The sequence below is a fragment of the Zea mays genome, chromosome 2 (genome assembly GCF_902167145.1).
Source record: "Zea mays cultivar B73 chromosome 2, Zm-B73-REFERENCE-NAM-5.0, whole genome shotgun sequence".
Lineage (NCBI taxonomy): Eukaryota > Viridiplantae > Streptophyta > Magnoliopsida > Poales > Poaceae > Zea > Zea mays.
Genome location: NC_050097.1, coordinates 4,041,697 through 4,112,857, shown reverse-complemented (window position 1 = coordinate 4,112,857; position 71,161 = coordinate 4,041,697). Strand labels below are relative to the sequence as shown.

General features: G+C 47.2%; 3 protein-coding genes across 5 annotated transcripts; 1 reads left to right on the top strand and 2 right to left on the bottom strand.

Annotated features, from left to right (window-relative positions):
- Positions 1 to 23,525: 23,525 nt before the first annotated feature.
- Positions 23,526 to 26,111, top strand: LOC100285211 (alpha-1,4-glucan-protein synthase). 3 transcript variants are annotated; one of them, NM_001158105.2, is made up of 3 exons: positions 23,526 to 23,846; positions 24,573 to 24,702; positions 24,792 to 26,110. In NM_001158105.2, the coding sequence occupies exon 3, from the start codon at positions 24,850 to 24,852 to the stop codon at positions 25,897 to 25,899; it is 1,050 nt and encodes a 349-aa protein (NP_001151577.2). In that variant the 5' UTR covers positions 23,526 to 23,846; positions 24,573 to 24,702; positions 24,792 to 24,849; the 3' UTR covers positions 25,900 to 26,110. The 3 variants fall into 3 exon arrangements, with proteins under 3 accessions (NP_001151577.2, XP_020403384.1, NP_001335997.1); XM_020547795.2 differs by having other exon boundaries at positions 23,577 to 24,031; positions 24,792 to 26,111; NM_001349068.1 differs by having other exon boundaries at positions 23,594 to 23,850; positions 24,792 to 26,029.
- Positions 26,112 to 26,295: 184 nt separating this feature from the next.
- On the bottom strand, positions 26,296 to 51,890 carry LOC100274088 (uncharacterized). The gene is made up of 24 exons (NM_001360533.1): positions 51,670 to 51,890; positions 51,422 to 51,556; positions 45,190 to 45,210; positions 43,862 to 43,935; positions 43,660 to 43,750; positions 43,499 to 43,582; positions 42,629 to 42,730; positions 41,527 to 41,658; positions 41,369 to 41,440; positions 41,182 to 41,285; positions 35,081 to 35,183; positions 34,600 to 34,944; positions 33,773 to 34,063; positions 33,619 to 33,663; positions 32,364 to 32,543; positions 32,188 to 32,271; positions 32,010 to 32,101; positions 31,821 to 31,904; positions 31,056 to 31,744; positions 28,271 to 28,662; positions 28,029 to 28,163; positions 27,035 to 27,441; positions 26,836 to 26,950; positions 26,296 to 26,732 (listed from the first exon to the last, which is right to left on the bottom strand). Exons 1-24 carry the CDS (start codon positions 51,727 to 51,729, stop codon positions 26,556 to 26,558), a joined length of 4,014 nt encoding a protein of 1,337 aa, NP_001347462.1. The 5' UTR covers positions 51,730 to 51,890; the 3' UTR covers positions 26,296 to 26,555.
- A 1,937-nt stretch (positions 51,891 to 53,827) lies between these two features.
- LOC103648344 (protein trichome birefringence-like 8) lies at positions 53,828 to 55,455 on the bottom strand. The gene is made up of 4 exons (XM_008672831.1): positions 55,115 to 55,455; positions 54,596 to 55,000; positions 54,349 to 54,507; positions 53,828 to 54,173 (listed from the first exon to the last, which is right to left on the bottom strand). The coding sequence occupies exons 1-4, from the start codon at positions 55,453 to 55,455 to the stop codon at positions 53,828 to 53,830; spliced, it is 1,251 nt and encodes a 416-aa protein (XP_008671053.1).
- Between the last annotated feature and the right edge of the window lie 15,706 nt (positions 55,456 to 71,161).

Below are 71,161 nucleotides of genomic sequence, written 5' to 3'. Positions count from 1 at the left end.
TATCCGGCATATCTTTACCGAGGGCTGGCCGACTCAACCCGAGTTACTAATAGGAGAATTCCTTCTGTTGATTTGGTGAGCCGACTCGAGATGATCCTCAGGGGTAAAGTTTCAAACGTTGGAGCTCCAGTGGCATACTCGGCTTGGAACCTGCCTTCTCCCAAAGATTTCACTCTTTTTGTGTCCAATCCGCCCGTGACAGATAGCAATTTGGGTCTTAGAGTTCGACCTTCTGCTGAAGAGGTCCGTTCCTTAGTTGCTTCGCTCGGGGAGATACCTGATGATGAACGGCAGATTTATTTTGAAGTGCCCCTGAACCCTAGTGATGCAGACATAAATGACATGCTCGATCTGCTAGCTGAGGATTCATCTGATACTGCTCCTGATGGTATATTGGCGGTGGTGCCGCTTCCAGAGGTTGATGCGACCTTGGATGTCTCGAAACCTATCAATACTCGCCCGAGGCGTCCCAGCCGAACTAGTCAGCCCGAGCCTTCTGCTGATGAGCAGAAGAAGAAAAGAAGACGCCTCCGGCGAGTGTCTAGCTTTGATGAGGATGCCAGTACCTTAGCTCCTGCTGCCGAAGAAATGACTGCAACTGGCCTTGCTGACATTGATCCCAATGGGTGTGCTCCGCCTGCTGCTGACCCCAATGAGGATGCTGTTTGTGCTGTCGCTGTGGAAGATGAGGAGGAAGAGAATGAAACTCCATTAACTCGGAAAAACAGTCGGCAGTTCGCTGCTAGCGGTGGTAGTAGTGGGGTTCCTTCTCCTGCCTTGTCTGCTCTTATTGGTCTGCAAGAACTGTCCATGGCCAATTTTGATCAAGCTCTAGAGGATATGGTCCCTGAGAACTTGCTGTTGGAACCTGCAGACGTTGATGCAACAGAAACTTGTGCGGCCGTGCCAGATGCTGGGTTGAGGTCGTCCCGTGCCTCGTCGACCTTAGAGCACGATCTCGAGGGCCGGGATGATGACTTGGATCGCCCTAATCCTATGGAAATAGCTGAAGGTCCGTCGACCTTAGAGGTGGTCACGGCAGAGAGCTTGGATCCTTTGAATAGTGCTGACATGTGCCCAGCCCCCGAGGGTGTCGCCGGGGAGGACTCAACTCAGGTGAGGAGTGTAGGCCACTACCCAGCCCCCGAGGGTGTTGCCGGGGGTGACCCGGCTCGAGTGGGCAGCGCCAACCTTGACCCAGCCCCCGAGGGTGTCCGAGCGAGGTCTCCCTCCTGTACTTCCATGGATGTTCATGTGGGTTCACCTCCACACTCTGGCGGCATGATGGTGGCTCGAACTCCGGATCAGGGGGTCGCTTTGGAGGGCAGCATCCCCACTGGTCTGGCGTTAAGCTCTGCTGAATGTACTGAGCTTGTTCCTGCTGGTCTGCTGCAAACTGCTTCGAGTGGTGGTCTGGCACCTGGTCATCAGCCGATTTCTCCTGACTTGGGGATCCCTTCGCTTTTCTCCAACTTCCAGGTGCTGTGCTGTGCTTTAGTTTGGTCTTTATGTTGCACAAATTGTTGCCATTATGATCATCCGCTCTTCTTATCAGGCTTTGGTGGATGGAATGGTCGGCCAGCTGAAGTCGCAGGGTGCTTCCATCCCGGAGGTGGCTTCATCTCTTGAGCGTTGGAATCCGGTGTTGCTTCGGGGTCGTGTATCTGAGTTGGAGGCCACCAATGCTGGTTAGTGTCCTTTCTTCTTCTTCTTTGTTCTTGCCCGTGGGTTGTTTTACCTTCTGACCTCATTTTGTTTGAATACTTCTTGATAGGGATGACTCGGCAGATCACAGTTCTTGAAGAAAAACATTCTCGAGATCAAGCTGAAATGGCTCGACGATGCGCTGACTTCGAGGAGAAGTATTCTCAAAGTCAGATCGAGTTGAGTCAGGTCTCTGCGGCTTTGGATGATGCCAATGCTCTGAGTTCTTCTCTTCATGTCCAGCTTGATTCTGAGAAGGTAGCTTACAAACCTGTGCTTCGCCTTATGATGCTCTTGGATTCTGAATGAGTTGATTTTTGCTTGTAGGAAGAAAAACGCATCCTTGCTGCTTCTCGCGATAACTTGGACAGATTGTATCGAGATTCCAGCAACTCGCTGACCATCTTGGAGAGGAGCCACCGTTTTACGATGGAAGAGCTTGACAATCAGCGCCGTCAACTGCAAGAATCCTCGGACGAAGTGGCCCGCCTTACACAGTTGCTATCGGCAAAGGACGCCACCATCAAGGGACTCCGAGCTTCTAAGAAATCCATTGCTCAGGAGTTAGAAACTGCTCAGCAGGCTGTTAAAGTTGCTGAAGAAACTGCTGTCACTTTCAAAGCTCAGCGCGATAAGGCCCTGGACAAGGCCATTCGGGCGGGACGAATCTTGATGAGAAGACCCGGCGTGGCTGTCCCTGAAGATATAAGAGCCGACGTGAATGCTGCCCCTGATTCCTCGAATCGCCCTTCTTCGTCAGTCGTTCCTGAGAAAGACATTAGAAAATAAAGAAACAGTTCGCGTGCTCTGAGCGCGCAGTTAGCATGATCAAGTATTCGTTAGAGGTTATCGGCTTATCATTCGAATGACGTGATTACTCCCTTATTGTATCAGAATTTATTAGTTTGCAAGTTTGTGGTAACGCTGCATGATGAAGTTTGTTTGTGGGATATGGAGATCATCCCTTGAGCTGCTGTAACACCCAAATTCTGAATTTGGGATTGATAGAAGAAATCTGAGCAAAATACCATTGATAAATAATTAAAACTTTATAATTCACCCTTTTTAAAGGTAAATACTCATAATAAAATAAATGAAGAAACACTATGTAGTAATTATCATGTGAAAGTTTAACTTATGCATAAATTTGAAATCTAGAATTTAAAACTTGGCTTGGTTTGAATTGGAAATAGGAAAGAGAGAAAGAAATATTATACAAAACAAAACAAAGTTATAAATTCATCACACTCTTAGGTATGTCCAAATTTTACTATTAATCTGAAAGTGAATTTGCCACAAGTTTGAATTTAAACTTGAACTCAAATTGGGTTTGAAAATAAAGAAAAAAAAGAAGAAAAGAAAACAGAAAATAAAAAGAATAAAACGAAATCAGCCTCATGGGCCGCCATACCTCCCATTCGGCCCACTAACCCTATCCCGCCGCGCGGCCCAACTTCGCTCCCCGCCGCGCCGCGCTTACTCGCTGACATGTGGGGCCCCCTGCCCAGTCTCTTACCCGCGCTCGCTCCTCCCTCCCTCTCTCTGGTCCGCGGGGTCCGCATGTCGGGCTCGTCTTCAACAGCTTGCCGATCGCGCCGCGCGGACTCCGCCAAACTCGCCGTGGATTCTCGGCCTCCGTGCAACGGCCGCGGGTCGCTCCTTGGGTATAAAGCCGAAGCTCCGCGACCCCTCCTCCTCGTCCCATCCGAAACGGAAGCCCCATTGCCGGCGCGTGATTGAAGAACCGAGAAAGAGAGAAGAAGAAGTCCGCCGTGCGAGGATTTTCGTCCAACCGGCGATTTAGTCCTTCGATCGGGACCGGGTTGGCTCGGCGACGTTGCGGGGCAGCCATACGAAGTTTCGGTCGACGTTGGGGGCCTTCTCGGGGGCGGGAATTGCTCGTCGTCGTGCAAGCTCCGCCGTGAATCCGCTCTCCTCCGTGGGCGGGACTGCAGCCCCCTTCAATCGCCGGTGAGACCCCTCTCTGTAGATTCACTATCTTCCCCTCTTGGTTTTGCACCGATTAATTTCTAGTTCGGGGTGGTTTGGCACCGGATTGCGCGTTCGCCGGCGAAGCTCCGCCGTGGGTGCGCCACCGCCGCCGCTCGGGATGCTGGGAATTGGGGGAAGGGCTCCTGACCGTTGGATCTCGTTGTGCGGTCGAGATTAGATCGTAGGGATACCCCTTCGCCCCATTAAATACCAGCCGTTGATCTCTAATCGTGCGACTCACGGCGCGTACCGGTTCGGTCGGGGGGAAGATCTAATCTGGTCCCTTGATTCAAGATCGGACGGCCCTGGATTCTTGATACCCCTTCGGCCGGGATCTTTTGCTAAAGAGCCCTTCGGCTTTCACGGAATAAACCCGCCGTCCCTCGGGCACTGTTCCCCGTGTCTCGGGTTTCTTGCGCTGAACCCCCTGCGGTTTTCTTATAATTGAGGCCCAGTCCAGAACTCGTTTAAATTGAATAAATAAAATAGAAAATGGATTTTTAATATGAAAATAATTGCTAGAACTTAGATAATTCATAGAAAATTCATTTTAACTCCAAATTGAACCATTCCAGTTTCTAAAATTTTGTAATAATATTCTTCATCATTTAGTGCCTCTGTTTTGTCATGAAAACAATTAGAAATTTACTCTCTCACTTAATTCATTTTAAACACATAAAACCTTTGAAAATTCATAACTTAAAATCTATAACTCCAAAATTAATGATTCCTGTTCCTATGATCTTATTTTAATATGTAGATTATTAATGTGTATTTTGTTCTTATGTTTGGTGTAATGTTAATTTTGCCTATACCATGTTTGTTTGAATTGCTACGACTAGCAGTGAGGTCACGTGTCACCTGAAGATCATCCTGGTACCTGGATTCTCAAGGCCCAGGCAAGTTGTGCCCTTGATCACTTCTTTTCACCTACTCATGTTCTAATTAATCATAATGATCTGCATAGGTTAATTTTGATGGGACCCAATAGGTTACCCTAGTTTGTCTATCTTCATACCTTGTTTACCACTGAACTTTCTGGGTAGTACTTGCTAGTGCTATATGTGGTTTTGGGTATGAAGATTACACTATTCATGATTATACTTTTGTTATCAGTTGTTATTTATGGTTCATGTTAAGATCATTATGTTAATTGGAACATGGAGAACCACCCGGGAAAACAGTGCTACCACAAGGGTTTAATGGGACGCCCTTGGCTGATTAATTAGGAAAGCTAGTGGAAGACTACCTTACCCGAAAGGGGCAAGGGCAGTAGGGGAGAGGTCAGTGCGGGAAGTGCCCTCGGGAGGATTTTGCTGCGATGGCGGTCCTGCAAGGGATTCCTGTACTGGATCTTCCTATAAACTGTAGCGGGTTTTCGGAAGCTAGTGGAACTTTGTAAAGGCCTCGTAGTGGATCCCTAGCCATTCACCTCGGAAGTGTCTTAGGGCCTTGCAAACCCTGGCGACATGGGATACACGACTTGTGGGTAAAGATGCGCAACCTCTGCAGAGTGTAAAACTGGTATACTAGCCGTGCTCACGGTCATGAGCGGCTCGGACACTCACATGATTAAGTTATGGAACTAAACTCAATTTGTCATATGCATTGCATTGCAGGTGATGTGGTTACTTTTGTTCTACTATTTAATTGGGTTGGTATTTACTTATACTTAGTAACTGCTAATAAAATTTTGACCAACTTTAAAAGCAATGCTCAGCTCTAACCATCTTCTTTGGTAAGCCTTACACTTCACGTGAGCTCCCACCTTTGGCGAGTTCATGCACATTATTCCCCACAACTTGTTGAGCGATGAACGTATGTGAGCTCACTCTTGCTGTCTCACATACACCACAGGTCAAGACCAGGTACTGCAGGATGATGCTCATGGAGGATGCGGTGATGAGTTCGTGAGAGGTCTAGGTCGTCGTCTCCCAGTCAACTTTGGGTTGCTGGACTGTTGTCTCCTTATAATGTAACTATTTATTTGTATAGAACTCCTGTTATATATAAAGTTGTGACATTCGATCCTGTGCCACTATACATCATATGTTTGAGACTTGGTCCCAGCATACCTGGTGTTTATGTTAACCCCGGGTTTTGGACCCCTAAAATCCGGGTGTTACAGCTGCATAAGCGCGAGTATGCTATACTGTTTTAAGCCGTCAATGACTTTTAGCCGGTAACTTCCGTTAGTAGGGCATAGTGGTCACCCCCTGGTAGAGTAAGCGTGAGCATGTTGCACCGCCTTAAGTCGTTGCCGACTTAAGTCGATTGCTCCGTTTGTAGGGCATAGTGGTCACCCCGAGTTAAGTAAGCGTGAGCATGTTGCACCGCCTTAAGTCGTCGCCGACTTAAGTCGATTGCTCCGTTTGTAGGGCATAGTGGTCACCCCGAGTTAAGTAAGCGTGAGCATGTTGCACCGCCTTACGTCGTTGCCGACTTAAGTCGATTGCTCCGTTTGTAGGGCATAGTGGTCACCCCGAGTTAAGTAAGCGTGAGCATGTTGCACCGCCTTAAGTCGTCGCCGACTTAAGTCGATTGCTCCGTTTGTAGGGCATAGTGGTCACCCCGAGTTAAGTAAGCGTGAGCATGTTGCACCGCCTTACGTCGTTGCCGACTTAAGTCGATTGCTCCGTTTGTAGGGCATAGTGGTCACCCCGAGTTAAGTAAGCGTGAGCATGTTGCACCGCCTTAAGTCGTTGCCGACTTAAGTCGATTGCTCCGTTGGTAGGGCATAGTGGTCACCCCGAGTTAAGTAAGAATGCAAGTCAATCATAAATGAGCCAAGTATCTTTGAAATCTCTCTTTATTGATGACGTATTTCCCTTATACAGAATACATGGTCACCCTGGCTGTTTTGAGATACAGCTAGGGGTAAAACTTTCGGAGGTGCTCTATGTTCCAGGAGTTCCCGACTTCTGTACCATCCATTTGGGTGAGGCGATATGATCCGGGACGAGTGACTTCTGCTACTATGAAAGGTCCTTCCCATAAGGGTGATAACTTGTGCCGTCCCTCCCCCGTTAGAATTCGGCGGAGGACGAGGTCTCCCATCGAAAAGAAACGTTGCCGCACAGCTTTGTCGTGGTAGCGCCTTAGAGTCTGCTGGTATCGTGCTGATTGAATCACCGCATTCAGTCGTTCTTCCTCGAGTACGTCAATATCCTCCAGCCTAGTGGCTTCGGCTTCTGCTATGCTTTCGAAGATCAATCTTGGCGCCCCAAACTTGAGATCAGCGGGTAGCACTGCCTCCGACCCATAGACCATAAAGAAAGGAGTGTTTCCATGCAGGGCCCAGCTAGGTTGAGTTCTCAAGCTCCAAACAACATAAGGCAATTCTCTTATCCATTTTCCTGCGAATTTTTCATTTTTATCAAAGACCCTTTTTCTAAGTGCCTCCAATATCATTCCGTTGGGTCGCTCAACCTGCCCGTTGGCTCTCGGATGGGCTACAGATGCATACTTGATCTGAATGCTTTTTTGCTCGCAGAAGTCAAAGAATTCTGAACTGGTGAAGTTGGATCCCAAGTCAGTGATGATACTGTTCGGTATTCCAAATCTGAATATTATGCTTTGTATGAATTCCACGGCTTTAGCAGAGGTTAAGGAGGCAATGGGCTGAAACTCTATCCATTTAGTGAACTTGTCAATTGCCACCAATACATGGGTGTATCCTCCTTGAGCTTTCTTGAAAGGTCCAATCATATCCAATCCCCAGCATGCGAAAGGCCAAGTTACTGGTATGGTTTGTAGCTGCTGTGCTGGCATGTGCTGTTGTTTTGACAGGTATTGGCAAGCTTCGCATCTCTGAACTAGCTCGGCTGCATCATTCTTCGCCGTCGGCCAATAGAATCCTGACCTGAAAACCTTCCCGACTAACGTTCTGGATGCTGCATGTACTCCGCACTGCCCAGCATGGACTTCCTCCAGAAGTTGCTTCCCGGTGGACGGGAGAACGCACTTCATGAGGACGCCTGACGCGCCCCTCCTGTATAATATCTCCCCAATGAGTGTATAGTGAGCTGATTGTCTGGCAACGCGCTCTGCCGAGTTCTTGTCATCTGGTTCTTCTTCATTCTTTATATACTTAATAATCGGTTGCCTCCAGTCATCAGAGTCTGACTCGGGTTGGTCTATGATGTTGCACTCTTCTATTTGATCCGTCGAGATGCTCGGCTGAAGGATTTCTTGCACGAAGACCCCAGGCGGGACTTGAGTCCGACCGGATCCGAGCTTGGACAGTACATCAGCCGCCGTGTTCCGATCTCTTTCTATATGATGAAACTCCAGACCTTCGAATTTATCTTCTAGCTTTCGGATGGCGGCGCAGTATCTTCCCATTGAATCACTTGAGCAATCCCATTCCTTGTTTATTTGACTGATGACTACCAGAGAATCTCCGTACACCATCAGTCTCTTGACACCCAGTGATATGGCGATGTTTAATCCGTGTATCAAAGCTTCATACTCGGCAGCATTGTTAGAGGCCGGGAATAGCAACTGGAGAGCATACTTGAGGTGCTCGCCTCCAGGTGCAGTGAAAAGAATTCCTGCTCCTGCTCCCTGCAGCTTCAGCGAGCCATCAAAATACATTCGCCATACTTCTGCGGTTTCTGGATTATCCGGCACTTGCTGTTCTGTCCACTCTGATACGAAATCGACCAGTGCTTGAGTTTTGATGGCAGTGCGAGGTCGGAACTCGATATCATGAGACCCCAACTCGCAAGCCCACTTGGCTATTCGGCCAATGGCTTCCTTGTTGTGAAGAATGTCCCCTATTGGAAAACCAGTAACTACTATGACTTTGTGGTCGTCAAAGTAGTGGCGCAGCTTGCGGGCAGTTAGAAGTACTGCATATAATAGCTTCTGAACTTGAGGATACTTTTTCTTCGATGGGCCTAGAACCTCACTGATGAAATAGACGGGATGTTGTACCGGGTAGGCATGCCCTTCTTCCACTCGCTCGACTACCAACGCAGTGCTTACCACGTGAGTCGTGCAAGAGATATATAGCAGCAAATCTTCAGCTGGCTGAGTCGGCGTAGCTCGCCGGGGCGGTTTCAATACTGGCGGTGTTGTCAGGAATTTCTTCAGTGCGTCTAGAGCTTCCTGTGCCTCTGAAGTCCATTGAAACTTATCCACCTTCTTCAGCAACTTATAAAATGGTAGACCTTTTTCTCCCAGCCTGGATATGAATCTGCTCAGGGCTGCCATACATCCAGTGAGTCGCTGAATCTTCTTTTGCGATCGAGGAGCTTCCATCTTCATGATAGCTTCAATCTTATCTGGATTAGCTTCAATTCCCCGGTGGCTGACAATAAATCCGAGTAACTTTCCTGCTGGTACCCCGAAGACGCATTTCTCAGGATTGAGCTTCCATCTATATCTTCTCAGGCTATTGAAAACCAGCTGTAAATCTTCAATGAAATTTTCCGGATTCTCCGTTTTAATCACCACGTCGTCTACGTAAGCCTCCACACGCTTGCCCCAGTGATCGGCTAAGCATGTTTGAATAGCTCTCTGATAAGTCGCTCCAGCGTTTTTGAGGCCGAACGGCATGGAGGTATAACAGAAAGCACCAAACGGGGTGATGAACGCCGTTTTTTCCTCGTCTTCTTTTGCCAAACTAATCTGATGATACCCGGAATAGCAATCTAAGAAAGACAGCATCGAACATCCAGCGGTGGAATCCACCACCTGATCTATCCTCAGGAGCCCGAAGGGATCCTTCGGACAGTGTTTGTTGAGATCAGTATAGTCGACGCACATGCGCCAATCCACTTTATTCTTTTTGAGTACAAGAACAGGGTTGGCTAACCACTCGGGGTGTAATACTTCTCTAATAAATCCGGCCGCGACCAAGCGGGCTAACTCGGCACGAATGGCCTCTCTCTTGTCGGGCGTGAAACGACGCAGCTTTTGCCGGATCGGCCTCGCCTGGGGATAGACCTTCAATTTGTGCTCGGCCAGTTCTCTTGGGACTCCCGGCATATCCGCAGGTTGCCATGCGAATACGTCTCGGTTATCTTGCAGGAACTGGACGAGCGCGCTTTCCTATTTGTCACTCAAACTGGAGCTGATGATGGCCGTCTTGCGCTCATCAGCGAACCCCAGGTTGATCCGCTTGGTGTCCTCAGTCGGCCGCATAGAGGTCGCGGCCTGAGCTTCGTTTGCCGGCACGGCGAGGTCTTCTTCAGGCTTAGAGTTCGCCGGTGTTGAAGGAACCGCTGATGGCTTGGTGGTGAGGGCTGCTTGGATGGCCACTCGGAAGCATTCTGCGGCGCCTTGGAAGTCGGCGCGTACAGTTATGATTCCTTGCGGCCCTGGCATCTTCAGTATCATGTACGTATAGTGTGGGATGGCCATGAATTTAGCCAGCCCCGGCCTCCCGATGATGGCGTTGTACCCGCAGTCGAAGTTCGCCACCTCGAACCTCAGGAACTCGGTTCTGTAGTTATCCGGAGTCCCGAAGGTGACCGGCATGTAGATGTGGCCCAGCGGGTACTCCCCTTCCGTCGGCACGATGCCGAAGAAAGGAGTGTCTGACTCGTGGAGCTCTTTGAGGTGAACTCCCAAGCCTTGGAGCGTACGGGGGAAGGTGACGTTGATGCTGCTCCCTCCGTCCACTAGCACCTTCTTCACCCGGCTCTCTCGGATCACCGGATCGACGAGGAGCGGATATTTGCCCGGGTGGTCAAAGTTGAGCCATTGATCCTCCCGAGTGAACGTGATTGGGTGCTCCGACCACCGGTACGGAGCGGGAGGGCCGGTGGTCGCCACCAGTATCTGGCGATCGTTGAGCTTTTGTTGTCTCTTGTTCTCCTGCGACCCATGTCCACCGAAGATGACGTTGACCTCCCTGTCAACGCGCGAGAATGCTCCTCCTCCCCCCTCCTCCGGCTGATGGGGCTGTTGAAAGGGAAATGTGCCCTTGGGCCATTTCTAAGTATTTTGGTGATTGAGTGTCAACACAAGGGCTTAAATGTGAATCAATGCCCATGGATGAACAAAGTGCAAATCTTCAACAAAGGTATGTTTCTAAGTCTTAGTACATTGGTTTTGTGTACTAATATATTTATCTAAGTGTAAGAAACAGAAAGAAGAAGAAAAGAAAGGAAGTGGAGAGTGGCTGTGTGCAGCCAAAGGCTGTTTCGGGCTGGGGCACCGGACTGTCCGGTGTGCACCGGACAGTGTCCGGTGCGCCAGACCAGCGTGGAGCAAACCAGCCGCTCTCGGGTTTTTCTCCGGCGACTTCGGCTAAAATTCACCGGACTGTCCGGTGTGCACCGGACTGTCCGGTGAGCCAACGGTCGGCCGGGCCAACGGTCGGCCGCGCGATCGGCGCGCGACACGAGGCCGAGCCAACGGTCGGAAAGGTACACCGGACTGTCCGGTGTGCACCGGACATGTCCGGTGCGCCAACTGTGCGCAGATCTGCATCAGAAAGCAACGGTCGGATGAGCTTTTTATGGAAACAAATCGGGCACCGGACAGTGTCCGGTGCGCCCGACGACAGAAGGCAAGGATAGCCTTCCAGATGTGTTCTCAACGGCTCCTAGCTGCCTTGGGGCTATAAAAGGGACCCCTAGGCGCATGGAGGAGAACACCAAGCATTCCTACAACCTTTCCAAGCACCAAGACATTGATCTAGCGCATTCGATTCATTGTGATAGCATATAGAGCTCTTGTGGAGTTGTGTACTCTTTGAGTTGTGTTGCGAGCTCTTATTGCTGCTTGTGTGCGCGTTGCTCTGATCTTTTGAAGTCTTGTGTGCGTTGCTCATTCCCTCCCTTGCTCCGTGATTCTCTGTGAACATCTTTTGTAAGGGCGAGAGGCTCCAAGTTGTGGAGATTCCTCGCAAACGGGATTGAGAAAAGAAAAGCAAGAACACTGTGGTATTCAAGTTGATCATTGGATCACTTGAGAGGAGTTGAGTGCAACTCTCGTCCGTTGGGACGCCACAACGTGGAGTAGGCAAGTTTTGTACTTGGCCGAACCACGGGATAACCACCGTGTCATCTCTGTGATTGATTTCTTGTGGTTATTGTGTTTTGACTCCTCTCTAGCCACTTGGCCATAATTGTGCTAACACTTAACAAGTTTTTGTGGCTTAAGTTTTGAAGTTTTACAGGATCACCTATTCACCCCCCCCCTCTAGGTGCTCTCAATTGGTATCAGAGCCGTTCTCTTCAAGAAAGGGACTAACCGCCCGAAGAGATGGATCCTAAGGGGAAGGGAATTGTGATCAACGACAAGGAGAAGGAGTCTTTCGTCAACGAGCCAAGGGATGACAAGTCCAACAACTCGGGCTCGGGCCACAAGCGAAAAGATGGGAAGAAGAAGAAGACAAGACGCATCAAGGAGATCGTCTACTACGACAGTGATGAGACCTCTTCTTCCCAAAAGGACGACGACAACGACTACAGGAAAACAGTCAATTCGAACTTTTCATTTGATTATTCTCGTATTCCACATAGTTCGAATTCGCATTTGCTTTCCATTCCTCTTGGTAAACCTCCACACTTTGATGGGGAGGACTACGGATTTTGGAGTCACAAAATGCGTAGTCATTTATTCTCTCTCCATCCAAGCATATGGGAGATTGTAGAGAATGGAATGAAATTTGATAGCTCGGATAGCCCTATGTTTATCAATGAACAAATTCATAAAAATGCACAAGCTACTACTGTTCTCTTAGCATCTTTGTGCAGGGAAGAATACAATAAAGTGAGCGGCTTGGACAATGCCAAGCAGATATGGGACACCCTCAAGATCTCTCACGAGGGGAACGACATCACCATGCTCACCAAGATGGAGTTGGTGGAGGGCGAGCTTGGACGATTCGCCATGATAAGGGGAGAAGAGCCAACTCAAACTTACAACCGGCTCAAGACCCTTATCAACAAGATAAGGAGCTACGGAAGCACGCGTTGGACGGATCACGACGTCGTCCGCCTAATGCTCAGGTCATTTACCGTTCTTGATCCTCATCTCGTGAACAATATTCGTGAGAATCCCAGGTACACGATGATGACGCCCGAAGAAGTACTTGGAAAATTCGTGAGCGGGCGGATGATGATCAAGGAAGCAAGATACGTCGACGACGCGTTGAACGGTCCACTCCACGAGTCTCAACCCATTGCTCTAAAGGCAACAAGGAGCAAGGAGTCGCTACCTAGCAAGGTGGTGCAAGTTGAGGCGGCCGGGCTCAATGATGAAGAGATGGCTCTTATCATCAAAAGATTCAAGACGGTGCTGAAGGGTCACAAGGGGCAGCCAAGCAAGAACAAGACAAAGGGGAAGCGCCCATGCTTCAAGTGCGGTAAGATTGGTCATTTTATCGCTAACTGCCCCGATAACGATAGTGACCAGGAACAGGGAAACAAGAGGGAAAAGAAAAAGAATTACAAGAAGGCCAAGGGCGAGGCGCATCTCGGCAAGGAGTGGGATTCGGATTGCTCCTCCTCCGACTCCGACAATGAGGGACTCGCCGCCACTGCCTTCAACAAATCGGCTCTCTTCCCCAACGAGCATCACACTTGCCTCATGGCAAGGGAAAAGAAGGTAATCACTCGTAATGCTAATACTTATGATTCTTCTAGTGATGATGAATCTAGTGAGGATGAAGTAGATTATTCATGTTTATTCAAGGGCTTAGATAGATCTAAGATAGACAAAATTAATGAATTAATTGATGCCTTGAATGAAAAGAATATACTTTTAGAAAAGCAAGAGGATTTGTTGTATGAAGAACATGATAAGTTTGTAGAGGCTCAAAAATCCCTTGCATTAGAAATTAAGAGGAATGAAATGCTTGCTTGTGAAGTGTCAACATGCCATGATTCTATTTCTAACTTAAAGAGCATAAACGATGATTTAAATGCTAAACTAGTAGAAGCAAATAAATCCAACTCTTGTGTTGAATATGTTGAAGTTTGCACTAGGTGTAAGGATATTGATATTAATGCTTGTAGCGAACACTTAGTTTCTATTTCAAAATTGAATGATGAATTAGCTAGTCTTAATGCTCAACTTAAGACTAGCAAGAGTAATTTTGATAAACTAAAATTTGCTAGGGATGCCTACACGGTTGGTAGACACCCCTCAATTAAGGATGGGCTTGGCTTCAAGAGAGAAGTCAAGAACTTGACAAGCCATAAGGCTCCTATCTCCGCCAAGGAGAAAGGGAAGGCTCCTATGGCTAGTAGCACTAAAAAGAACCATGCTTTTTTGTATCATGATAGAAGACATACTAGAAATGCAAATAGAAGTTATGATGCTTTTGACTCATATGTTTATGATTCTCATGCCATGCTTGCTCCTAGTTCTTCTTATGTGTATGATAGAAATGTTACTAGGAAAAATGTTGTTCCTAAAAAGAATGTTATTCATGCTCCTAGGAAAGTAGCAAATGAACCTTCTACCATTTATTATACTTGCAATACTCCCTTTGCTATTTGTAGAAAGGGCAAGAAGGTAATTGCTAGGAAGTTAGGGGCAAGATGCAAGGGAGATAAAACTTGCATTTGGGTCCCTAAGAATATATGTGCTAACCTTGTAGGACCCAACATGAGTTGGGTACCTAAGACCCAAGCCTAAATTTGCCTTGCAGGTTTATGCATCCGGGGGTTCAAGCTGGATTATCGACAGCGGATGCACAAACCATATGACGGGGGAGAAGAAGATGTTCACCTCCTACGTCAAGAATAAAGATTCCCAAGATTCAATTATATTCGGTGATGGGAATCAAGGCAAGGTAAAAGGTTTAGGTAAAATTGCAATTTCTAATGAGCACTCCATATCCAATGTGTTTTTAGTTGAGTCTCTTGGATATAATCTGCTATCTGTGAGTCAATTATGCAATATGGGATATAACTGTCTATTTACAAATGTAGATGTGTCTGTCTTTAGAAGAAGTGATGGTTCACTAGCTTTTAAGGGTGTATTAGACGGCAAACTTTATTTAGTTGATTTTGCAAAAGAAGAGGCCGGTCTAGATGCATGCTTGATAGCTAAGACTAGCATGGGCTGGCTGTGGCATCGCCGCTTAGCACATGTGGGGATGAAGAACCTTCACAAGCTTCTAAAGGGAGAACACGTGATAGGTCTAACTAATGTTCAATTCGAAAAAGATAGACCTTGTGCAGCTTGTCAAGCAGGGAAACAGGTGGGAGGCTCTCATCACACCAAAAATGTGATGACGACATCAAGACCCTTGGAGATGCTGCATATGGACCTTTTTGGACCCGTCGCCTATCTGAGCATAGGAGGAAGTAAGTATGGTTTAGTTATTGTTGATGACTTTTCCCGCTTCACTTGGGTGTTCTTTTTGCAGGAAAAGTCCGAAACCCAAGGGACCCTCAAACGCTTCCTCAGGAGAGCTCAAAATGAGTTTGAGCTCAAAGTGAAGAAGATAAGGAGCGACAACGGGTCCGAGTTCAAGAACCTTCAAGTGGAGGAGTTCCTTGAGGAGGAAGGGATCAAGCACGAGTTCTCCGCTCCCTACACACCACAGCAAAATGGTGTGGTAGAGAGGAAGAACAGGACGCTAATCGATATGGCGAGGACAATGCTTGGAGAATTCAAGACCCCCGAGTGTTTTGGACGGAAGCCGTCAACACTGCTTGCCACGCCATCAACAGGGTCTACCTTCATCGCCTCCTCAAGAAAACGTCGTATGAACTACTAACCGGTAACAAACCCAATGTATCCTACTTTCGTGTATTTGGGAGCAAGTGCTACATTCTAGTGAAGAAGGGTAGAAATTCTAAATTTGCTCCCAAAGCTGTAGAAGGGTTTTTGTTAGGTTATGACTCAAATACAAAGGCGTATAAAGTCTTCAACAAATCATCGGGTTTGGTTGAAGTCTCTAGCGACGTTGTATTTGATGAGACTAATGGCTCTCCAAGAGAGCAAGTTGTTGATTGTGATGATGTAGATGAAGAAGATGTTCCAGCGGCCGCTATACGAACCATGGCGATTGGAGAAGTGCGGCCACAGGAACAAGATGAACGAGATCAACCTTCTTCCTCAACTATGGTGCATCCCCAAACCGAAGATAACGAACAGGTACCTCAAGTGGAGGCGCTTGATCAAGGGGGAGCACAAGATGATCAAGTAATGGAGGAAGAAGCGCAACCGGCACCTCCAACCCAAGTTCGAGCGATGATTCAAAGGGATCATCCCGTCGACCAAATTCTGGGTGATATTAGCAAGGGAGTAACTACTCGATCTAGATTAGTTAATTTTTGTGAGCATTACTCTTTTGTCTCTTCTATTGAGCCTTTCAGGGTAGAGGAGGCCTTGCTAGATCCGGATTGGGTATTGGCCATGCAGGAGGAGCTCAACAACTTCAAGCGCAATGAAGTTTGGACACTGGTGCCTCGTCCGAAGCAAAATGTTGTGGGAACCAAGTGGGTGTTCCGCAACAAACAGGACGAGCACGGGGTGGTGACGAGGAACAAGGCTCGACTTGTGGCAAAAGGTTATGCCCAAGTCGCAGGTTTGGACTTTGAGGAGACTTTCGCTCCTGTGGCTAGGCTAGAGTCCATTCGTATCTTGCTAGCATATGCCGCTCACCATTCTTTCAGGTTGTACCAAATGGATGTGAAGAGCACTTTCCTCAACGGGCCAATCAAGGAGGAGGTGTACGTAGAGCAACCCCTGGCTTCGAGGATGAACGGTACCCCGACCATGTGTGTAAGCTCTCTAAGGCGCTCTATGGACTTAAGCAAGCCCCAAGAGCATGGTATGAATGCCTTAGAGACTTTTTAATAGCTAATGCTTTCAAAGTTGGGAAAGCCGATCCAACTCTTTTTACAAAGACATGTGATGGTGATTTGTTTGTGTGCCAAATTTATGTCGATGACATAATATTTGGTTCTACTAACCAAAAGTCTTGTGAAGAGTTTAGCAGGGTGATGACGCAGAAATTCGAGATGTCGATGATGGGCGAGTTGAACTACTTCCTTGGGTTCCAAGTAAAGCAACTCAAGGACGGCACCTTCATCTCCCAAACGAAGTACACGCAAGATCTGCTAAAGCGGTTTGGGATGAAGGACGCCAAGCCCGCAAAGACACCGATGGGAACCGACGGACACACCGACCTCAACAAAGGAGGTAAGTCCGTTGATCAAAAAGCATACCGGTCAATGATAGGGTCATTACTTTACTTATGTGCTAGTAGACCGGATATTATGCTTAGCGTATGCATGTGTGCTAGATTTCAATCCGATCCTAAGGAATGTCACTTAGTGGCGGTAAAGCGAATCCTTAGATATTTAGTTGTTACGCCTTGCTTCGGGCTCTGGTATCCAAAGGGGTCTACCTTTGACTTGGTTGGATACTCAGACTCCGACTATGCTGGATGTAAGGTCGATAGGAAGAGTACATCGGGGACGTGCCAATTCTTAGGAAGGTCCCTGGTGTCATGGAACTCTAAGAAACAAACATCCGTTGCCCTATCCACCGCTGAGGCCGAGTATGTTGCCGCAGGACAGTGTTGCGCGCAACTACTTTGGATGAGGCAAACCCTCAGGGACTTTGGCTACAATCTGAGCAAAGTCCCACTCCTATGTGATAATGAGAGTGCTATCCGCATGGCGGAGAATCCTGTTGAACACAGCCGCACAAAGCACATAGACATCCGGCATCACTTTTTGAGAGACCACCAGCAAAAGGGAGATATCGAAGTGTTTCATGTTAGCACCGAGAACCAGCTAGCCGATATCTTCACTAAGCCTCTAGATGAGAAGACCTTTTGCAGGTTGCGTAGTGAGCTAAATGTCATAGATTCGTGGAACCTGGATTGAATTGTAGCATACATGTATTTATGCTTTTGATCATGTTCCTTTTTGCATTTTGTTGCTTATTATGGTGCTCAAGTTGTACAAACACTCCCTGGACCTCACAAGTCCGTTGCAAAGTGTTGCACATGTTTAGGGGGAGATGTGTTACAACTTGACCCTTTGAGACTAACCATGTGCTTGAGTTTGATGATTTAGTCTCGAAGGAGGATTGAAAGGGAAAAGGTGGACTTGGACCATGAAAGACTTCCACTGCACTCCGATGAGAGGGTAACTTATTCCAAGTTCATCTCATGCAATCTTATTGCCTTTGTACTCATATTGAAGATCTTGGTGAGGCAATGGGGTTAGAAGGCCAAGATTGATCCCGTTTTGGTGCTTGATGCCAAAGGGGGAGAAAATAAAGGCCAAAGTGATAAATGGATCAGCTACCACTTGAGAGATTTTGAAAATAGTAGAATAGAGTTTTTGTTTTGTCAAAAGCTTTTGTCTCTTATTGTCTCTATTGTCAAAAGTTGGTCTCTTGTGGGGAGAAGTGTTGATTATGGGAAATAGGGGGAGATAGGGGGAGTTTTTGAAATCTTTGATCAATCTCTTTTGGAATGACTCTCTTTATGCCTCAACATGTGTGGTTGACATAGAAATAGCGATTTGAGTTTGATTTGCAAAAACAAACCAAGTGGTGGCAAAGGATGATCCATATATGCCAAAATTGAATCAAAACCAATTTGAGTTTTTATTTGAAGTGATTTTACACTTGTTCTAGTTGCTTTATGTTGTGTTGGCATAAATCACCAAAAAGGGGGAGATTGAAAGGGAAATGTGTCCTTGGGCCATTTCTAAGTATTTTGGTGATTGAGTGTCAACACAAGGGCTTAAATGTGAATCAATGCCCATGGATGAACAAAGTGCAAATCTTCAACAAAGGTATGTTTCTAAGTCTTAGTACATTGGTTTTGTGTACTAATATATTTATCTAAGTGTAAGAAACAGAAAGAAGAAGAAAAGAAAGGAAGTGGAGAGTGGCTGTGTGCAGCCAAAGGCTGTTTCGGGCTGGGGCACCGGACTGTCCGGTGTGCACCGGACAGTGTCCGGTGCGCCAGACCAGCGTGGAGCAAACCAGCCGCTCTCGGGTTTTTCTCCGGCGACTTCGGCTAAAATTCACCGGACTGTCCGGTGTGCACCGGACTGTCCGGTGAGCCAACGGTCGGCCGGGCCAACGGTCGGCCGCGCGATCGGCGCGCGACACGAGGCCGAGCCAACGGTCGGAAAGGTACACCGGACTGTCCGGTGTGCACCGGACATGTCCGGTGCGCCAACTGTGCGCAGATCTGCATCAGAAAGCAACGGTCGGATGAGCTTTTTATGGAAACAAATCGGGCACCGGACAGTGTCCGGTGTGCACCGGACTGTCCGGTGCGCCCGACGACAGAAGGCAAGGATAGCCTTCCAGATGTGTTCTCAACGGCTCCTAGCTGCCTTGGGGCTATAAAAGGGACCCCTAGGCGCATGGAGGAGAACACCAAGCATTCCTACAACCTTTCCAAGCACCAAGACATTGATCTAGCGCATTCGATTCATTGTGATAGCATATAGAGCTCTTGTGGAGTTGTGTACTCTTTGAGTTGTGTTGCGAGCTCTTATTGCTGCTTGTGTGCGCGTTGCTCTGATCTTTTGAAGTCTTGTGTGCGTTGCTCATTCCCTCCCTTGCTCCGTGATTCTCTGTGAACATCTTTTGTAAGGGCGAGAGGCTCCAAGTTGTGGAGATTCCTCGCAAACGGGATTGAGAAAAGAAAAGCAAGAACACCGTGGTATTCAAGTTGATCATTGGATCACTTGAGAGGAGTTGAGTGCAACTCTCGTCCGTTGGGACGCCACAACGTGGAGTAGGCAAGTTTTGTACTTGGCCGAACCACGGGATAACCACCGTGTCATCTCTGTGATTGATTTCTTGTGGTTATTGTGTTTTGACTCCTCTCTAGCCACTTGGCCATAATTGTGCTAACACTTAACAAGTTTTTGTGGCTTAAGTTTTGAAGTTTTACAGGATCACCTATTCACCCCCCCCTCTAGGTGCTCTCAGCTGCCGTGGTTCATCTGGTCCTCCCCTCGGCGGAGGAGGTGGTAGAGGTTGGAAAGGTCGGCCATGCCCGACGGAGTGCTTGAAATCCCGGCAGTTGCGGAGAGTGTGGCGCATATCCTTGTGGTACGGGCACTGGGCGTCGAGGATGTCGTCCAGCGTGCGTTCGCCTCCACGAGGTCCTCCTCGGGCGCGAGAGGCGGGTGGTCCGGCAGCGTGTACTTCTTCGCGAGGCCTCTTCTCCCAGCGCTTGTCGGGCGGCTGGTTCGCGTCGCGTCGTGGCGCCGCCGGTGCGGGCTTTGCTCCTCCGATGAGGTCCTGGGCCCGCTCGTCAGCGGTGATGTAGAGGTCGGCTTCCCGGAACAGCTCCTCGGAGGTAGTCGGCGCCTTTTGCAGTATGGCTCGGACGAAAACCGAGTCGTTAGATCCTCTGTAGAAGTCCTCGATCACGGCCGCCTCCGTGACCTCGGGGATGCGGTTTCTCATGGTCTGGAACCTTTTAAGGTATGACCGGAGAGTCTCATCCCCCCGGCGCTTGATGGATTTGAGGTCCCATGGTTGCGCTGGCTTGTCGGAGAGAGACTGGAAGTTGGCGGTGAAACGTCGACTGAAGTCTCCCCAGTCGTCGATGCAGTGTCGGGGTAGATGTCGTAGCCACTGTAGCGCGTCTTGCCCGAGGACGATGGGCAGATACGCAGTCATGACGTCCTCGGATGCCCCGGCAGCCCGAGCAGCGGTGGTGTAGACGGCCAACCAGCCCCCTGGATCCTGCTTAGGTTCATATTTGTCGACATTGGATACCTTGAAGTTGGGAGGCCATTGGATGGCCCTAAGGCGCGGAGTAAGGGCAGATACTCCGCACGTGTCCTCCTGTCGTCGAGGATGTCGTCTGTCCCGGGGAGGGGAGTGGCGGTGGTGGTTCCTCGACCGTCCCCGGGTGGTTCCACCAGTTGAAGCTGTTGCCGACTCAGTTCGGGTGGCCTGGCTTTGAGTCGGGAAGCCATGATCTCGGTCATACTCCTCCCGACGGCGAATTTCGTTCTCGTGCCGCCGTTCGCGCGAAGCATTGATAGAGCTCCGCGCGTCTCGGCGACTGTTGATGGCGTGTCGCAGATCGTTCGGCGGGTGAGCGAGCGGTAGAAGATGGTTGGCTGCCTGAGTGAACAGGCGCCGGTATCCCTCGGCGTCGGGGGTCCGAGGAAGTCCGTCAGCTATCCGGGCTAGAACGCCTCCGACCTCGCTCGGCGTGTTCATAGCTCGGGCGAAGTCAGGGTTCAAGTTACGCCCGAAGAGCGGATTCTCGCGTCGTTGCCTTGCATCTTGTTCGGCTTGCTCCTGAGTCCGACGGCGATCACGTCGTCGGGAGTTCCTTCGTTCCCTGAAGACGCGTTCTTCCGGAGTTTCTCCTATCTCTGAGACCTCGTCTCGCGAGACAGGCTGCTCCGGATCCCGTTCTCCAGCTGCGTGATGTCGTCGAACGTTTCTGCGTCGGTTCCTTCGTCGGCGGGATTCTCGCTGAGGCGGTTCTTCTCCGGGCGCGGTCGGTTCATCATCGGAGACGGCGGGCGACTCTGCCCTCCCGATGAAGAGGACGTTGGGGTAGAACGGTATTGCTGCCGCGGCGACTTTCTTTCCGTTCTCCTTTGAGGTCGGAGGAACGGGAAGAACGACCGGCCTCTCCCTGATCTCCTTCCTTCTCATGATCTGTGTCCATTCTTTCGTCGGGGAAGTAGACAACGGAGTCTTCCGGGTCAGCGAGCTTCTAGCTCCAGCCTCCCCGGAGACGATCTTGTTCCAAAGAGCCGGAGGTAGCGTCTTTCCAGCATTTTCGGAGTTTGTTGGAGGAGACTTCTGTTCCGGCAGATCCGCGAGGCGGTGTAGGATTCCTTCTTCGTCCGCCACGGATGAGATTGTCCCGAAGCAGAATATGGATCCGGGACGCATGGTGATCTTGCTGTGGAAGGTGACGACCATTGAGCTAGCTTGGATCGTCGACACACCCCCTACCTGGCGCGCCAGCTGTCGGTGTTTTGGGTCCGACCGCACACCCGGGGTTGCCCCTCAAGGTGTTTTTAGGAGTAGGACGGTGTCGACGACTGTAGCAAAATGGTTCGTGCCGATCGCACGAGGGACAATGGACAAGATTTACAGGTTCGGGCCGCTTAGAAGTGCGTAATACCCTACGTCCTGGTGAGTATATGAGCGTGGTTACAAGAGGATTCTCTGGGTAGAGGGCGCAGAGAGTTTTTGTGGGTGGCCAAGTAGAACAGAGTCGATCGTTCTGAAGGGGTGCCCCCTAGGCCTTATATACTCGACCGTGGAGCAGTACATGTGATATGATAACAACAAGTAGCTAAAAGATAGTGAACCTCTTTGAGTTTATCCCTACGTAACCCTTGCCGACTTATCCTCGCATGCTGCGCTTCATGGGGGCTTCAGCGCGGGAAAGTCGGGTCTTTGTTGTGATTCATTCGTTCGACGTTGTGGGTCGTCCGGGTCTCACGTCTTCTCTTCTTTGTTGGTGGTCTTTCCCTAGGCCCACGAAAGAATGACCTTACGAATTATTGAGCCCTCGGGCCTTTCGTGAGGCCTTTTACTTCTTTATTGAGCCCCAGGGGATATCTATCCCCCACATCACCCAACCGTTAGGGTTATGGAGCAGCTGATCGTTGAAGGCTTTGTCTTCTAGTGGCACCGGACAGGCACTGTTGAGTGTCTAGTGCGCTCTGACTCTGCGCTCTGCCTCTGCCGCGCACTGTAGCGCTCGTCAGGAGCCGTTGTAGTCGACTGTTGCGCTGGATAACCGTTACTCCGCTGGTGCACGGTGATTTTTAGCGGAGTGCGTATAGAGGAACCGAGAGTGGCCAGTTCATTCTTGTACGGTCCTGGTGCACTGGACACTGTCCGGTGGCACACCGGATAGTCCGGTGCGCCAGACTAAGGCACATTCGGTTTCTTTGCTCCTTTGTATTTGAACCCTATCTTCAATTTTTTATTAGTTTGTGTTGAACCTTTATGCACATGTAGATCATATACTCTAGAGCAAACTAGTTAGTCTATTATTTGTGTTGGGCATTCAACCACCAAAATTAATGCTGGGAAAAGGTTAACCCTATTTCCTTTTCAATTTGTCATGTGGTTTTTTGCCCCCATGATTTCTCGTCTTGCAGCATCCGCCATTGAGGACGAAGATCTTTATATCTAACTTGTGTTGCCTTAATTTTCGATACACTCAGGGTAACTAAAATCAAGTATCAACAGACTGTATGATAATTTGGTGGCGTAGTAGTAGTAATAATAATAATTAATCGAAATAATTATTTCGTCTATTTTTATACTACTCTCTCCGTTCATAAATATATGATACTGTTATTTTTTTTAAAATGACCACTTGTCTTATTCAAAAAAATAAATTATTATTTTTTGTAATTTGTTTTATCGCTGAAGGTAGTTTGTGTTTAACTTAAAATTTTATATTTTTGAATAAATATTTTAAATAATACGAGTGGTCAAAATTTTCGAAAAAATAAACAGTGTCATATATTTGTGAACGGAGGCAGTAAATAAAGTGTCTATGCATTTCCTGCGATACGAGTTACTATTCTAACTCTTAAATCTACAAACAGATTATAATTTACCAGACATCACAAAAAATATAAATTTATTAACATGTTAAACTGATCCAAAGATTAGCAACCTACTAGAATTTAAACCATGAGCTAGATAAAAATAGAACATTACTATCATCACATCAATCATGTAATTTAAGCAATCGAGGAATGCACTCAAATCACACGGGAATCGGTGTTAATTTAGCCACCCGTCACAGAAGTGACCACCACGAAGGCAAAGCGTGGCAGAAAAACGCGGGGAGACAAGGGGGAAACGCCGTGAGAAGTCGCCGATAGGTGCGCGGGTCGCGGTCGTCGCCTCCTCTGCCTCCCTGGCGCCCGCTTGGCTCGGTTCTACGCGTATGCTGCCCTTGCGCCTTGCGGCAAACGCAACAACACGGAGCGGGCGTGGGGAGCGGAGCGGTGAGCGAGGATCGAGGGCAACGTGGCGAGGCACTCCCGAGGGGGAGAGGCGACTTTGCTTCCAGTTCCAGGAAAGAGTGGGCTATAAAAAGGCGCTCGAGATCCAGATCTGGGCCGATGCGACCGCCCTCGCTGCTCTCCCTCACCCTCGACGCCGCGCTCCTCCGCATCGCCAATATCGCCGACCTCTCCCACCTCCCAGACCACCTCCTCATCGACCTCTTCCGTGTAGGTACCTCGCCGCGCCCTCCGCCACCTCTCGAATCTGTGGCCCGCTGCTGATTGATCCTGTACTTGTACCGGTGCCAAGGCTCCGCGTGCTTGGATTCGGTTTAGGCACATTTTGCGGCGTGGATTTAGTAGTTTCGGATTGATCCTGGTGGCTGGGGCTGGGTTTGTCCGGTCTTTCAGAGGTTACGCTGCCTGATCCGTTCTTGTTACGTTCTGTGCCGCGTGCATGTTTGATAGAACTTGTGGAATTGTAGGAGGGGGCGAGGGTTCTGATCAGTTTTCTACGTGATCTCACGCTTTACTAAAAGTTATCAAATGCGGTGATATGTCAGCAGTTTTGATCGTGTTTCCTTGTTTGATACTGCATTGATTTAGTTGATCTTGTTAATGCTACCTAAAACGAATGGATTTATGGTAAATTGGTCATGATTGTTGGCAAGGTGTGGGGAACCAGTAGGGGATGCCATGCCTTGATGATGACCATGATGAGGCACTCCACAAGCCCATAGCTTTGCAAGCAGTAGTGTCACAATTCGATCCCTGAACACACACATTTGAAATTTGGGGATTATTTATCATTTTCTGGTTATGATGATGTAGGTGAAATCATATCACAGTCACAGCCTCACAGGAGTGTGCGGGCTGATGTCCTCTTATGCTTATGCTGCAGAGGATTCAACATTAGAACACATTTTTTAATGTGCTCTTGCATTTTTATTGCAGAGAACCCTCAGTGCTGGTAAGCTGACAGAGAAAGTTCTCAAGTTGTTTCTAGCAACCGACTGTGAGGATATCATATTGGCTGTTCGGTTGCTCAACATTAAGCAGCCACTCGTACCAGTCCTTCCCACAAGTATGTTTACACCATCATTACTCTTTGCCCATTCAGTTATTTATGCTCACATCAGCTTTTGTGTTGACATGGCATCTGCGTATCTGCAGGGTGCTCTGAGAGATTCTAGATCTGCTGCCGCTCACATCGTTTTGATTACCTGAGAAGATGCCTTTGGAAATTCAAGATAGTGAGGTTGACATAGTGATTGCGGCACTCCAGCCCAACCTGACCACTTTCTTTGAGGCATGGCGACCATTTTTCTCCCGTTTCCACATCATTGTCGTCAAAGATCCAGACATGGCAGAGGATCTTCAAATCCCTGCAGGTTTTGATCTCAAGGTTTACACCAAGTCAGATATTAATGGGTTGCTTGGTGCCTCCTCATCCATAAACTTATCTGGTCACTCATGCCGTTACTTTGGGTATCTTGTCTCACGCAAGAAGTATGTGATTTCAATTGATGACAATTGCCTCCCAGCGAAGGACACTGCTGGGTCGACTGTTGATGTTGTTGCACAGCACATGGCCAATCTGAAAACACCTGCTACACCTTTCTTTTTCAACACACTCTATGATCCATACAGGAAAGGTGCTGACTTTGTCCGTGGTTACCCATTCAGCCTGCGCGAGGGGGTTGAGTGCATGCTCTCGTGTGGTTTGTGGCTTCATAATGCTGACTACGACCCGATGACTCATGTTGTGAAGAGAAATCAACGGAACACAACATATGTGGATGCTGTGATGACGGTTCCGCTTGGTGCCATGCTGCCTGTGAGCGGGATAAATGTTGCATTCAACCGCGATGTGCTGGGGCCTGCTATGTTCCCAGGCCTGCGTCTACGAAACGAAGGGAAGCACAGATGGGATACCCTTGAAGACATATGGAATGGCTTATGTGCTAAAGTAGTCTGCGACAGCTTGGGATATGGTGTGAAGACCGGACTGCCTTATGTGATGAGAAGTGATGCAGAAGCAGGTAAAGCTCTGGAGAGCTTGAAAGAGTGGGAAGGGGTAAAAGTCATGGATGATGTTCTCCCATTCTTCCAGTCGCTCAAGCTATCGAGGACTGCAGTTACTGTTGACGATTGTGTTAAGGAGCTTGCTGGAGTTGTCCGTGAGAAGCTAGGACCTAAGAATGCAATCTTCACCAAAGCAGCCGATGCCATGGTGGAATGGAACAATCTCTGGAAAGTGCATGGTGCTCAGAATGCATAGTTTGGGAGTTTGCATGTTTCCTACAGAGCATCTAATAGTTGTTTGGAGTGCGCGTTTTACAGTTCTAAATTTTCCCTGTGGAACTCATGAAGCTGAAATAAACAACGGTCCTTTATGCCGTGAATTTGGCATGAATAGCTGAGCATCTCATTGTATACGCTTAAGAATTATGTAATGTAATGCATCAAAAGAACATGTGATGTTTTCTTGCATCTTGTCTTGTTAAACGGAATCTGCTAAGAGGTTGGATACCAGCTCAGCTCAGCAGAACCTCTGGGCAGGCGCTGTCAAAATCTATGAAAGCATTTGCTGTATACCAGATATGTTTCGTAAGACCATCCACCACACCCAGAAGAAATATCTTGCAAAATTTACTAACACATGAAACAAATATCTCAACATGGGTTTTGTTTATTAATTATATGTCTTAATTTACAATGTCCTCACTAACACTCTAAATATAAACAACACTGAAGGACAGAACGTCCATTTCATCCTGCACCTAAAAAACCTTTCTCCCGAAAAAAGAGGGATCAGGTACAACAGATGAGTCTGGTGCTCATGAGAAACCACCACAGCAGAGCAAAAGGAAAAGGCACCTTCTCCTCTAGGGCAAGCATATACAACTTGAGAGGAAAACATATGATCCACCAATATCACAATACTGTATTGATGTGCAGCGCTTTCAGCAATGAGGTGGCCATTTGTTTGACCAACACTTGTTGGCCGCCCCGTTGTCCATCCCTGCGCTCTTCAATGAGGTTCTGTAGCTTCTGAGGGAGGTCATTCTCTACTATGAGCTGTTTTGGTCGAGGATGGTGCTCATAGACAACCTGGAAAAAAATACGTAAACCACAAAGTTTAGACTCTACAAACTACCAGAATTATTTCACTCACAGTGAGCGTCCGGCTAACAGCTAAGGCCAGGCATCAAACCTTTATGAGTTTCAGCAGAGTCAAGCGGGCAATAGCTTCTCGATGGTCAAGTCTTGCAATGAGCAATGTTGTTAAACCATTGGTAGCCATTGCTGTATTTAGCCTAGAAGATTTCCTGCCGAAAACATGCATACAATATACCGATCAGTAATCTGTAGCATGATTGCAACTAATCAGGAAATATGCCTTGTACTCTTACGTGATTATCTTCAAGAAAGCGTCCAATATATGGCCAAAATACTGTTCTGGGCAATCTTGGAAGAACTTCACTAATTTCTGAATGGCCTCTTTTTTCAACAGTGCTTGTTCCACTTTTCTGTGATCATTATCGTGAGCCAAACAAACAGCAATAGAATCTAATGCCGTGCATGCCCATGCATCATCCTCCAGCAGATTTAAGTACACATCTAGTCCTCCATGAACCCTCAACTGCTCTCTAGAGTTGCGAGAAGCATGAGCCATATCACACAGCAAAGGCAGGGCATACTGCCGCAAAGGTGAGTCTGACATGACAAATTTCATCAAGTGAGGGATGATTCCATTTTCGGCTGCTTGTTCCTGTCTTCTTTTATTAATTTTGCAAAGGTTGAACAAAGCATTAAGGACCTAGAAACAGAAAGGCAGAGACAGTCAATTATGTGCTCAGAAAATAGTGCAACAGAAGGCAAGTTGTCTGCTGAGAAATTAGTTAGCTTTTAGTAGCATCAGATTTCAACTAAAAAAGCACAAATAAGGAGCACATTGTCATCTTGTAGATAAAATGTTCTGCTGTCTATAGTTTTCTCACTCTAAACAATAAGATGGTTTGCTACTCCAATTATGAGTATGCTATATCTATATGTATTGCATACTGCTATAACAATTAACAAAGCATCGAATGAAGTATATTATTGTTCACTCGTTTAGCCATATTCTGCTATAACAAGGCACGGGATGAAGTATATTATTGTTACTTCACTCGTTTAGCTAGTCCTACTCCCACTCCTACTCCCACAGCACCCTCTGAATAATAAAGTGTAGTAAACCAACTCCAGTTGATCTAGTACATGGGCCATAACTCAATTTTCAAAACTATTAACTCCGAATGCTTCACCATATAAAAAGGAAAATGAGGTCCTGAAAAGCTAGTTAGTGAGATTTCTTTCCTTAGAATTCATGGTTGATTGCAAGTCTTTAACAAAAACACTGCTCACCTCACTATGTATTTGATAAACCAGAGGTCCATCACGAAGCTCCAGAATCGGTATCAGATGTTTGATTGCATCTGTGCGTTGAAGTGTCTCAAGACAATTAGGATCACCCGACAAATGATTAATGCACCTAAGAATCTGCACAAAAAAAAAATGAATACTTCCATAACCAAACAAACACAAATACAAAGAAATTGAATCACATGAACATATAGCAGAGCAGACTAAATGTTTTAGACTTTTACCTTAAGAAGAATAGGAGGCTCTATCTTGTTAAACATTTGGAAAACCCTTGTAAGAAGGCTTTGGCTGGCCATCAGAGATTTTACCACGGTGTCTGCCTGTGCAAACTCCAAAAGAAGATCTGCTACTTTCTCAAGATATTCACGTGCCACATCTGCGCTCATGGAAGAGAACATCTGAGCTAATGGGCCTGATGATGTTGTACTCCCAGGTCTTAAATTGAGCACCCCTGATCCTGATAACACACCAGATGCAGTTTGTGATGCAGCTCCAGAAGTTGATGCCCCTTCATTAGACGCACTTGCTGAAGGTGCATATTTCATACTATGAACTCTATTTGAAGCTTTTATACTAGAGTCCAGATGGCCATTCTCCCTTCCATGTCTAGAAACCTCTGCATTAAATCCAAAAAAGCAATCTATTAGCATAAATACATGGTACACATATTTTGCAAATAAGGAAGCGGATATTTATGACCGACGTTGCCTATGTCAGGGCCGCGCCAGTGGCTAGGCCACGCCGGCAGTTAGGGGCCAAATGAATCGGATTTCCCTTCCTTAGATATTTTGCATTGTTGTTTCCATAAAAATAGGATCATGATTGATTTTTGTTAGAAGAGGATAAATACGTCTAAACAGTTTTGGAACGAAGCAAGCAAGACAATTACCTTGCCTAGCTTCGAGGGATATCTCCCACATCTCTCCCTCTCTCGCTCACCTACTCCCTCCAAGGCTCCTCTGCGTCGCCGAGGTTACAAGCCCCGGCCATCGATCTTCTATCCGTACAACCTACACAGCCGCGGTAGGATCCTGGACCCTATCAATCTGGTATCAGAGATGTCGGGTGATGATGACTCTAAGAAGAAGCCGCTGATCCCACCAGCAATGCCACCGCAAAAGCCCTGGCGGACATAGCCATGCAGCTGGCCATGGCCAATCTCTCCACCCGCATGTTGTCCTTGAAGCATCAACGAACGTCTTCCTTTGCGGGCACCATGCACTCAGATTTCCTCTATACGTACGGAGCGACATTGTTCCCATCCTTCTCCACCGCCACCACCCTACCATGCCCACCCGCCACCCTCATGCACACCGCAACAGCCACCGCTGCACCGTCGCCCCCTCCCATCCACCAGATCAACTTCCCCTCGAATCCCCGCTGTCAACACGCAAACTGATTTGGGCGTCGCCGCTGCACCAAGCTTGACTTCTCCACCTATGACGGCAAGGACCCTGAGCTGGCTCAACCATAGTGCATTTCTTCCGTGGGCGGCGTACGCTCACCTTATATTGGTGCACGGCCCAAACATGATACTATGCCCTAGAGCAAGGTGAGGGCATGTTGTCGTGGGAACGTTTCAAGGATCTTTGCCATTTGTGGTTTGTGACAAGGCTCCCCTTCCACGCCACAGTCCAATACTATGACTCTATAAGGTGCACTCAACACACTAGTGTGCCGCACAATCTTCTACCAATCCAAAAGGCCGACCTCTTTGTCGGGGGTCTTCTGAAACATATTGAGTCCACGTCAAGCTCCAGGAACCCCAGAATCTGCAAACGCCCATGCAACTAGTGCAAGCCTACAAGTGTCGCATCGCAGGCACAATGCCAAACCCGGTGCATCAGGCCACCCGGCCTCCCCAGCGAGCACCGTTAGCATTGCCTGCTCCACCGCGCACTGCTGCTGCGGGCACGCCTGCGCTGCTCACACCACCTCTAGTGGTGACCCTGTCTGCTCCCTATCGTCAGTTCCGCTGCCTCACACCAGCCAAGATGATCATGCACCGTCGCCATGGGCTTTGTAACAACTATGATGAACCATACATTTGTGGCACCAGTACCAGTGTCTGTTCTATATTGAGGCCGCCGACTACATTCTCGACAAGGCACCCGAGAACAAGGGTGCCGAGGTTGCCCTTGATGATGAGCCTGATGCTACAGTCGTCTCCCTCCATGCCATCACCGGCATACGCACCGAGGGCACCATACACCACGTCTACATCCATGGTCATCGGCTCCTTGCCCTCCTGTATAGCATCTCGACCCACAATTTCATCAGTGTGGTGGTCATGCGCTGCATCGGAATGATCACGGTGGCCAATGCCAATGGTGACCACATTCCCCGCAAGGACATGGCCATGCACTAGGTCGTAAAGGCTTACATTTGACAGAGAAGTCAAATAACTGAAGCGAGGTACACATGTACTTTAAGGAGACGTGAACAATCAGCTCCGATTCCTGAAATTAATTACTATAGATCTATAACCCAGGAGGTTTCTTTGATATCTTTTTAGTTTCTCCCTTTTATTTGGTCTGTAACTGGATTACTGGAGCATAGGTGCCTTCAAGTTAACTTGTGTGTCACATCATGTAAAAAGTGTGTTGGATAGTCATATTGTAACTCTTTAGTTTTATCCAAATACTTGAAACCAGGAAAGAGGAAAGTCCTTCCTTTTTATAGGGAAACTACCTTATTTGGTGGAGGACTTGAACCAGAAGCAAACGAAATAGAAAAATATATAACATAAAGAAATCTCAATAATAAAATATTAGAACTATAGCATATAGAGAGTAAAGATAGGTTAGAATAGAAATATTCTCTTTTTACGTTTCTTTGTCCATATGTAACGAAACCGAAAAAGTTAAACATTTGATAAAGAGCATATAAACTCTAACAGAGAAGAGTGTAATATAAGCAAACTACTTAGGCGAAGCAGAATGAACAATGGGAGGATGCAACAATATGTTAAGGCCTAACATCTGAAATAATGGGCACAGAATAAAGTACCAGCAAAATCCATCATTAAGTCAAGTTCACCATTCGTTTTCCTCTCTGTCGATGTATGTAATAGTGGCAGAATGGTTTCATGCCTTTCCAAACCAGATATATGGCGAACATAATCAAGTTGTCCAGATACATGTCGAGAAGGTGGTTCTTTCTCCAATAAACTCAGTAGAGGTCGGACCTGGTCATTTTGACTGTTATTATGACCATTTGAAACTAGTTCTATGTGCTTCGGTGATCTGTCTGTAGATGTCCTTCCGGCAGAAACACTAAGCCTCTGTGGCCGAATAACCAAGTCGTTCTCATTCCTCTCCAAGTTACTGCTTGTTTTGTCGCTGAACCTAGGAGATGACGAGGAGTCCATTAATATGTGGTGCTTATCTGCATCTGCTTGTAGAGATTGCAAAGAACCAGATGAATGATGATGATCCAGCCTCGCCTTGCAACTTTCAAGAACTGAAGGGTCTAATTGGCCAGATCTTCGTCGGGGGGTTGAGCCATTCTGTGTTACTGAAGCACCTGACCCTGAGACTGAGGCAAATCGTGTTGCTTCGTTCAAGCTATATAGTGTATTCACCAGCCTAGGAAGCATCCCATTTTTTGCTGCTATACGGCAGAAGTCATTTCTTGGAGTTGAGTGCTGGAGCTTAAAGACCTGCCAAATGCCGTCAATTGCAAGATGAACCATATCCCTGCTACAAGCATTTAAATAATTAATACAGAAGAAAAATATGGAGGAATAATTATATCAACAACAAGCAGACTTGCCTGTATTTTGCATAGTCAGGCTCCATAAAGCTTACCAAAACAGGGATCCCTTGACATGCAATGAACATTTGCAATGTCAAGGTGCTGGAGATGGAAACTGAAAATTAGTACGCCAAAGCATTTGTCCCTTCCACTCTTTTACTAAAAAATGTCAGAAACTATCAACTGTGTCAAAGCAAAGAAAAAGACCTGGCTTGACAAAGCTGCTGAAGAAACAAGGATGCTTGCACCCGAACATCCTTTGGGCGATTTGGTTCTGCAAAATTCATCACCACTGGAATCTGCAGATAAATTTTAAATATCAAGTACCTTTCACTAGAGTCAACAGAGCATAAGGTCATGAATTGCTCTGGAACATTAGACTTACAAGGCCAACAAGGCAAGCATTTTCCAGGAAGCCTGTACTATCTTTTACAATGTTGTTGATAAGCTGCAGAACTGAGCATAAAATCTGCCAAAAATAAAATAAAATAAAAAACAAAACAACTTTATGGTGTAAAGGGCCAGGAAAAAATGTTTGTAAACCACAGTGAAATATCATACACGATTTTTAGGAATTTCAAGGAGTTCCATCAGCGGGAGGAAACCATTCTGTGCCATATAGATCTGTTTTTGCTCAGGCCGGTGACTGAAGATTGATAGAAGCTTTTGGCACGCCAACAGTATTACATCTTCACTTTCCCCTGGTTTCAGTTGTGCTACTATTTTGCTGTACTCCACAGACTACAAAAACAAAGAACGGAAGGTATTTCAAGGTCAAACCCTAGCAATTAGAACTGTACGAAAGCAATGTATGGTTAGCAGGACATAGTGTAAGTGTCAAACAAAAATGCAAAGCACTAAGTAGGAATAATTAATTGTTTTGGGTCGATCCCTTTTAGGATAGTTAACATTTAAGTTTACCAGCAAATAAACCATCCAACATACTGTGCATTTCAAATGCAAGTGTTGACTGTTGTATATTTCAAATAGAAACTTGTCATGTCATCAACCAACAGGAGTATTCTTTTGCACAAGAATTGCAAGAATCATATTACCAGAATTAAACAACTGACAGAGCCATATATAAAAGATGTGTATTTACAGAATTGTAAAACTTCACCAAGAGCATTGCCAAAGCATCGTTCTTAGGTTGTAAGGCAAGGCATGCCAAACCAATTCCCCTCAATCCCTCATTGTCAAGGCGCTTAGGTGTGTTTGGTTAGGGGGCGGGAGAAGGACGAAGTGGGATCCCACTGTTTGGTTGGGGAACAGGTGGGATGAAACCACCCCAGCAAGAAATATCCTATCAAGATGTTCCACCTCATCCGCTCAAAACTGAGGTACCGCGTCATCCATCTTCTATGTCATCATCACCGTTAGTCACGAGGTGGGGAAGAAGCATGGGAGCCTAACAAGGAGTGAGAGCAGCAGCGAGCCAAGTAGTGTGAGCGCACCCCGGATGGGCGTGACGATGGCAAACTGAGCCACCCAACGGCAATGGCAGGGACACGCATGACCATGGCGGACCAAGCCGAGCGAGGGGACGGTGCAAGCTATTTCATGCTTCCAGCAGCCTGCATGCTGCCCCCACCCCCTCCGAATCAACATGCACCGGAACCGGTGGTTGCCTTCCTGCTGTTAACCTCATTCCTTCTCAGTGTTTTTGGCAAGGCATCAGCGATGCCTTAGGCCTTAGCCCTGAAGGCACCTTAAAGCCTAGAGACATCATTAAATATAAAGTACCGACATCAATTTTCACAAACACAGACCAAAGTTTTAGAATGCATCATGGTAATAGAAGTTAGACATGGCACACCTGCAGAGGGAAAAGACTCTCTCCAGGAATATGTTCACCAAAACCCTACAAAATTAGCCAATATCATCAAAATCAGATCTAGAATAAACAGAAAATTCATCTGTTTTAAATATCAAAGCTATATAGATAGGGTAACAGTAGTATAGTGCAGTACCGATGCATCAATATTTTCTAGCTGCATGGCAAATTCAATTAGTTTTCCACCATTCATGGACTCGCTATCATTTTCTTTTTGCTTCTCCACCCTGGCATTGAGCCCCTTCACGAATCCATTGTGTACACCATTATATTGAAGTTCTTGGACAGTAGTTGATGTTGAAGGTTCAGCCCCATTATCTCCCCGTTTGTCGATTGGTGGAAATAAGTCTTCCAAAGAGGCATCTTCAGGTTTGTCACTAAATCTACTAAGCTGTTTCGGTCCCTCAACAACTGAAGGTTCAACCACCTGTGAAGAAAGGATACACTTAAGGCAAATTAAAGAACTTCCAATAAAATAAAATCAATTCAGGACCTTGATAATGAGTAACCAATTGACAGCTGCTCACATAGCGAAAGTATTATAGACCAATTGACAAGTAATCAGCAAGATTGATTCACGAATGAGAGGTCGGAGATGTGCGTTAGATGGTTTAATAGTTGCATTTAAACAGATAAATGGGTTTAGGATTTTAGGGTTTAGGGTTTTTAATCAAAGGGTGTCGATTGTAACCTAACTCATTAAATGGGCAGTGCATAATCACATCATGTTCCTTCACACACATAAGGTACTTCATGTATTTTCCTCCTACATTTTATTTCAATTTTTCCAACTTCCACTTGTACAACAAATGGTTGTTTAAGAAAGCATATGTAGAGTGCATATAAAATACAAACACATGCATAATAGTGAGGTCCTTACAGTTCTTTATTAAGGAACTACCAGAAAATTTCTAACTACCAGAAGATTTCTTCGAGTCAAAATGCTATGCACAAAGATCTCACCATTTGGAAGTCAATATTCTGTCTTCCAGCCTGAAATGAGAATACATCACCATCCTCAACAGTTGAACTTTCTTTATTCTCCAGCTCTATCTTACTTGGCAGACCACCTTGCAATAGTTCATGTGCCATTACTTTGCCATTCAAATCAGCATCTCCAAATGAAGATTCCACCGGTAACTTCTCATGTAAAACTAGTGTCGGATCTTTATTAAGGACCACATTATCTTTCACAAGCGCCACATTGTTCGAACTAATGCCCTCTGTAAGTTCTAAATTTCCATCATGAAGCTCTTCAGATTTACTTTGCGCAGCAGAGTCCATATTTGGTCCGTTCCTCCCATTCACCTAGAGCAGCATAAATAAAAATGATTTATAATTTGCAAGCCTCAGAGGCTAAGAACATAGTGGGTGCACTGCAGAAGATTTGGGAGGATCAATCCCTGAGCTAAACATGATGTGTAAAAAACCCTGACAGTGTTACCTGGTCAACATTAGAAGCAATAGTTGCTCGGGTATCTCCTGGTGTGTCGCAAAAACCCGAGTTATTGTCCCCTCTTGAGCTTTCATCATCCCCGTCGATATTCCTGATTGTACCGACAGGAGAAAAATTTAAGTGTCTTCTCAATGGAAAGAAGGTTCAAATAATCAATGAACATCCAATCTAATGACATATTATGGCCCTGTTTGGAATGGCTTTTTTACCAGCTTCCCATCACAGAGAAGTTCTAACTCTACCAAACACCAAGCTTTTTGTGTTGCTTTTACGTTAAGCGCTTCTCTAAAATAAACGTGAGAGCTGCGTTTTGAGTAAGCGTGCGGGTTGCAGCTTAATCTGGCTTATGCGCGGCCCAGAAACAATAGTGCCCCTAAAACATCACCATATTTACCCGCATCTGCCATTACATAATACCGGGATCGAGTCTCTCGTCCTCTTCGCTCCTCATTTTTCTTCCAACTCGTGACGCACAAATGCAGTCGGCGGCTAGTTAGGGTTCGACCATCTGCCATCCGTCTGCCTCCTTTCCACCATCTCCGGCCTGCGGCTATCCACCATCTCCGGCGTCCTCTTCTTCTTTTCCGGCCAGCGGGTGGACACACATGCTGGACCAGGCGACACCAGTTCCTGCTTCCTGCTGCCTGGAACAAGACCCCTGTTGCTGCCGCCACACGACATCGTTCCCGCTGCAAGAAGACAGCGTTCCTGCTGTATGAACAAGACGTTTGTTCGGCTGTTCCTGCTGCCAAACAACACCAGGTTCAGGTAAAGAAAAATTGGAGCTCTAAAATTTGGACAGACAGATGGCTGCATGACCAGTCTTTGCTCCAGATTGCTCCAGCTTTGACAAGCCGTGTCTCCAAGAGAACTTAAGAAAACAGTCCAAGAAGCCTTAAACAAATGGATAGGTGCAAGATCTCTCTGGAAGTTTGCCAACACAGGTGATGTTTGAGTTCCTCATGGTCTTGGATATAATCCAAGGAGTACAGCTCAGGCCAAATGTTGCTGATCAACACCTGTGTCTGCCTTCTTCCTCGGGGCAATATTCGGCAAAATCTACGTATGATTGTTTCCATGCTGGTGCAAAAACTTGAGCCAGCCAAAAGAATATGGAAGACTTGGGCACCTCCACGTTGTAAATTCTTCATTTGGTTGGCATCTCTCAAATGATGTTGGACGGCTGATCGCCTAGCTCGTCGAGGAATGGACCACCCGGAAAGATGTCCCCTTTGTGACCAACAGGATGAGAAAGTACAACACATTTTGGTGGCTTGTGTCTTTGAAAGGGATGTGTGGTTCAGAATCTTGAGCAGGATGAGGTTGCAACATCTAGCTCCCAGGGCTGATACAACTGTGTTCCAGGAATGGTGGGAAAGGCAGAGAAGAGAGTGCCTAAACCAAAGAAAAAAGGCTTTAACTCCTTTGTGAGTTTGGTAGCTTGGCAAATTTGGAAGCACGTAAATGCTTGTGCAAACGTCAACACAATCACACAGTCCATCCAAGAAGAGGCCATTTTATGGGGCCTAGCTGGGGCAACTGCCCTTAGAAGTTTGTGGCATTAGTATGGCCTAGTGTTTTAATCTTGGGTGTTTTTTTTTGTTTTTTCTTTCCCCCCCTGAATTTCCATCTTTAGGTGCCTCTATAGGCACCTTGTAATTGGCTGCCTCTTTAGCACATTGTAATTGGTCTTTTCTAGACCTTCTTTTCCTTCTTAATACAATGATACACAGTTCTCCTGCGCGTTCGAGAAAAAAAAATGCCCCCCAATACTTTCAAAACTAGATATGTTAGTTTATTCACCCAATGGTTGAAGCTATAATATTAAATACCCCATGGTTTGGATGGTGTTAATTTACTTCGGCTTGCATATCTATTGTATTTATATGGCTGTGTGTATATGCATTTTTCCAATATATTTGTCTACAAATATTAGATGAATCAAGGAGAGAAGAAAAAGAAAGCAAGTGCCAGATGGGATGCCATTGCTCACAGGGCATGGATAGAAATAGTTTTAGAAGAAATTGCTGCCCATAACAGACCACAAGGGGTTTTGAATAGCATAAGATATGCTAACCTTGTTGCTAAGTTCAAAGAATGGACTGGCAGGGAGTATGATCATAAACAAATGAAAAACAGATGGGATGCACTTAAAAGTGATTACACAACTTGAAAGACATTAAAAAATCCATGCCTCAGGGTTAGGAAGAGATCCTAAAACTGGGTCTATTGCTGCAAGTGAGGAATGGTGGACAGAAAAAACAAAGGTATTCAGTGAGTATATTTCAGTTTTTTTTCTAGGAGGACTGCATATCATTGCATTAATAGAAGAAAGAGAGAGGGGTAAGACCCCCGTACAACACAGCCACCCACCCAAGCCAAAGCCACCCAAAGATCTCACCAGAAAAAAATAGCAAAACACACGACCGGCACACACACACAGATCAACCTAAACTGGCAGAACCAGCAGATCCTCCGCCCAGAGGGCGGATAGATTTTTGGCCCCAGCCTTAGACCAAAAGAGCACCTCATCCTTGGCAGCCCTAAGGGGTAAGGGCAGAGGCCAAGCTAGGATTACAATTTACAACCATCAAAAACACATTTATTTCTATGCTTCCAAATGGTCCAGGCGCCAAGGATCACCAATGAGTTGAAACCTTTTCTCACTCGATTTGCCACCCGAGAGTTGCCAAAAGCCCACCAAGAATCAAAAGAGAAAACCTCGAGGGTGGGACACAACTCTTCCAGCCCCAGCATCTTTAGGAGATGAAACCAAAACTGTCTGGCAAAAACACATCTGACCAAAAGATGGTTGATAGTTTCAGCCTCTTGGTCACACAATGGGCAACACTCAGGATGGTTCAGCCCCCTCTTTTCCAGTCTGTCAGCTGTCCAACACCTATCGTGCTCCACCAACCAAATAAAGAACTTACACTTCCCAGGCGACCAAGATTTCCACACCCTTTTTGCTGGTTCAAACTGAAGTACTGAACAGCCCCAAAGAAGAGGGCACTATAGGCTGATTTAGCCGAATAAACACCTGAAGTACTGAATTTCCATAGATGTCGATCTTGCACACCAGACTGAAGCACAACAGCCTCAAGAACTTCACAAAGGTCCAGAATTTCGGCAAAAACTCTAACTGACACAGCCCCTTGCAATCGAAGTTGGGAAGTGCATCTTTAACTGTCCTCTTGTTCACTAGACGATTAGGCACCAAATCAAGCACTGCAGGACCTAAGTCTTTAACGCATCTCTCCCCCAGCCACCTATCCTTCCAGAACAAGGTATTGGCGCCATCTCCAATCTCAGTGATAACAGCCACAGCCATCAACTTCTGAACCACATCATATACATGGATTGGGAAATCGACCCAAGGTCTGTTTCGATCCGTTTTCTGCAACCAAGGCCACCGAGCCCTCAAAGCCCAGCTATGGTTCCTTAAGTCGCTAATCCCAAGTCCCCCCAGCTCCTTAGGTCGAGTGGCCTTAAACCAAGCCAACAGACAATGGCCTCCTTCCTTCCCCTCTAAAGAAAGCCCTTCCGCAGCTTATCAACCGCTTTGATGGCCCAAGAAGGGATTTCCAGAGCCGTACAAGCATAAACCATTTTAGCCGACATAACGAACTGAACATAGATGGCCATTCTAGCCCTAGACATAAGCTCAGCTTTCCAGCCAGGCAACAGGGCAGCCACCTGGTCCACAATGGATTGGATTTGATTCCTTGTGAGCTTCTTGGTAGATAGAGGCAATCCGAGATACTTACAAGGATAATCTGAAAAAGTACAAAGAAGCAGCTCTTGGATACAATTCAGTTCTTCCCCACAATGGATTGGGAAAACACTGCTTTTCTGAATATTAGTACTTGGGCCTGAAGCCGAACCAAAGAGATTAAGAATATCCAGAACCACATTAATGTCCGAAGCAACAGGCCTTAAAAAGACTACAACATCATCAGCATATAACGATATGCGGTGCTGCATAGTCCTTGCCGATAAAGGTTGAAGAAGACCCTCCTCAGATGCTCGCTGCACCATCAGATTTAGAATATCCATTACCAAAATAAATAGTATAGGCGATAAAGGATCACCTTGCCTTAATCCTCTGTGATGCCAAATACAATCCCCCCACAAACCATTCAGGGCTTGTTCGGTTCTACCCCAATCCATATGGATTGAGGGGGTTTCAATCTCTAGTAAGTCAAAATCTCTGTCAATCCGTATCAATCCCCTCCAATCCGTATGGATTGAAAATAACCGAACAAGCCCTCAAGAGAATCCTGGTAGAGGAGGAAGTCAACAACCCACTGATTATGTCGCACCAAAACTGCCCAAAGCCTAGTTTTCTCAGAATTTCTAAAAGAAAAGCCCATGAAACCGAGTCGAAAGCCTTTGAGATGTCCAGTTTGAGCAGGATACGGGCATGTTTTTGACGATGCAAGAACCTGGCTGTCTGCTGAACAAGCATGAAGTTATCGAGGATAGAACACTTGGTTGAGGGAAACCAATTCCTGCAGCAGTCTTGCCAGTCTGTTAGCCAACAGTTTAGTCACAAACTCACAATCTTAGTGAAACTATGAACAAGACTGATCGGTCGAAAATCCCGCACCAGTACAAACGATCAGAGCAGGGACTTCTTCCTCTGGTACAAACTATCAATCAAGGCAAGCTAAGGAGAAATTTTCCCATTCTGGAGAAACTATCTGTAGGGGCCTAGGAGGTTTACTGATGTTCTGGAGTCTGTGTACAAACTGGCTGCTGACGTTATAAAACCCAAAGATCCTACCTTTAGTATGGTTCGTAGAAAACTTCAAGAGCCAAGATTTTGGCCTCATTTCAGAAATTGCCTTGGGGCCATTGATGGCACACATATACCAGTAACTGTACCATCCACAAAACAACCTGTGCATATTGGGAGCCATGGATATCCTAGTCAAAATGTTATGGCAGTATGCAACTTTGACATGAGATTTACTTTTGTTGTGGCTGGACGGCCGGGATCCGCTCATGATATTCGCATTTTCTTGGATTCTCTAATCAAGTACAAGGACTACTTCCCACACACCCCTGAAGGTATATTTATTTTTAAATTAGTATCCTTTCTCTAACAGATAATTAAGTATGTTCTAGTTCTAATGATAATTAATGCTTTTGTAGGTAAATACTACCATGTTGACTCTGGATATCCTAATAGAAAAGGTTATCTAGCATCATACAAAGGGCAAAGGTACCACATATCTGAATTCCAAAATAGTGGACGGGCAATTGGGTTAAAATATTCAATCATGCTCATTCTTCTCTTCAGAATGTAATTGAACGCTCATTTGGTGTTCTTAAGATGAAATGGCGCATTCTTTTAAACGTTCCGAGCTACCCGATGGAGAAGCAAAAGAAAAATCATAATTGCTTGTATGGCGTTGCACAATTTCATTAGAGACAGTCAAATATGTGAAGCCCATTTTGATGAAATTGAGTCAGACGAGACATGGTGATAGGACCGTGCAACATGAGGACAACGAAGGAGATGTCATGGATGACGGGGGCATGGGTGAGCTAAGAGATGATAGTGTCTGCTTTAGCTGGACAATAGTTTAGTTTGCAGCTACTTTGGCCAGTGTATGCAAGAATGTCAGTTGGAAGGCGATGCATAAACCATACATCTAATATATATTATATAGCCATGAAAATGTCTGATACTAGTTGTTATTAACGCTCATAACACTTTTTCCTCGAAAAGTGCAGGAGAACTGCGCCTAAAATTATACTAAGAAGAGTGAAACAAAGGTCTATAGAAGACCCAGTTTACAACACTCATGGGTATTTTAGTCATTTCACAGTTTACAACAGTGTCTCAGCATCTCTCTGGCCTTTGAAAAGTCAGGATGCCAAACACTTAGCTTATTCAGGCAGCAGCTTATTTGAGAAGTAGCTTTTCTGATCAGCCAGCTATAAGCCAGCTTTTTTAAAAGTTTCAGCCATTCCAAACAGGGCCTATGAAGCAAAAGTGAAAAGTTAATGTGTCTGTACTTTTCTAGACTGTATATAGGTTAACCAAACTATTCGCTATCACGGGAAACTCCCATTAATACCTTAATGGAGTAGGTTGCCGAAGGGAAGCAGGCAAAGCACGTCTTGAGTTCTGCAACCATGGATGCATCAATAATGTCTTCGCATCAGGCCTTTGCATCGCATCCTAAAGTTATAGTTTAAATAAGTCAGACCATGTAACTAGAAAAATACAAAATAAAGTCATCAAATAACATCATGATAGAGAACCTTTTGAAAACATTGCCGGAGAAAATCAGTAATCTCAGGTGACAGTCCTTCTGGTATTGGTGGATGCACATCCTATACAAAATAAATAGTACTCACATAGCAGAATAAATAGTGACTTGCAAGATGAACATAGATTAAAACAGCTGTAGGCAACCAACCTGAACAATACGGAACAGGGCAGGCATAGGTTGGAGATCATAATATGGCGGGACACATGTCAGCAATTCAATTACGGTGCAACCCACACTCCAGATATCAGAGGCAGCACAAACACCAGACATTTCGATGACCTAATGTAGTCATGTGTTGATAAGATGATGAATGAAAGTATGAAACACAAATCCTAGACTGCATTAAAATGCAATTTTATACTTTTTTATGGTGAGATGGAAGACCATAGTAGGCATCATAGCAATCAATATTATCCCATAAGGCTTTTTTTTGGGTACTCTAGTATTGACCCTAATCCACGTGTGTTGAGGTGGATTGGAGTGTAAATTAGTTTAAGTTACACCCCAATCCACCTCAATACATGTGGATTGAGCTCAATACTAGAGTACCCAAACTAGGCCTAATGGTATTAGCAGTAACTCTTTTTTTCTCGAACACGCAGGAGAACTGCGCATCATTATATTGAAAGAGAGAAAGGTCCGAAATGGACCAAAGTACAATGCCATAACAGGCAAAAATAAATAGAAAATAAAACAGTGCAGCCTCATGCACTAGGAAAAGCCCTAGCCCCCCTAGCAAATGCAACCAGAAGCCCAAGACTCTCGAGCTGCTTCGCACCAGCCATACACCAGCACTCCACCTCATCCAAGAAGAGCCTCTGAATGGTGCTTAATGAAGGGCTGACACCATCAAATAACGCCTTATTGCGATGCAGCCATAAACACCAGGCCCCCAGGATAATGAGACTATGGAAACCTTTTCTGATATATAGAAATACCAGGCCCCCAGTAACTCTTATCTATCAACTAATCAATTTGTCCCCACATAAGCAGACATTGTTGTTATTTTTATGAATTGGGCGTTCAACTTGATGAATTAATGTTAAATTAATGGTTGCCTTAGTCTTGGTTGATTCTACAGATTTTACATCCACAAAACAATGGAACCAGGGAACCTTCAATATATTATATTAAACAGTAAGACACACAAAACTAAGATAAAAAAACTACTCCAGTATATGAAGTGGGATAGAGGACAATAGTAGAAACATCGTATTCAAAAAACAGAAACACTTAATCAATAGCCAACCTCAGGCGCCATCCAGTATGGAGTGCCGACCACAGAATGAGTGTTGATGTCAGCTTCAGTCAATTTAGTGGCAACTCCAAAGTCAGCAAGTTTGACAAGGCCCTAAACAAGCAGGGTACACAAATGAAGATATGTAGAGAAAAAGTGTTATTGTTATGTTTCTATTGGAAGTTTAGAATAAAGGGGGATACATATTTCATATTAGCAATTCATGTTCCCAAAATCTATGCTAGCCCACTATTTGTCCATGAGTTTATCTCTAGGGTGCCCCTTTATTTCTTTCTTCACCGCTGCATCAGTCATGTTGTCATGTGGGGACTCAAGTATGCCACGCGCCGTAGGGCTAGGGATGTACGACGGGCGGCTGAGCATGCGGCACAGGCAGAGGCCGAGCGCAGCAACACGCTGGAAGCAGCCGGCCTGGTTGGATAGGTCAGGTAACCGCCAGGAGAGAAGTTAGGAAAGATAAGGATTAGTGCTAGCTTAGATCCTAAAGTATAGGGCTGATCGGTTGGGGCCATGGGGCATATATATATAAGCCACACTTTGAAAGCCCTAATCTCCGATCTCCCTGTCTTCACTAAGTCTGCGGCTGAGGAATACCTCGCCGGAGAAGACGGACGGCGGCTACGAACTACGTAGCCACGGTCCAGCTACCCGAGGGTACACAGCCCTTCATGTCACTACATGTTTTCATGGTTTTATGCTACCAATTGTGGTATTAGAATATTGCTTCCAAGTTAGAAGATAAGTATCCTTGCACCATAATTTTTTAGCAGCATTCAGATTTCTAGGTGTTCCAAAAAAAATTTACCAAATTCAACGATTGAAACAAAGAAAAAAGGGGGCAGATAATATACAGCCATTAACCTCTTTGGTAGTCAGTATATTTGCGCCCTTGATATCTCTATGAATGACACCTTGTTCATGCAGATAAACAAGACCTTCCAACACCTGGACACATAAAAACTAAAATCAGATAAAAATAAGGAAAAAAGAGAAAAGTAGTAGTATTGAACCACCACAAGAACCTGAGCAATGTATACAGCCACCAAAGATTCAGGAAAAGGTCCGAATTTGTTTGGCTTGATAATATTAGCAAGTGAGCCATTCTCCACATACCTGCAATTATCCCTATGGTATTAGAACTTACATGTCGAAATTCACTAGATGTATACTGTATACATCTATCTCGTATCAACTATGAAGACATTTTCAACGATAATTGCTTACTCCAAAATAATATGGAGGTGGCTCTTTGTCTTCAATGATCCCAAATACTTGACAATATTTTTATGATTAAGATTCTGCACAAAGAACCAAAAGATTTGGAGTCCCGCATAAGTGCATGAAACAATCAAGGTCCTGCTTTCAATTTCAAAAACAATAGAAGCTACTAAAGCCAATTGAAAGAATAAATAAGGCTGAATTAATGACAAGGGCAGGAAGGAAAGTTCAAGTGCAACATGTTCTTACAACCATGATTATCTATCCAGCAATGGCAATTGACCTTCCTAAATGGGTTTTAGATGCTATTGACAAACTAAGAAAAGGTTTCCTTTGGAGGGGTCGCAAAAGTGTTAGAGGTGGCCATTGTCTGGTGGCAGGGGTAAGGTTTGCCGTCCCCTGCAGCTGGGTGGCTTGGGAATCTCTAGTCTTCCTGAGCTCTGCTGGGCTCTCCGCATGTGATGGCTTTGGTTACAAAAAAAAAACGACTCCAAACGACCTTGGACAGATCTCCCCATCCAGGTACCAGGCAAGCTCGTGTATTTTTCTCTGCAGTTCTGATCTCTGAAGTGGGAAATGGAGCCAATACCAAGTGAAGATAATCTATGAGTGTGTGGGTTTTTTTCTGTTTCCTAGATGGATTCCTTCCTATATGCCGTTTTTGGCCCCCGTAAGGGGTCTTTTGTATCGGGCCTTCCTTTAGATCCTGGTTTCTTATTCTTCTTAATATAATGAGGCGCAGTTATCCTGCGTGTTTTCGAGAGAGAAAATAGTTTTAGCTTTACCACTACACTAGTCACTATTTCCGAATTATATTGCCTCTTATCTAATACATGTTTAGAGAAAGAATGTGTATGATGCACCAAACGATCAAAAAACAAAATAAAAGCACCTCAACGTGTATAACAGTATATATTAAATCAAAGCAAGGATTTAGTGTGATCTTTATGAATTTTCATAAGCTAAAGCAATTCCTTCCTACACACTAGTAGAGCATGCAAAAGATTTAAAATTTCTGATTAAAAGGAATATCAAAGAAATCAATCTGTGTAAGTTAATGGGAAAAAAAGTGGAGATGTAATTATAGCTGCATAACATATAAACAACAAAAACTTACTTTCAAAAGGTATATATTAGATCAAAGCAAGGATTTAGTATGATCTTTATGAATTTTCATAAGCTAAAGCAATTCCTTCCTACATACCAGTAGAGCATGCAAAAGATTTAAATTTTCTGACTAAAAGGAATATTAAAGAAATCAATCTGTGTACGTTAATGGAAAAAATAATGGAGACTGATTATAGCTGCATAACATAGAAACAACAAAAACTTACTTTCAAAAGGTCGATCTCTTGCTGCACACACCATACCAGCAAACCACCACGAAGAGAATTGTGCAGAATCATTAAAACATGCACAAAGACAATTAATTAAAACCCTAGGCTGCAGGAATACAAGAGCAATTGCAGAAAACAGTAATATTCACCAATAGGAGGGAAATGTTTTGACAACAAGAGCAAAATATAATAAAGTGGTAGGGATTGTTATACAGGAAGAATGCAAAAAAAATGTGCAACTTCCTTAAAAAACTTGGCCAGAGAGGGAAAGACCGCTCTCCCGGTATTATATTAAGAAGAGACTGAAACATGGCCCCAACCGAGAAAACCCTCGAACCCTGGCCCCCAGCACTAGCGGGCTGTCACCGCCCACTCTGCAACGGCCCAACCGGAGGGTGGCGCACAGGACGTAACCCGGGAGCGGGCAAGGCACAGCGAGGGGATTTTTTTAACCAAGCCCGAAATTCGCCCCCGAGGGGGATCGAACCCGGGACCTGGAGGTGCTACTCGGAAACCTTGACCATTACGCTACCCAGTGTTCTAGAAAAACAAGCAGTGAACCGACCAGTGCATCATATAGTCATTGATGATATATGATGTTACAACCAGTATCTCCTATGCACGCCGGAGAACGAGCCACACAGGTGTTGGGCCCAAATTACACCTGGCATAAAGTACCCATTTAGGAAATAGAATTAGTGTGTTAGGAAAGGGGAGTCTAAATCTATAAGGATTCCTCCTCTAGTTTGCTTTGGAACAAAGTCCTCTAGGGACTATAAATATAGGAGTGATGTAACCAGATGAAGGAAGCAAGGCAAACATCTTGTTGGGCCTCAAGGGCCTACCCTCCGTGTTCCCTCTCTCCCTCGCTCACTGTCGTGCCGTTGTTCTACACCCACGCCACCACGGCGCCTTTCCGAAGTCAGAAATTCCTGACTGCGGCCTCCAATCTCGCATTCCTACACACTTCGCAACCAAGATAGGATCAAGGATCCTATGAATCTAGTATCGGAGATGTCAGGTTCCGACGCTACTACAGCGATTGACACCAAGACTTCGTCTCCACCAACACAACAGGTCGTTCAGCCGGCACTGCAAGGAGTGCCACCATTCTCCCTTGACACCATGGCAAAGGCCCTCTCTGAGGCTGCCCAGCAGATGGCCAACCTCAACATGCAGCAGGTGGTCGTTCTCTCGCGGCTGGCCACCGTGGAGAGCCATCAGGCATCCTCATCAGCGGGTGCCATGGCCCAAGGCTTTTCCTACGAGGTGCCGAGGGACAACACGACGGCACTTCATATTTACTTATCCACCACCACCATACCCCCACCACCACGCTGCCCGCCACCCAACCCCTGTTGACTCATTCATTCCCATCAACCTTATCGATTTCCCACCATCACTGTAACTGCTGCCCAACTTCTCGACACCACCAACCCCGCTCCAGCGCTGCCACTAGTAACCCTTGGTGCGGCCACCAAATTCGACAAGCACGATTTCACCTCCTATGATGACTCATTGTGAGCAGTTTTTTTAAGGGCAACACACGCTCACATCTGATCGTGTTTGGCTCGCATTATACCACCTACACGACGGACCGCGAACGTGGTACTACACCCTTGAACAGGATGAGGGCATGCCTTCCTAGGAGCGCTTCACAGAGCTCTGCAAACTACGCTTCGACCCGACCATCCGTACTAATTGCCTCTTCGAATTGGCACAACTCTCTTTCACCACCATAGTACAGAACTACCAGGCGCGTTTCAACGCCCTCATTTGTCACTCGGCTCAGCCAAATAGCGCTCGTGTGTCGGACCTCAGAGCACCTCACGAACTAGTTCATGGGCCACCTTTTTTTCGCGACCCCAATGCAGTAGAGCACCTTAGGTCCCAGGGCACCCCGCACGTTGGCCCCCAAGGCACCTCGTGCGCCGACCCCTAGGGCACCTCTTGCCCCAGCCCTCGAGGCACCCGAAACATTAGCCCCCGAGACACCCTCAAGCATCGACCCCTAAGGCACCTATTGACATCTCACATGCTGGCCCCCAAGGCACCTCTTGCCCCGATCTGGTAACCACCGACGATGTCCTCCACGTCAAGCGCATCTTCATGTCGACATAGCACGATTTGGACCACCAGGTGGCTGCACTGTCCCATTCCACTAACCACGAAGGGACCTAAAAGACCCTTCAGTACCTGCGCGAGGACTTCTATATCCCAAGCGACCACATGGCCAATTAGAGGTCATCAACAAGATGATAGTCATGTACCTCCGCTATGCCACAAGGAACCGACTACGTGCATGGGTCGACTAGCTTCCGTGGGTAGAATATTGCTGCAATACCTCATCCCACACGACGCTCCGCGCCATCCCCTTCCAGGCGGTGTTGGCCATCCCATGTCCCCTTTTTTACCACACATGGCAGAGGCTACTCAAATGGAGGTGGTGGGCTCCATCCTACGTGACAGCGATGCCTTCCTCATGGAGGTTCATCGGCGCTTATCCAAGCCCAGCAGTACACCAAGTGTTCCTAACTTCCTATGACGACCAACATCGTGAGCTCAAGTTCAGGGTGGGCGACTAGGTGTGGCTTCGCCGTCTCCATTGCCCGACGCACTCACTAGAGCCCTAGTCCAAGGGTAAGCTTGGTCCTCGCTATGCAGGCCCCGTTCAGGAGTTGGAGCGTGTTGGGCAGGTGGCCTACAGCCTTTAGCTTCCAGAAGGCACACGTCAATGACGTGTTCCATGTAGAGCTTAGGGGGACCCTCTGATGACCCCACCACAAGGGCCACTATTTAGGATGGTCGGTTGTTGCCTACTCCAGAGAGTGTGCTACTCGCCCATTTACATCATGGCGCTTGGCATGTGCTGGTACAGTGGCAGGGTATGACCACCGATGACGCTACTTGGGAGCTACTGCACAACTTCAAAGACCTCTACCCGAACATTCATCGAATTGTTTGAAGAGACGGGGAGAGATGTTATGACCGATATCCAAGGTTATTAAAACGATAAAACGTTGGAACGCTCATGAGTGAAATTTTGACTTTTAAACGTTTAAACTTTGTTTAAACGTAGTTTTAAACAACATAGGAAAAATACCAATACATCATAATTTCATACAATAATATGAAGTTAAGTACCAAAACAGAGAGGTTAGTGGCTTACCAAAACTTCACCCATGAGCTGGATTGAACCCCAAAAGTAACTAATAGACTGGGCCCAAAAGTAGCTAATGGTCTAAAATGCATAAAACACTGCGTTTTACAGTTTAGAACGCCAAAACGCTAAAACGTGGTTTCAACCTCTTATTAGAGTTTTGACGTTTAAACGTAGTTTAAACATCGTTTAAACGTAGTTTTAATAACACTGCCGATATCCCCTATGTGCAACGGAAAACGGGCCACGCGGGTGTTGGGCCAAAATTACATCCGGTGTGAACAATACTCATTTAGGAAATAGAATTAGTTTGTTAGGAATTCCTCCTCTAGTTTGCTTCTGAACCAAGTCCTCTAGGAACTATAAATACAGGGGCGATGTAACCAGACGAAGGAAGCAAGACAAACATCTTTCTAGGCCACAAGGGCTTGTCCTACGCGTTGTCTCTCCCTCGCTCGTTATCACGCCGCTGCTCTACACCCATGCCATCACGTCGCCTTACCAAAGTAAAAAAATCCAACACTGAACTCCAATCTCACATTCACATGCACTTCGCAACTGCGATAGAATCAAGGATCTTATCATATACGGCCAAGTAAGCAGCATTTATGCAGTTCACCAAACCAAGTAATGATATAACTTATTGCCCAACAATATGTCCATATGGTAAATAAATAAACAATTAAAGTTGTTACTCCCTCTGTTTTTATATATTAGCTTTGTCTTAAGTCAAAAAAATGTAATTTTGACCATCAATTTCAAAAAAAAAGTTCATGGCATAAGATTTATGTTTTTTATATTTACTATGAGAAGCACTTCCATAATCTGTAACTCATATCTTGTGAAACTATAAGGATTTTTTGAAATGGATGGCCAAAGATAGCAGGGGCGAAGCTATGTTGCCGGGACGGGGTCAGCCGACCCCGACGACTTCGTGATAGCATCTTATACAATATGATTTTCCACCAGCAAAGACCCTGGCAAAAAAAAGTAATTGTGACCCCGACAGCTCAAATTTGAAAGCCCTGCGGCCCAACACATGCAATCCAACCTATTACATGTACACGTACTGCCAAAAAATACTAGCATGCATTCTGCAAGCCCACATCTATACGTACTCACAGGTTTATCAAGCCTAAGTTTTAGTTCTTGCTTTTTTATTAGTTCGGCAAGCCCACAACTCTTGATTTATATTTTAACATATTGATTATTGGCGCAGTGAATATACATGTTTATGAAGCCTAAGTTTGAGGTCTTACCTTTTTATTAATTTAGATTTTTTTTCTAGTTACATATAACAAGAGTCGAGGAACCCTACTGTTTCTATTTTAGTAGTTTTTTGAGTCTGGCATTCTTAGACTCTTTCACTTATGTGCGGTACTGGCCTCCGTAAGGAGTTAAATGTTGTAACCCTGGTCTACTATAGACCTTTTTCCTCTTCTTAATATATTTTAAGGCGCAGTTCCCCTGCGCTTTCGAGAAAAAAAAAAGTCTCCATAATTCTGTTGCTTGCAACTTGGATTCAAACAGTGAGGTTGCTCTTATTCAAGGAAAATGTCAAAGTATGTAAAGTTATGATTTTAATTATATGTATGGCTGCAATAGATACATTAATTTTATAGGCAACCGAAGCGCGTTGAAACGATTCTTAAAAAGGAAAATACCACCAACCAATGATAATGATAATCTAGAAAGATGCACTTCAACAAGGGACGTCAATAGATCAAATACCAATCGTCCTATTCATTGTTCTTCACGAGTCTCACGACATGAGGTAAATTTCGATGAACTTCCATATGATCCAGCTGACAGAGGATAATATCAGCTCATATAGGCTCTGATCTACAAGATGACATAAGGTGAAAGTATTTGACTAGAGGTCCTTGTTCTCTTACATAAGATGGAGGATCGTAACCGTAGAGGAAAAATATAGAAGATACGCAATTACTATTGTGAAAGATTATTTTGGCGTAATATGTTGCTTTTATTTTATAGATTATTGATATTATGCATGGTATTATTTTTTCCAACCTGTGAGTTAGTACTGACCCTGGCAATAAATTATCCAGGCTTCGCCCTTGAAAGATAGTTATGTTTTACTTATGACAAAGCTAATGTGACATGAAAAAAAGGAGTATTTCACAAGCTCAGGAGTCAGGGCAGATGCATCAGATTCAGATATGCTCCAAAAGACAACATTTAAACAGGTCATACACAGATTTCAAGATCAACTAAGAGTTAAGTGATACATGGAACCAATATCAAAAATACGAAAGAGAACTAATTAGCGACCAATTCACAAAAACTAACACCAACACATAGAATTCTATTTTAGATATTAACAATTTACTTGATACCTATAGAGCTATAGATTAGATGAACCATCAAGTCGTCAACCATGTGTCAGCCTACACGATCTATCAATTGCAGGAAAGTTGTCGAGGTTCAAAATGTTATTGTTGCTTGCAAGGGCATATAAGGCTGCAGTCACTATTAGTCATGGTGCAAAAAACATCAGAAAAGCTTTTTCCCCTGTCAGGAAACAAAACTTGTCTATAGATAGCAAACTCAAAAATAATACAATGTGTGATAATCAAGCCAATTGCACCAAGAAAATGCAGTAGGAACCTAAAGTAGCGCTCCTTTATGTCATGAGTCATATTTTTATGAGAGATCGTATCATACAACAATTAACAGGCCAAAAGTTCCATATGATCACAATCAGAAAACGTATAACCGAGTAACCGACTCACTACAGATCGATTAACATGCCAAACACACAGGTAACGCATGTCCTTGACTTCTGCTATAATTCCAAGTTTGAACCTACCAAACAGGGATCTTGCTCACTACTCCCATAAGTAAGCTAGCAGAACCTAGCCCTGGAATGTAATCTCACAGCAAAAAGTGTGCTACAAAAGGGCGAGGTGCATAGCTAAAACTACATATTATAGCTGAACTGGAGCCGCTGTGTGCTAGCTACACAGCTCCTCCCAACAAACACATTTCACGCAATTACACACCCCTTCATTTCCTGTGCATGATATGATAAGTAAGAAAAAACGTCACCATTATTATGTTGAGATCCTCCTGCGGAATGTTCTCCAGCGAGACCTGTTTGATGGCCACGAAATCGCCATTCTCCAGGTCAAGCCCCTTGTATACGCGGCCGTACGCCCCCTTCCCTATTTCATCTCCAAGCATCTGCACACGGGCCCGTGCAGGCGCACTGAGTGAGAGTAGGATAACCCCAAAATTCGCAGCAAAAAAACACGAATTCCCCTGGATCTGAGGTGGGAGGCGCGATAAATCCTCACGTATTTGTTGTCAAGCGTCTTGGATTTGTGGAACTGCGCATTGTGCTGCCTCGACGCCATGTCGCCGCCGCCTCCGTGACAGGGCCCCGGGCGCCGCGGGAGCGGTTGGATCAGCAGTCAACGGCGGCGGTGCAGAGTCTCTCGCGAACTCGTGACGAGGGCCATTGAGCTTTGCTCTAGGGTTTGGGTGGGGAAGGGAATTGGCGGACGGGGAGAAGCAGGAAGACGAAGGCCGGAGAAGAGAAACGGAAAAGAGAGAGACTACCGGAGGGGCTTTTCTGTAATTCTTACTCTTTTTTGGTCATTCCGATATTTTCTGGGCGAGGGAAACTAACGGAATGAGCCGCTTTTTATACGGGGGTGGGCCTTTGAAGCTGGCGCCTGGCGGAGGCCAACGAGGATGTTGCAGGGATAAGCGGGGGAAGGACTGTCAATTAGCTGTCATCAACTATAGCATATATGAGATCTGGTCATCCAATGTTTCGATCTTTCCTTTCAAGCCATTGAACGAAGATGGGACGCTTATAGGGTGTTTGGTTTGATAAAATAACCTAGTTCATCGTCTTATTACTTCTCGTTTTTTTAGTTTGTGAAATATAATAAGTTAATCTATCACCACTTCATTACTTATACTTAGTAGTTACTAACTACGAGGAATGAGATCATTCCACTAAATTTGAGTAATAAACTTATGGCACATGTTAAATTAGACCATATTTAAAAGCAACCTAGTTTTTAAGAAATCAGATTTATTTTTTAGCCAGCAGAGGTCAGCTTCTTGGTTTTTAAGAAACTGAGAATCTAATTTATATAAACTAAGTCATAAACTGATATGTTTGGAACCAACTCAATGATATAACCCAGTTTTTTAAAAAATGGGTGCTTCGAAACATATCCTTAGATAAAGTGATTCCTGAAACTAAACACCCTCTTTATATATCTTCGGTACCTTTTGTTGTTTTGCATAAGGAACAGAAGTACACCGGCACGACACACTGTTTCCCACTTCACTTGCATCCGTATGGTCGTTTAGTTTTTTTGATCAACTTTTATGAGAGTTTAATTGTGGGAAGAATCATGTGATTACATGTGAAGTAAGATAAAATGGTTTATAGGGTCTAGAATCTAGTAAGTGATGGATTTCTGCTATCACGATGACTTGATTTCTGAATGATCTTCGCCAAAGTGGTTTATTTCAGAAGCGGGCTGGAAAGCTAAGTATTTGGTAGTATGAAGCAGCTTCTACCGGCTAGAATCTATATTTAAGCTGAAACAAACACGCGCTTATGCCAACTCCAGCAACGACATGTATGTGGACGTATATAACATTGTTTTTGCACTGTAGATGCACTGTTTATATAGAGGAATTTGAAATAGAGTGAGAGATAAGAAATGGAATATGAAGTATGTTGGAGATAGTCGTCTTAGTGCAGCAACTTACCCCTCCACATCTCTTAATTTATTAAATCCAATATGCTTTTTATATATATGTTTGTTAAGTTTGTGGGCAGCAACTATCAGCTCATGGATGGAAGCCGATTGATAGACACATTCAGTGATGTTTTGATGTTGCTATGTCCTTTTGGTTCATCTATTCCGATAGATATAAACTTGTTGGCTCTCTGGTTCGTTAAAAACTTAGATAAGCTCGTTTCTGTAGACGTCAGGTCTATGCAGTTTTTTGGATGGGTTTCTTTGGTCTCTTCGCTTGGACTGTAGATTTCAGGTGGTTTGAAAATTATCTGATAGTTTGCGCCCTTCAGGTCATGCTTCTCTGTTTAGCTGATAGTTGCGTGTGTCTTGTCGGCTTGTCTGATAGCTTAAATGGTCATGTAAGAACTTTGCTATTTCGGAATGAAATAGGGGGTGTCCCCCTTTGTAAAAAAAAAGTTTGTGGGCAGCAATATTTGGCACATACTATATATCGTCACAACTCACAGCTATAATATTATATTTCGGGACTAAATTAAATACAAAATTTCTAAAATCTTATCACTAGCGATAGTGAAAGATACGTTCTAAGTCATTGTAAAACTAAGCAATATAACTGCAGTACTGTACAAAGGAACCTACTTTAGCTAGCTTTAATTAATTTATACGACAGCACGCTAAGACGGCGCAATAATCTACATATACACGTACCAATACGTACAAATAGTTATCTCTGGTTCCTGCGCGTGCCATACCCTGCGGACAAGAGGTGTGCGTAGAGGATCTGATTCCAAACGTCCGGCACGCCGGGGAGGCACCAGTGGCTGCAGTCCTCCGGCGCGTCCGGCGGCGTTCCGGGCTCCCTGTGCCCTGCCGGGTGGCCATCAGGCCTGAGCTCCGTCATGTGAGTGATGTTCAGAAACCTCGCCTTCCTCCCGTGGCTCTTGATATCCTCCGTCATCTTCGCAATCATCGCGTTCATCCATGAGTACTCTTCCTCGGAGCGGCCATTGTTTGTGGTCGGTGGCTCTCGCTGGCCGGCGCACGAACCGCCAGTGTTCCAGGTGCCGTTGCTGCCATTTTCAGGTGCAGAAAAATCATGGTTAAATTTTCTCGAACTGTCGCAATGGAGATTTCCTCGAACAGTCGCAATTGCTGGATCATATATTTTAATTGTCATATCATATATAAACCACAGTTCTCTTCTCTTTATTATCACAATGCAATTAACACCACTCCCTTACTTACCTGTAATGCGAGGGAGAAAAACTCCTGAAGAAGAAATAGCTTTCCGAAAGCTGAGCACTACTCAATTCCCAATCTTTCACCGTCTGCAGGGACCGTTGAAAAGCTTCCTTGATGTCCATGGTTTTGTTCAAGCGGTCGCCGACCATGAAATAGTTTCCTCTGCTCACGAGCCACACCACACGCACAGCTTCAACTCAATGCCTTACTACCCAGAGATTACAAAATAGCCATGGCATTGCATACGTACGCCTTGACGGTTTTGTGCTGGTTCCACCAGTGGCCGGAGTTGAGCACGAGCACGTCGGCGGCGGCCCACCGGTCGGCGTGCCGTGGCAGCGCGTCAAGGCGGACGCCCCCCCTCACGCTGCCTGCCGTCGCGTTGTTTGCCGCCGGGAAGCGGTGGACCATCACGATCATGGGCGCGCGGTAGTACTCGACGGAGAGGTTGTAGTCGGCGAAAACCATGGCGAGGTAGCCCTTGTGCCGGCTGATCGGCTTCCCGGACCGCTCGTACACCCTGGACGACGACGCGGCCGGCACGGCGGCGGCGAGCATGCACACCATGGACTCCCACTGGTTGCGCCCGATCGAGTCCCCGGCAAAGACGATCCTGCCGTCCCGGCTCCGCTCCAGCATGTCCGTCGCGTTGAATCTGACAAAAATAACTTAATGAAACCATTGACGTCGTCGTCGTCGAACCGGAAGGAAGAAGAAGAAGAAGATGTCGTGACACTGACATGGCGCGCGGGCCGGCGGCGCTACCTACTTAGGGAGGTCGCAGCGACGAGGTCGCCAGCGCCAGTGTCGGAAGGACGAGTCCGTGCGGCCGTTCCGCGTGCACCGGAATCCCGGGTCGAGGAACGGGCAGTCCTCCGTGTACGTCGTCACGTCGGCAGCATCGTCCCTCACCCATCGTCCGTCCGAGTAGTCGCACGGCGGGTGGGCGTCGGCGCTGTCGTCGCGCTCTCTTCTGTTGAGCGGAGGCAGCCACGACGGCTGGAAGAACGACGTCGACCTTGGCCACCGGGGCGGGGGTAGGACGACGGTACATAGCGCGACGACGAAGAACAGGAAGACGGAGGAGACGAGCACGTGCCTCGCATGCATGGGTTCAGACGCGAGCGTCACCGTTGGCTAACATTGGCTGCTGGTTATTCGGAGTGAGGCGAGGACGAGGAGCGACAGCAGTAGCAAGTGGGCCAGCCAGTGGTGGTAAATAGTGCCAAGAGTACGATTGTTGGAGCGATTTGTGGGTCGAGATAGACTACTGCATCAAAGACAAACCATCACTACCTAAAATTATCACGATCGGCGCCATCAGTTTGAGCCGTTTGGCATAGATCCCGTCCTTCGCTATCTCGGCGCCACATGGAGCCAGTGCAAGCTGCGACAGGCCGTAGCGCGAGAGGGGGCGGGTCCCTGCGGGTTTCAGACAAGGCGAGGCAGGAGCGAGGATACATTTTCTCCCACGGGGCTATCTGGCTATAAGTTTAGGTCTCGAACAGTATTAGGTTTGAGATGAGTTGTGAACTCCATCTGCGGGTTCTTCGATGTGGACCAAAATTGATAAATTATGCAGAAGCGTTCGAGCCCAACCCACATGGCCCTTCTCACACTTCTTCCATCCTCCTCATACACGGCCCAAGCCCACATCCGACCTCACGCCACTACACCACACTCTAGCCTCATCCTCCACCTCGTGTCGCCACTACCACCCACTGACGCCCCTCCAACGTAGATTGCCGCCCCCAACCTCCTCACGATAGCAGTGACCTATCTGATGCTTCACCTCCTTTGTGTCACTCCTCCACGTGGTCGTGCCATCCCTCCTCGTCGGCGGTCGTGCCTCCTAGCACCACCCCTTCGCACACCTCTGTGCCGACATCCAGCCTGCCTCCACTACAGGAAAACAGTTAATTCCCGTCGGCCAGGAACCGACGGGAATAAGCACTAAACCGACGGGAATAAGTAATTCCCGTCGGTTTAGCCCTTATTCCCGTCGGTTGTCAGCCGCCAGGCGTCCCTTGTCGGGGATACGGTTATTCTCGTCGGCCGCCGACGGGAATACGTAATCCCCGTCGTCCAATATCGAGCCGACGGGAATAAGGCCTTATCCCCGTCGGCTGACCGGGCCGACGAGAATTACTAATTAATGCTCGTCGGCTGACCTGGCCGACGGGCATTAATTAGTAATTCCCGTCGGCCAGGTCAGCCGACGGGAATTATCTGGGCCGACGTGAGTTAATAGTCAATTCCCGTCGGCTATGGTCAAACCGACGGGAATTAACTGGGCCGACAGGAGTTAACCTATATTTCTGCAACAGCAACACCAAATTAGATATTTCTCACACATAACATACACAAAACATATATATCACAAACATATGACAAAACGTATCACATAAACATATAAATCACAAACGCATTGACATCACACATCACAAACACATCATTGACATCACACATCACAAACACATTGATATAATTCACACATCGCAAACATTTCAGATACGAGAGTGTTTACACAAACATAACGTCCAGGAGTTAAAAACATAACGAGCACGAGTTTAAGTGTTTAGAGATAACCACCACTTGGGTGGTTAGAGCTATGACCGCTGCCGCCTTCACCACCAGGAGGAGGGAACGCGAAGAGTGAGTCAACAAATCCAGTCCCTGCTGCTGGATCAGACCCACTGCCACCCGCTTCAGGCGTAACCTATGCAAGTTAGCAAATATCAACACGTTAAATGCAAATATCAAAAAGTATACAAGTGTATAAATTAATGGAGAGTTATCAAACGTAACCTATCTCCAGGTGCAGGTATATGTGTCGGAGGGGTGGTGAACTGTGGTGGTGGAACTGGTGTGACACCCACCCTTCTTGAAACCTTCATACATCCAATCACGTCTATCACCCATATTGCGGCTGTGTGTACGAGTAAGAATTGTGTGTGTGAGACATTCATGTTTATAAACGTCACACATACATCTATAGATAAATAGTTACACTATATATATACATAACTATATATATACATAACATAAACATCACACATACATCTATATATATACATAACATAACTATATATATACATAACACATAAACGTCACACATACATATATATATATACATAACATATCATCCAATTCATTAACTAATAACATTAAACAACACATTTTATATTTGCAACATAAAATTAAAAATATGAAGACTAATAACACTGTTAATTAACAAATTTAAACAAAACTTAATCACATAACAGTTAACTCCCGTCGGCCATAAAAAACCGACGAAAATAAAACATTACAATATATATAATATACCTTTAATGCTTTGCGCGGACGACGGTGGTGTACGACGTCGGTGGACAACGTCGATGTGGGGAAGCCGCGGCTACCGTGGACGGCGGCGAGTGACGGCGTTGGGCGGACGACGGCGTTCGGCGGCGGTCGTCGGGCGCCCGGGCGGGGCGGGAGCGGTGGCCGTGGGCGCGGGGCTGCGGCCGTGGGCGCGGGGCAGCGCGGCGTGGGACCGGCAGCCGTGGGCGGGGGCGGCGGCCGTGGGCTCGGTGTGACGGCGACGCGGCGGTGTGACGGCGGCGCGGCGGTGGGCGAGCGGGGCAGCGCCGGGACGGCGGCTGGGCGGCGTGACGGCGGCGGTGCGGCGGGCGAGCGGGGCGGCGGGAGAGCGGGACGGCGGCGGGGCGGCGACGTCGGGCGGCGGCGTGCGCGCGGCGGAGGGAAGAACGGCGGCGCGGGCGCAGCGGTTCTTGAGAGCGCGTTGAAAGAAACAGAAAGAAAGAAGGCACGGCGGTGGTTATTTTGAATAACTCCCGTCGGCCTGGCGGCGCGGCCGACGGGAGTTATTTAATCGCCGTCGGCTGTACGCGCGGCCGACGGGAGTTATTTAATCTCCGTCGGCTACTTTGACTGGCCGACGGGAATTAAATAATTTTCGTCGGCCTTACTTTGGCCGACGGGGATTAATTAATTCCCGTCGGCCCGCACGCAGGCCGACGGGAATTAATGTAGCCGACGGGAATGCTTTGAATTGCTGTAGTGCTCGTGCCACCCATTCGTGTTACCATCTGAGGTCTAGGAAGGAGCAATCACGACTGCATACACATCCGTCTATTGTAGCGGCGTCGATGAGGAGACTGCGACGATAAGAGGCAACATCTGGGCAGCAGTAGGTGCCAGCAACGGGGAAGCAGTGGCGATACACGCTGCATCTGAAGGGGTGGGGGCGCGGAGAAGGAGATCTCCATAGGGGCGCTCTTGCTTCTGTGGAGCAAGATTTTTTAGGCCGTTCGAGACTCCTCTGGCGTTGCCCTCTTGCTGCTAGCCTGCAGGTGTGTTGAAAAGAGAATATTTGAGTCTATGAGTGCCTAGTCGGGTTTCGGGTCCCCCGTGGGTTTCGGTCTAGGGCTCGGTTTTGACCCACGTCAGATTCAAGTTCGAGTCTGTATCTCGGATTTCGGGCACGGGTCCGCAAATGCTGCACCCGACTTAGACCCGCCCCATTGCCATTCCCAGGGATAAGAAGGGCACCACGTGGGCAGGGGCTTTTACGTCCATAAGGGAAGGGGCCAGTCGAAGTTATATGGCCTATTTGTTTTGGCTTTGGATGGATTATGGCTATCGGAATCGACTTCTGAGTTCTGACCATCAAATGTTTTGCTTCTAAGTCCGCTTATGTGAAAATCACCTAAATCAAACATGAATGCACAATCTTAATCGTAGCGATGGAAGAAATATGTCGCTTTCTAAACCTAAACCATGCGGGCCTCTCTCAGCGCACTTTCAGGAAATTCGTGGGTGAAGCTATTTTGTGTTGCCCGTTTGGCAGATGAAGTCAAAAGGTTGTTTCGGGTGGATGACAGAAACGTCACCAAATGACACTTTAATCAAGAAGACAATGGTTTGTAAGGTTGGTTGAAGGGTTTGGTTATGGTTTGTTCCCTGCTCTAAATTGGCTACTTGTTTGTTTAGGAGTACGGTCCAATATAATTATGCATACTGATTATATTTGTAGCATTAATACTAATTGGGTGTCGCATCATTAATATTGTTCAGAGTTGTAGCACAATATTGTTTATGGATATATTTACGTCCAATTAGATCACAAATCAGATAGAATTAGATCACTTGTTCCACTATAGACCAAACAAAGTAGCAAGAATACCACTTAGGGCTTGTTCGGTTAGCTCTCAATCTATGTGGATTGAGTTGGATTGGGTGAGTTTAAATCCCAAATAAGTCAAAGTTTTTCTAAATTTTTTTCAATCTCATCTAATCCATGTATAATGGGAATAACTGAACAAGGTCTTACGTGGTTAGACACATATTTATGAGCAAACCACCACAGATTTATGAGCAAACCACCAAAGAATAACTAATTATGCCTGCATGATAAAGAAAAACTAGTTTCCATGTAAACTAACAAATGAACCAGCGCTAGCCTCGGAAGAACCTCAAGGGGACAAGGAAATTGTTGGATTGCCCTAGGTTGGCCATCAAACCTAGGACATAATTCTTGATCATCAGATAGGGATGGACAACGACATATGGTTCAAAGAGAGCAAAACTACTAGTAGATGTTAAAAAACATTTGGATGTTAGATTGTCTCCATCAACCGTAATTCTCATATAGAGAGAGGGTGGTCTTACCTCGCTAAAAAAAACATGTCTAGATCATAATATCTAAATTTTTCGTCAAAAATATAAATAAAACCAATCCGGGAAACAATTAATTTAGAATAGAACTTGAAAACAAGCATGGCTAGTTCTATTGTGAGCCTAGCATAGAAAATCTTCCAAACCTTACATTTATTTTATCTTGACTCCAAATGAGACGATTCTTATATGATTTTTGACCGGCTAGACGAGATTGTTGGTGTTTATGATCCGATTGCGCACCACGGGTTCCCCACGTGATGATTTTGGGCAGGATAGCGTCATTGTTTGTGACTCGATGATACATGCGGATGCACGTCGGATCGCAAAATGGTTTATACAGGTTAGGGCCGCTGGAATGTGTAACACCCTACGTCATGTCGAGGCTGAGTATTTGATTATTACTGGTGTACACAGGTTACAGATGAGCTTGAGGGTAGTGAAGGGTGAATTCTCCTGTCGTTCTAGTGGTTGCGTGGTTGCTATGAGAAGGCTAATGAGCTATGAGGTGACGACGGGATGTGACGAGATGAGATGCGTTCGTATGGATACCCCTCAACTTTATATAGATGACCAGAGGGTTATCCCTTTACAAGTCGTGATGACTATCTAACTCTATCTATATCTATTTTTTAATGTGGCATGCATTCCTGCTTATCCGGAGTTCGGTCGCCCTTCATCCGATTTATCTCTGAGTATCTAGCTCTTCGGGTATGCACAACCTCACTGTGTGAGGCATCAGGGCTCCTCCTACACATAACTCGGCCATCCGGATTTCGTCTCCCTGGGTTGAGCTCATCTTGCCTGGTTGCGGCAAGAGGGCATGCCTTGCTAGGCAAGCCATGGGGAGGCTCATCAAGCGGCCCATGGAGCGTTTTTGTGCTCTCGTCCGAGGTTGGTCTTGGGGCGAGTCACGACTGTCTCTCCCGCCCGAGGTTAGCCTCGGGCGAGTCGACACTTTGTCTCCCGCCGATATTGACCTCGAGCGAGCCGTGACTACGTCTTCCACCGAGGTTGGCCTCGGGCGAATCGTAACTGCCTCTCCCGTCCAAGGCTGGTCTTGGGCGGATCAGAACTGTATCTCTTGTCCGAGGTTGGTCTCGGACGAGTCGGAACAGCGTCTCCTGTCCGAGGTTGGACTTGCCGAGTCGGAACTGTGTTTCTTGTGCTCATAAGGACCCATTGTGGGGGATAGATATCTCCTGGGTCCACTAAAGAAGTAAAAGGCCTCACGAAAGGCCCAAGGGCCCAATAATTCGTAAGGTCATTCTTTCGTGGGCCTAGGGAAAGACAACCAACAAAGAAGACGTGAGACTGATTAGTGCAAACACAGGCGGCCCACAACGTCGAACGAATGAATCACAACAGAGACCCGACTTTCCCGCGCTGAAGCCCCCATGCAACAGAGCCATGCGAGGATAAGTCGGCGAAGGTTACGTAGGGATAAACTCGAGAGGTTCACTATCTTTTAGCTACTTGTTGTTATCGTATCACATGTACTGCTCCACGGCCGAGTATATAAGGCCTAGGGGGCACCCCTTCAGATCGATCGACCCTATTCTACTTAGCCACCCACAAAAACTCTCTGCGCCCTCTATCCAGAGAATCCTCTTGTAACCACGCTCATATACTCACCAGGACGTAGGGTGTTACGCACTTCTAAGCGGCCCGAACCTGCAAATCTTGTCCATTGTCCCTCGTGCGATCGGCACGAACCATTTTGCTACAGTCGTTGACACCGTCCTACTCCTAAAAACACCTTGAGGGGCAACCCCAGGTGTGCGGTCGGACCCAAAACACCGACAGCTGGCGCGCCAGGTAGGGGGTGTGTCGACGATCCAAGCTAGCTCAATGGCCGTCACCTTCCACAGCAAGATCACCATGCGTCCCGAATCCATATTCTGCTTCGGGACAATCTCATCCGTGGCGGACGAAGAAGGAATTCTACACCGCCTCGCGGATCTGCCGGAACAGAAGTCTCCTCCAACAAACTCCGAAAATGCTGGAAAGACGCTACCTCCGGCTCTTCGGAACAAGATCGTCTCCGGGGAGGCTGGAGCTAGAAGCTCGCTGACCCGGAAGACTCCGCTGTCTACTTCCCCGACGAAAGAATGGACACAGGTCATGAGAAGGAAGGAGATCAGGGAGAGGCCAGTCGTTCTTCCCGTTCCTCCGACCTCAAAGGAGAACGGAAAGAAAGTCGCCGCGGCAGCAATACTGTTCTACCCCGACGTCCTCTTCATCGGGAGGGCAGAGTCGCCCGCCGTCTCCGACGATGAACCGACCGCGCCCGGAGAAGAACCGCCTCAGCGAGAATCCCGCCGACGAAGGAACCGACGCAGGAACGTTCGACGACATCACGCAGCTGGAGAACGGGATCCGGAGCAGCCTGTCTCGCGAGACGAGGTCTCAGAGATAGGGGAAACTCCGGAAGAACGCGTCTTCAGGGAACGAAGGAACTCCCGACGACGTGATCGCCGTCGGACTCAGGAGCAAGCCGAGCAAGATGCAAGGCAACGACGCGAGAATCCGCTCTTCGGGCGCAACTTGAACCCCGACTTCGCCCGAGCTATGAACACGCCGAGCGAAGTCGGAGGCGTTCTAGCCCGGATAGCTGACGGACTTCCTCGGACTCCCGACGCCGAGGGATACCGGCGCCTGTTCACTCAGGCAGCCAACCATCTTCTACCGCTCGCTCACCCGCCGAACGATTTGCGACACGCCATCAACAGTCGCCGAGACGCGCGAAGCTCTATCAATGCTTCGCGCGAACGGCGGCACGAGAACGAAATTCGCCGTCGGGAGGAGTATGACCGAGATCATGGCTTCCCGACTCAAAGCCAGGCCACCCGAACTGAGTCGGCAACAGCTTCAACTGGTGGAACCACCCGGGGACGGTCGAGGAACCACCACCGCCGCTCCCCTCCCCGGGACAGACGACATCCTCGACGACAGGAGGACACGTGCGGAGTATCCGCCCTTACTCCGCGCCTTAGGGCCATCCAATGGCCTCCCAACTTCAAGGTATCCAATGTCGACAAATATGAACCTAAGCAGGATCCAGGGGGCTGGTTAGCCGTCTACACCACCGCTGCTCGGGCTGCCGGGGCATCCGAAGACGTCATGACTGCGTATCTGCCCATCGTCCTCGGGCAAGACGCGCTGCAGTGGCTACGACATCTACCCCGACACTGCATCGACGACTGGGGAGACTTCAGTCGACGTTTCACCGCCAACTTCCAATCTCTCTCCGACAAGCCAGCGCAACCATGGGACCTCAAATCCATCAAGCGCCGGGGGGATGAGACTCTCCGGTCATACCTTAAAAGGTTCCAGACCATGAGAAACCGCATCCCCGAGGTCACGGAGGCGGCCGTGATCGAGGACTTCTACAGAGGATCTAACGATTCGGGTTTCGTCCGAGCCATACTGCAAAAGGCGCCGACTACCTCCGAGGAGCTGTTCCGGGAAGCCGACCTCTACATCACCGCTGACGAGCGGGCCCAGGACCTCATCGGAGGAGCAAAGCCCGCACCGGCAGCACCACGACGCGACGCGAACCAGCCACCCGACAAGCGCTGGGAGAAGAGGCCTCGCGAAGAGGTACACGCCGCCGGACCACCCGCCTCTCGCGCCCGAGGAGGACCTCGTGGAGGCGAACGCACGCTGGACGACATCCTCGACGCCCAGTGCCCGTACCACAAGGACATGCGACACACTCTCCGCAACTGCCGGGACTTCAAGCACTCCGTCGGGCATGGCCGACCCTTTCAACCTCTACCGCCTCCTCCGCCGAGGGGAGGACCAGATGAACCACGACAGCCCCATCAGCCGGAGGAGGGGGGAGGAGGAGCTTTCCCGCGCGTTGACAGGGAGGTCAACGTCATCTTCGGCGGACATGGGTCGCAGGAGAACAAGAGACAACAAAAGCTCAACGACCGTCAGATACTGGTGGCGACCACCGGCCCTCCCGCCCCGTACCGGTGGTCGGAGCACCCAATCACGTTCACTCGGGAGGATCAATGGCTCAACTTCGACCACCCGGGCAAATACCCGCTCCTCGTCGATCCGGTGATCCGAGAGAGCCGGGTGAAGAAGGTGCTAGTGGACGGGGGGAGCAGCATCAACGTCACCTTCCCCCGTACGCTCCAAGGCTTGGGAGTTCACCTCAAAGAGCTCCACGAGTCAGACACTCCCTTCTTCGGCATCGTGCCGACGGAAGGGGAATACCCGCTGGGCCACATCTACATGCCGGTCACCTTCGGGACTCCGGATAACTACAGAACCGAGTTCCTGAGGTTCGAGGTGGCGAACTTCGACTGCGGGTACAACGCCATCATCGGGAGGCCGGGGCTGGCCAAATTCATGGCCATCCCACACTATACGTACATGATACTGAAGATGCCAGGGCCGCAAGGAATCATAACTGTACGCGCCGACTTCCAAGACGCCGCAGAATGTTTCCGAGTGGCCATCCAAGCAGCCCTCACCACCAAGCCGTCAGCGGTTCCTTCTACACCGGCGAACTCTAAGCCTGAAGAAGACCTCGCCGTGCCGGCAAACGAAGCTCATGCCGCGACCTCTATGCGGCCGACTGAGGACACCAAGCGGATCAACTTAGGATTTGCCGATGAGCGCAAGGCGGCCATCATCAGCTCCAGTTTAAATGACAAATAGGAAAGCGCGCTCGTCCAGTTCCTGCAAGATAACCGAGATGTATTCGCATGGCAACCTGCGGATATGCCGGGAGTCCCGAGGGAGTTGGCCGAGCACAAATTGAAAGTCTATCCTCAGGCGAGGCCGATCCGGCAAAAGCTGCGTCGTTTCACGCCCGACAAGAGAGAGGCCATTCGTGCCGAGTTAGCCCGCTTGGTCGCGGCCGGTTTTATTAGAGAAGTATTACACCCCGAGTGGTTAGCCAACCCTGTTCTTGTACTCAAAAAGAATAAAGTGGATTGGCGCATGTGCGTCGACTATACTGATCTCAACAAACACTGTCCGAAGGATCCCTTCGGGCTCCCGAGGATAGATCAGGTGGTGGATTCCACCGCTGGATGTTCGATGCTGTCTTTCTTAGATTGCTATTCCGGGTATCATCAGATTAGTTTGGCAAAAGAAGACGAGGAAAAAACGGCGTTCATCACCCCGTTTGGTGCTTTCTGTTATACCTCCATGCCGTTTGGCCTCAAAAACGCTGGAGCGACTTATCAGAGAGCTATTCAAACATGCTTAGCCGATCACTGGGGCAAGCGTGTGGAGGCTTACGTAGACGACGTGGTGATTAAAACGGAGAATCCGGAAAACTTCATCGAAGACTTACAGCTGGTTTTCAACAGCCTGAGAAGATATAGATGGAAGCTCAATCCTGAGAAATGCGTCTTCAGGGTACCAGCAGGAAAGTTACTCGGATTTATTGTCAGCCACCGGGGAATTGAAGCTAATCCAGATAAGATTGAAGCTATCATGAAGATGGAAGCTCCTCGATCGCAAAAGAAGGTTCAGCGACTCACTGGATGTATGGTAGCCCTGAGCAGATTCATATCCAGGCTGGGAGAAAAAGGTCTGCCATTTTATAAACTGCTGAAGAAGGTGGATAAGTTTCAATGGACTTCAGAGGCACAAGAAGCTCTAGACGCACTGAAGAAATTCCTGACAACACCGCCAGTATTGAAACCGCCCCGGCGAGCTACGCCGACTCAGCCGGCTGAGGATCTGCTGCTATATATCTCTTGCACGACTCACGTGGTAAGCACTGCGTTGGTAGTCGAGCGAGTGGAAGAAGGGCATGCCTACCCGGTACAACACCCTGTCTACTTCATCAGTGAGGTTCTAGGCCCATCGAAGAAAAAGTATCCTCAAGTTCAGAAGCTATTATATGCAGTACTTCTGACTGCCCGCAAGCTGCGCCACTACTTTGACGACCACAAAGTCATAGTAGTTACTGGTTTTCCAATAGGGGACATTCTTCACAACAAGGAAGCCATTGGCCGAATAGCCAAGTGGGCTTGCGAGTTGGGATCCCATGATATCGAGTTCCGACCTCGCACTGCCATCAAAACTCAAGCACTGGTCGATTTCGTATCAGAGTGGACAGAACAGCAAGTGCCGGATAATCCAGAAACCGCAGAGGTATGGCGAATGTATTTTGATGGCTCGCTGAAGCTGCAGGGAGCAGGAGCAGGAATTCTCTTCACTGCACCTGGAGGCGAGCACCTCAAGTATGCTCTCCAATTGCTATTCCCGGCCTCTAACAACGCAGCCGAGTATGAAGCTTTGATACACGGACTAAGCATCGCTATATCACTGGGTGTCAAGAGACTGATGGTGTACGGAGATTCTCTGGTAGTCATCAGTCAGATAAACAAGGAATGAGATTGTTCAAGTGATTCAATGGGAAGATACTGCGCCGCCGTCCGAAAGCTAGAAGATAAATTCGAAGGTCTGGAGTTTCATCATATAGAAAGAGATCGGAACACGACGGCTGATGTACTGTCCAAGCTTGGATCCGGTCGGACTCAAGTCCCGCCCGGGGTCTTCGTGCAAGAAATTCTCCAGCCGAGCATCTCGACGGATCAAATAGAAGAGTGCATTATCATAGATCAACCCGAGTCAGACTCTGATGACTGGAGGCAACCGATTATTAAATATATAAAGAATGAAGAAGAGCCAGATGACAAGAACTCGGCAGAGCGCATTGCCAGACAATCAGCTCACTATACACTCATTGGGGAGGTATTATACAGGAGGGGCGCGTCAGGCGTCCTCATGAAGTGCGTTCTCCCGTCCACCGGGAAGCAACTTCTGGAGGAAGTCCATGCAGGGCAGTGTGGAGTACACGCAGCATCCAGAACATTAGTCGGGAAGGTTTTCAGGTCAGGATTCTATTGGCCGGCGGCGAAGAATGATGCAGCCGAGTTAGTTCAGAGATGCGAAGCTTGCCAATACCTGTCGAAGCAACAGCACATGCCAGCACAACAGCTACAAACCATACCAGTAACTTGGCCTTTCACATGCTGGGATTGGATATGATTGGACCTTTCAAGAAAGCTCAAGGAGGATACACCCATGTATTGGTGGCAATTGACAAATTCACTAAATGGATAGAGTTCCTGCCCATTGCCTCTTTAACCTCTGCTAAAGCCGTGGAATTCATACAAAGCATAATATTCAGATTTGGGATACCAAACAGTATCATCACTGACTTGGGATCCAACTTCACCAGTTCAGAATTCTTTGACTTCTGCGAGCAAAAAAGCATTCAGATCAAGTATGCATCTGTAGCCCATCCAAGAGCCAACGGGCAGGTTGAGCGAGCCAACGGAATGATATTGGAGGCACTTAGAAAAAGGGTCTTTGATAAAAATGAAAAATTCGCAGGAAAATGGATAAGAGAATTGCCTTATGTTGTTTGGAGCTTGAGAACCCAACCTAGCCGGGCCCTGCATGGAAACACTCCTTTCTTCATGGTCTATGGGTCGGAGGCAGTGCTACCTGCTGATCTCAAGTTTGGGGCGCCAAGATTGATCTTCGAAAGCATAACAGAAGCCGAAGCCACTAGGCTGGAGGATATTGACGTACTTGAGGAAGAACGACTGAACGCAGTGATTCAATCAGCACGATACCAGCAGACTCTAAGGCGCTACCACGACAAAGCTGTGCGGCAACGTTTCTTTTCGATGGGAGACCTCGTCCTCCGCCGAATTCTAACGGGGGAGGGACGACACAAGTTATCACCCTTATGGGAAGGACCTTTCATAGTAGCAGAAGTCACTCGTCCCGGATCATATCGCCTCACCCAAATGGATGGCACAGAAGTCGGGAACTCCTGGAACATAGAGCACCTCCGAAAGTTTTACCCCTAGCTGTATCTCAAAACAGCCAGGGCGACCATGTATTCCGTATAAAGGAAATACGTCATCAATAAAGAGAGATTTCAAAGATACTTGGCTCATTTATGATTGACTTGCATTCTTACTTAACTCGGGGTGACCACTATGCCCTACAAACGGAGCAATCGACTTAAGTCGGCGACGACTTAAGGCGGTGCAACATGCTCACGCTTACTTAACTCGGGGTGACCACTATGCCCTACAAACGGAGCAATCGGCTTAAGTCCGCAACGACTTAAGGCGGTGCAACATGCTCACGCTTACTTAACTCGGGGTGACCACTATGCCCTACAAACGGAGCAATCGGCTTAAGTCGGCGACGACTTAAGGCGGTGCAACATGCTCACGCTTACTTAACTCGGGGTGACCACTATGCCCTACAAACGGAGCAATCGGCTTAAGTCGGCGACGACTTAAGGCGGTGCAACATGCTCACGCTTACTTAACTCGGGGTGACCACTATGCCCTACAAACGGAGCAATCGGCTTAAGTCGGCAACGACTTAAGGCAGTGCAACATGCTCACGCTTACTTAACTCGGGGTGACCACTATGCCCTACAAACGGAGCAATCGGCTTAAGTCGGCGACGACTTAAGGCGGTGCAACATGCTCACGCTTACTTAACTCGGGGTGACCACTATGCCCTACAAACGGAGCAATCGACTTAAGTCGGCAACGACTTAAGGCGGTGCAACATGCTCACGCTTGCTTTACCTAGGGTGACCACTATACCCTACTAACGGAAGTTACCGGCTAAAAGTCATTGACGGCTTAAACCAATATAGCATACTCGCGCTTATGCAGTTCAAGGGATGATCTCCATATCCCACAAACAAACTTCATAATCATCGTGCAACGTTACCACAAACTTGCGAACTAATAAATTCTGATACAATAAGGGAGTAATCACGTCATTCGAATGATAAGCCGATAACCTCTAACGAGTACTTGATCATGCTAACTGCGCGCTCAGAGCACGCGAACTGTTTCTTTATTTTCCAATGTCTTTCTTAGGAACGACTGACGAAGAAGGGCGATTCGAGGAATCAGGGGCAGCATTCACGTCGGCTCTTATATCTTCAGGGACAACCACGCCGGGTCTTCTCATCAAGATTCGTCCCGCCCGAATGGCCTTGTCCAGGGCCTTATCGCGCTGAGCTTTGAAAGTGACAGCAGCTTCTTCAGCAACTTTAACAGCCTACTGAGCAGTTTCTAACTCCTGAGCAATGGATTTCTTAGAAGCTCGGAGTCCCTTGATGGTGGCGTCCTTTGCCGATAGCAACTGTGTAAGGCGGGCCACTTCGTCCGAGGATTCTTGCAGTTGACGACGCTGATTGTCAAGCTCCTCCATCGTAAAACGGTGGCTCCTCTCCAAGATGGTCAGCGAGTTGCTGGAATCTCGATACAATCTGTCCAAGTTGTCGCGAGAAGCAGCAAGGATGCGTTTTTCTTCCTACAAGCAAAAATCATCTCATTCAGAATCCAAGAGCATGATAAGGCGAAGCACAGGTTCGTAAGCTACCTTCTCAGAGTCAAGCTGAGCATGAAGAGAAGAACTCAGAGCGTTGGCATCATCCAAAGCCGCAGAGACCTGACTCAACTCGATCTGACTTTGAGAATACTTCTCCTCGAAGTCAGCGCATCGTCGAGCCATTTCAGCTTGATCTTGAGAATGTTTTTCTTCAAGAACTGTGATCTGCCGAGTCATCCCTATCAAGAGGTATTCGAACAAAATGAGGTCAGAAGGTAAAACAACCCACGGGCAAGAACAAAGAAGAAGAAGAAAGGACACTAACCAGCATTGGTGGCCTCCAACTCAGATACACGACCCCGAAGCAACACCGGATTCCAACGCTCAAGAGATGAAGCCACCTCCGGGATGGAAGCACCCTGCGACTTCAGCTGGCCGACCATTCCATCCACCAAAGCCTGATAAGAAGAGCGGATGAGCATAATGGCAACAATTCATGCAACATAAAGATCAAACTAAAGCACAGCACAGCACCTGGAGGTTGGAGAAAAGCGAAGGGATCCCCAAGTCAGGAGAAATCAGCTGATGACCAGGTGCCAGACCACCACTTGAAGCAGCTTGCAGCAGACCAGCAGGAACGAGCTCAGTACATTCAACAGAGCTTAACGCCAGACCAGTGGGGATGCTGCCCTCCAAAGCGACCCCCTGATCCGGAGTTTGAGCCACCATCATGCCGCCAGAGTGTGGAGGTGAACCCACATGAACATCCATGGAAGTGCAGGAGGGAGACCTCGCTCGGACACCCTCGGGGGCTGGGTCAAGGTTGGCAGTGCCCACTTGAGCCGGGTCACCCCCGGCAACACCCTCGGGGGCTGGGTAGTGGCCTACACTCCTCACCTGAGCTGAGTCCTCCCCGGCGACACCCTCGGGGGCTGGGCACATGTCAGCGCTATTCAAGGGATCCAAGCTCTCTGCCGTGACCACCTCTAAGGTTGACGGGCCTTCAGCTACTTCCATAGGATTAGGACGATCCAAGTCATCATCCCGACCCTCGAGATCGTGCTCTAAGGTCGACGAGGCACGGGACGACCTCAACCCAGCATCAGGCACGGCTGCACAAGTTTCTGCTGCATCAACGTCTGCAGGTTCCAACAACAAGTTCTCAGGGACCATATCCTCTAGAGCTTGATCAAAATTGGCCATGGACAGTTCTTGCAGACCAATAAGAGCAGACAAGGCAGGAGAAGGAACCCCACTACTACCACCGCTAGCGACGAACTGCCGACTGTTTTTCCGAGTTAATGGAGTTTCATTCTCTTCCTCCTCATCTTCCACAGCAACAGCACAAACAGCATCCTCATTGGGGTCAGCAGCAGGCGGAGCACACCCATTGGGATCAATGTCAGCAAGGCCAGTTGCAGTCATTTCTTCGGCAGCAGGAGCTAAGGTGCTGGCATCCTCGTCAAAACTGGACACTCGCCGGAGGCGTCTTCTTTTCTTCTTCTGCTCATCAGCAGAAGGCTCGGGCTGACTGGTTCGGCTAGGACGCCTCGGGCGAGTATTGACAAATTTCGAGACATCCAAGGTCGCATCAACCTCTGGAAGGGGCACCACTGCCAATGTACCATCAGGAGCAGTATCAGATGAATCCTCAGCTAGCAGATCCAGCATGTCATTTATGTCTGCATCACTAGGGTTCAGGGGCACTTCAAAATAAATCTGCCGTTCATCATCAGGTATCTCCCCGAGCGAAGCAACTAAGGAACGGACCTCTTCA

Bases quoted from the DNA above. Each gene is read 5' to 3' on its own strand.
- LOC100285211 (XM_020547795.2), top strand. From the start codon at position 24,850: ATGCCTTTGGAAATTCAAGATAGTGAGGTTGACATAGTGATTGCGGCA.
- LOC100274088 (NM_001360533.1), bottom strand. From the start codon at position 51,729: ATGGCGTCGAGGCAGCACAATGCGCAGTTCCACAAATCCAAGACGCTT. The intron at 45,211-51,421 runs GTGACGTTTTTT...TGGTGTGTGCAG, and splicing joins AGGATCTCAACATAATAATG to CAAGAGATCGACCTTTTGAA. The intron at 27,442-28,028 runs GTGAGCAGTGTT...TTCTGTTTCTAG, and splicing joins TTTATCAAATACATAGTGAG to GTCCTTAATGCTTTGTTCAA.
- LOC103648344 (XM_008672831.1), bottom strand. From the start codon at position 55,455: ATGCATGCGAGGCACGTGCTCGTCTCCTCCGTCTTCCTGTTCTTCGTC. The intron at 55,001-55,114 runs GTAGGTAGCGCC...TATTTTTGTCAG, and splicing joins CGTCGCTGCGACCTCCCTAA to ATTCAACGCGACGGACATGC. The intron at 54,508-54,595 runs GTACGTATGCAA...GCTCGTGAGCAG, and splicing joins CAGCACAAAACCGTCAAGGC to AGGAAACTATTTCATGGTCG.